Here is a 72,089-nt window from a genome sequence, read left to right as displayed (position 1 = left end):
TTTGTCACTGCAATTTATCGGTCCTTTTATGATTATAGATCGAATTAGAGCTGTAGCTTATCGATTAGCACTTCCGGACCATTTACATCGTGTCCACAATATGTTTCATATTTCTATGTTACAAAAATTTTTGTGAAATGAGGATCGTTATATCAGCATATTGATATTGGTGAGATTGAGTTACAGTCGGATACAACATATGTAGAGCTATCGTGTCGTATTGTCGACCGTAGGGATCATATTCTTCGTAATAAGGTTATACCTTTAGTGAGTGTCCAGTGGAGCCATCATAATGAGGCTGAGTCTACTTGGGAACGAGAGGATGTCATTCATTCACAGTTTCTAGAAATTATGGAAGAAAGTAAGAGTGAATTTCGACGACGGAATTCCTTTTGTTAGGGGGGAAGAATGTAATATTCCTAATTTTAAAAGGATAGTCTCGGGATGTATTTTATTGTATTTTTAATTGATTAATTGATTTATTGGATTACGTGGCTATTTGTTTATGTGTTTTAATTTGAATTAATTGTTTATTATATTTATGTGCTTAAATGTTATTTTAATTAATTGCCAGTGTGTATTTAAATTGTTTAAATGCTATGTGTTTATTTGTATTTAAATTGTTTATTTTATTTTATTTTAATGGATGGATATGGATAGTAGTAATGAACCAACCATTTAGGTCACATGGACTACTTGGATAGGAGATCTAAATAGGTACAGATATTTACCCATGGATAGTTGTATATATATATATATTTATAGGGATATATGTGTATATGGATTGTTTTATTATTACTATTATTATTATTATTTGTGGTATTATTAATAGTAATAATATCATTATTATTATGGATAGTTAGTATTATATATATATATATATATATATATGTAACAGACTTAGTATATATTTATATTTTATATTCTTCCTTTTTTCTTTATTTATAATTAAGGTAAAGTTGGATTGGGAATATGATTTAGATGTAGTTATATATGTGTGTGTATGTGTGTGTGTGTGTGTGTGTGTGTGTGTGTGTGTGTGTGTGTGTGTTAGGGGTCTGTGAAAGGGTTAAAAAACCCAATTCACATACAAATTTTAGAGAGAGTCTTAGATAGAGAAAGAATGAGGTTTTGGCAAAGAAGGAGGCTAAACTAAGGAAGAAGGAGGCTTAGTTTTTCAATCTGAAAATCCTAAGGCAAGTTGTTTTGTATTCTTCTCCTTTGATTTTGTGTTTTATACATGCCTAGATTAATTCCATGATATTTAAATTGAATTAGTAAACCTGTTTTTGCACATTAAAATATGATTTACAGTTCATGGTTATATGTATAAGGGTTTGTATGGGTTTTGCATTATTTGATGATTTGATGCATTAATTGTATTATATAATAATGGAAGCATGTTTATATGATGTATAATCATTGTTGGGACATTCTGGGGGCCTCGATTCAAGGCTTTAGACCTTCAACAATGGAGGTTTGAAGGATCAGATTCGTCAGAGACGAAGAAGATGAACAGCCGTAAGAACTGCCTGAATCGGTCGACTAGTTTGTTGTTTCGATCGACCAAAGTGGCTCACAAGGACAAGGGGGTTTGTTGAATCGGATGACCGGAATGGGGTTTCGGTCGATTGAAGTGGCTGAATCGGACGACCGATGGGTATTTCGATCAACCGATTTGGCACTGAGATGGTTTTCTAGGATTTTTCATACTGTATGTAATTGTATGTTTGTGAATCTGTTATTAAATGCTTTAAATTGTTTAACATATATCCATGGAGGATTTAGAATGCATAATTAATATTAATATGCTAAGGGTTTGAACAATATGAAATTTAAATTAATTTACATGTTATTAATAGAAGATAAAATTGTTTAAACTTAATCTAGCAATTTTCAATGATGTGTATATGATTTTAATCATGTGTTGTTAGTATAATATGATCGTGTAATTAACTGATTTTGATTATACTTAATTTTGGATTGTTTTGATGTATAATTATGTATGTTGGATCAATTATGGATTGTATGGATTTATGCATCATTGTTAGGATATGGGGGCATATTAGGGATGGATTACCTAAAATAAGTTAAGTCCTACCTATTCGTGTCAGGCCACAGAACCAGTTGGATGACATGCCATTGAAATTATATGGTTTGATAGTTTACTTTTATGTTGGATAGGATGGATTATAAATATGTATAGATATGTGCCATGATATGAGCTTAAATCTCAGGATCAGTGGTTAGGGAGCGTATATGTATAGCTGGATATAATGGATAGTTCAGTGCCCTATTAGATTTAGGTACTCATGCTCACTTTATGTGCGTTTTGCACGTTGCTTACTATTCAGGTTGAAGCCGTCTTATAGCCCAGTGAGAGTCCTTTAGTGTGTATCTATATATATACGGATTATTTAGTTATTGTAGAATTAACTAGAATGTATACGTGTATTGGGTCTCTGTCTGGGATGTAATAGATTAGAACTTATTCGTGGGTCTGACCCACTATTATTTTTCAGGTGTTCGTCAGTTCTAAACTTAAAGATTGTTCGTGCTGAGTAGAGACAGCCTATTCACTCTTCCGATTCTACGTAGGGTTCTTCTTTATTTATTTCAGTAGCGTTTTGAATTTCTTTATTTATTTCAGTTAGGTTTTGGATTAGAGGTCTACGTGATAGATTCTCGAGTTGTAATCTTGATGGTTACTGGTATTAGGGGATTTGAATTATTGGAGGATTATGTTATTGGATTATTCTTAATGAAGGATTTATTATTTAGTTTTTTTTTTTTTTTTTTTTTTTTTTAGCTTTATCCTTTATTCTTATTTCTCTTTTGTATTCTATGCTTGTTTATTTCTTTAATTGTTTGATATTTTTCTCGGATTTAGGTTTAGGCTTGATCAACCCATGTCTTGGAGTCGAGGGACATCACATAACCCTAATACCCAAGGATGTAAGACACCCCACCCCTGTAAAAGAAATCCAAATGCCCTCGCGTAAAAGCCAAGCCAAGCCATAGCTGGCGATCTTATTTTTCTTTTGTATTCTATACTTGTTTATTTCTTTAATTGTTTGATATTTCCCTCGAATTTGGGCCTGATCAACCAATGTCTCGGAGTCGAGGAATATCACATAACCCTAATACCCAAGATTGTAAGACACTCCACCCCTGTAAAAGAAATCCAAATGCCCTCTCATAAAAGCCAAGCCAAGCCATGGCTGGCGATCTTATTTTTCTTTTGTATTATATACTTGTTTATTTCTTTAATTGTTTGATATTTTTCTCAAATTTAGGCTTGGGTCTGATCAACCCAGGTTTCGAAGGATATCACAATACCCTAATACTCAAGGATGTAAGACACCCCACCCCGGTAAAAGAAATCCAAATGCCCTCGCGTAAAAGCTAAGCCAAGCCATGGCTGGCGTGATCCCCAAGCCAAACCATTAATAAATCACCATATCTCGTATACACACACCATATCTCTATATATGCAACACACCATATCTCTATACATACACACTGCGACATGGAGTTTTCAATATCTTGCTCGATCTGGCTGTATGCAATGGATGGGAAACCATCTTTTTCTCATTGCATTGCTTCAGAGGCTAATCTTGTCTTCTTCACCTCTCACTCATCATCAACACACAATTCTAACAATCAATCACGGTATGTCGCTCCTCCACTAAAATTATATATTCACTTTTTTCTTTTCTTTTTTAATTTTATATATATATATATATATATATATATATATATATATATCAACTTTCCAAAACAATAGTTATGTGTGTGTGTGTATATATATATGAACAAGATTATAAGTTCTAAATTTTGGGGTTTGTTTTCTTGAAACTGAAATCAGCGGTCTTCTTTTTCTTGGTAGTGTATTTATTTATTTTTTTTCAAATTATATTGCTAGTAAATTTGGATTTTGACGCTTTTTATTGTTTTCCATTACTATTTGAAGAATGGTCTATATGTACTGATTTGCTTCTTCTGTCAATCTTGATATGCTCGATCTCTTGCAAAAGTCCCCACCCAAAAGTATTGAGTGTTCGATCCCAGTGAGGGCAAAATAGGAGTGTGTACGTTTGCTTAACCACTTGGCAAAAAAAAAAAAAAAAAAGAAAAAAGAAAAAAGAACCAAAGTTGATCTTTCAATAGCAAACTTTGTGATTGTGTGCGTTTGCAGCCAATTTCATCTCTTGAGACTCCACTGCTAGCTTGATCAACCACCATTGCTCATGTGAGAAATGGTGAATAATCTTTACTAAAGTTGATCTTTCAATAGCAAACTATAGTAAGTGTGTTTTGTTTTTTTTTTTTAAAGTCTAGAAATACACGCATCACTCACACACCCATTGCTGCTTTGGGACTCGAACCATCACCATTCACTTTGGAAAGTAGAGGAGATACCACTAGATTACAAAGCCGACAAATTATTTATTATTTTTTTCAAACATCTTTAGGCTTGAAATTAAATAAAATTTATATACGTTTATAGATCTAACTTAGGTTTCCATCACTCACATTTTAATTTTAATAGATTATGAGAGGATTTATATCAATCTAAATTATACTTTATTAATTAATTCATCTTTATTTGAATTCACTGAATTAACCTTTTGGCATGCATCATTTTGGAATCTCTGCATTTCAAGTTTAGGGCATTTCAAGTTAATTTATTTGAATTCACTGAAATTATATATTCATGGCCCTGTAATGCAACTATCAACTTGGTTCATAACATGGTAAAATAAAAATGGTTCATAACGTTGATTGGTAAATTTTCAAGGTGTATGAACAATTTTCTATCTTTGCATTCAAAGTAATACGTACTAAAATGATATGATATTGCTGGTTTGCTGAGCGCATCCATTCTTGATCGGCAACCATTTTTATTTTCTGTAATTCCCACAACACCGACATCGGAGTTCCGAATCTTTGAAGGAAAAAAGCAAGATGATCATCAAATTTTGTTAATTGATTTCTTTGCAGTTGTAGTTTGATTTCAAAATGGCTATATATATGAATTCAATCTGGAAATAACAGAAATTTTTTAATTTTTTAGATTAAAGAGTGATCATTCTTTTAACAATGATTTGCCACAGAATTAACATACTAGTGCACTATAAATTTCATGATGCTTAGGCCTATGCCATATATACTTCCTGCTCATTATGGACTTTGTTACATGTTTCTGTCACATTTGTGTGTTTGGACATTTAAACAAATTCTTCGAGTTACAAAATTTGCTTCTTAAAACTTTTGTGATACAATAAATTATTGGGTACAATCAGTTTATTACAAAAAAATTGATCGTCAGAATGAGGATATTGGGTGAGTCGAGCATACCATGTGTCAAAACTGCTCTCACAAACTTATATAGTATTAGATTTTCATTGGCCGGGTATACCAATGACGTGATAAGACTCCTCTTTTCATTTAACCTAAAAATGAAATGAAGTTTTGCATAAATGCATTGGCAGCTGAAGAAATAAAATTAAAAGATTGCCAGAGCTGCAATTGCCCCCATTATTGTCACGAGGGAGATTGGTCCAATATATTAGATTGTAAATCTAAAAAGTCTCTTAAGTCAAAGGTAATTTAGTTATTTTTTTTTTTTTTTATGTAAAGGATGTCTTTGTTAGTTTATTTTGTTCACTGTCGATATATTTAACTTTTTTCATTCTTCCTTCAATTATTATTATTATTTATTTTTATTTATTTTTTTATTTTTTTCTTATGGACAAAAAATTATTATTTATTTTTATTTTTATTTTTTTGTTGTGGACAAAAAAATTCACACATAACACACTCAGTACTCCCTTAAAGAGTCAAACACTCAATATCTACTTAAAAAAATAAAGAATATACCAATATTTCATAAGACCCTTCAATTTTTTTTTTTCACTCGTGTTTATTATGTGATAATAAATTGAAAGACAATAAACAATACAGTTACCCAAAAATACAATAAAAATAAATTGAGCAGTTTGGAAGTCAAAACAAAACAGCTAACCACACATAGAGATGAATAAAGACAAAATAATTTGCAAGTTGGTTTTCGAAAACATTTTTTTTTTTTTTTTTCTTTCTCCCATTAATTCTTCCCATAAATAAATAGTCCCTTTCTTATTATTTGACTTGATGGCAGTGCTACACATGAGATGTGATCTTGATTCTAATGTAACTATGGTTAAAAGGACACTAATATCATCTAATTTAATAAAAGATAATGCTTAACTATTCACTGGTGTGTAACTATCCACATTTATTCAATAATTGATCCGAGAAAATACAGGATGACGTGGGTTATTAATAAGCTACTCACCGGTGAGTAGTTAAAACATCATACTTTAATAAATATAAATATTTGTGTTACCTATTTTAAGAAACTGAACTAACCAATTGTCAATTGAACAAAAATGAAAGAAAAAATAATTACACTAAATTTTCTCTCACCATTGATAAAATTAATACACACACACACACACACACACACACGTGGAGTGGAGTGTAATATAATTCAACCAAAAAAAAAATTGAAAGAAAATTACAATATTGTAGTATATAAAATAAAAATTCCTATAAGATAATAAGAGTATATAATTATATATTTTATTAGTATCCTATATTGAATTAAAATGAAAATCTATTAATAATATTTCTTTGGACAAATTAAGAAGTGTCAAGGTTTGCAACAGTAAGGGTATAAGCTTAAAAATTGAATCTTTATGAGTATATTATATGTTTAAATCATTTGGGTTTGTGTATGGTTATTAAAATAAGGAATCATTAATACAAAACTTAACTATTTATAATGAAATATATCTACACTTTAAATATAATTTTGTGCTAAAATCTCATTTTAGTAAAAATATATACAAAGAATTAATTCCAGAGGCAGATATTTTATTTTATTTTTTTTTCCCGGTAAATAAATAAAAAATTCTATAACAAAAAGAGGATACACAAAAGATGGGCAAGCCCAGGAGGCCCAAAGGCCTTAAGCCCACAATGTCTATCTAGGTTTAAGCTGGTGGAGCATTTATTGGCTTCATGTTTGGCGGGAATCGGTGTACCACAATATCGGTATTAAGCCCTAAGCATGTATTGGTTGGATCCATGTGTTAGTAGTTTTTTTTTTTAAAATTCCCTTGGAGATTCAATGGTTTCTCATGTTTATGATTTCGATTTCTTCAAATTTTGTGATTTGGGAATTATTTTCCAACCGAGAGTCTTCTGGACACTTCACACCGAAATATTGAAATGAAATCAAATATACACTTACATTAAAAACTAAAGAATAAATAAATAAAAAAAAATGTTTCATAACATCGATAGTATATTCGAGGTGGGAGCGGGTAACCCTTTCCCAAAATTACCCAAAACTCACCGAATTTTTCAAAGTAGTCCCACTTGGTCTCTCCGGTGGAGATTTTTAATATCCAAAGCAGTGATACTTGGGTCTAAGTGTCAAAATAAATTGCTTAAATTTGAAGTTTTGATTTATCATTTTTATCTAATATAAAGAAGTGAAGGTCCCATTTTGTTTTATACTTACTACTTGCATTACCATTCCAATCAAAATTACAATAGTTTTAGAGTTTAGTACCTTGCATTAAATACTGGCAAACTTACTATGGCCAGGTATCTACATAAGAATATATATATATATATATATATATATATATATATAAATTAACGGAGTAGTGGCCAAGCGGTATTAGTCTCTTACTTTCTAAAGGGAGGCCATAGTTCAAATTTCAGAAGAGACAAATGTGTGAGTGTATATATATATATATATAGGCATTCATGGTAAAAAAGATGTTTTCAATATCTTGCTGCGGCTTTATGCAATGGATGGGAAGCCATCTTTTTCTAGCAATGCGATTGCTTCATAGGCTAATCTTGTCTTCTTCACCTCTCACTCATCATCAAAACACCAGTCTAAACATGCCTCAATCAAGGTACCGAGGTACGTACGTTGGTCCTCCATTAAAATTATACATTCAGTTTTCTGTTTTCTTTATATATATGTATATATCATGGATAATTATATATAAAAAAGAAATTAAAAGATGCATTTGAAATAAGTTTTTGGGTTAGTTTGTTTTCTTGAAACTGAAATCAGGGTTTGTTTTCTTGAATGGAATCATTAGGTGATGGTGATTGGTGCTGTTTTTGGGGTGGAAATCAAGTAGTATTGCTCTCAGCAAAGAGTTCTCCGAATTCAACTTAATCACTTCACGGATGAATATTGGAAATTCAAATTACATGTATGGGTCGAGGTCATGACACGGGCAGGTTTGATTTATAGAGGATCAAACTGATTAATAAAGATAATTTGCAGACTATTGAAGCAGCACCCATATGGAGTAATAATATATATATATATTTTTTAGGGTTTCTTTGAACTAAACTTTTCATCAATTTTAATTTTATAGTCTCGATTTGGTACTTTCAAACACAACGTTAATGTAAACCTTTACATTGCATATAATATTTCAGTTAACTGTCTTCAATATTTGTTATCTCTTTCTTTATATTTTATTCTTTGTTTGTTGTGCAACTTATTGTGATGATGATCATATTATCTGTTTGATTATATTCTACGCCTTTGAAACAAAGTATCCTCATTGATTCGTTATTTTCAGTACTTTTTTTTCTTCCAATAACTAATATATATATATATATATATATATATATAGACATACAAAAAGCAAAGACAAACATGAACCATTGTGCAGAGAATTTTAATATTAACAAAATCCCACATTGGTAAAATACACTATAATCTTCTTCTTAATAATTAACTTTAGTGTACTCTAACATTGCCGAGCCCAGTAACGTGGACTTGTAACCAAGTGGGGCACTAAAGTGGTTGGATGTGGTTCTTGTTGTTTGGCCACCGGTGTAGGCAAATGCACCGCCCTCTCGCTTCCATGATAACAATAGGAACGCACCAGTTTCTCTGGGTTAAAGAGGACCCGAACCCTAATGGGGTAGCCTCCGGGTAAGAGAGGAACGCAACCCACCATAGGTTGGCCAATATGCAAATAACAAAATTGATGTTAATGGGGTTATAAATGGAAGGGCCCCATAGCCATGGGCCAGCCTAGGCAGGTGGGGAAGACCCATGGTTGCAAGAGAGTTGAATGGGCATCCTGCCTTGCGTACCCACCGGATGGCCTCCCCACACACAACCACTTTTTTTATATATATATTTCTCTCAGCTTTCAAAAGCAAGAGTTATATATGTGTGTGAAAAGAAAATAAAATTCAGTTAATAGACCATCCCAAAAATAGTCCTGGCTTTGTTACATAATTACCTTTTCAATTTGTTCTTTGGTTGGGGACAATAAAAAAATATAATTTTCAGATTGATTCCAAAATCTTGACATTTCATTCATCCAATACGATTTCTTTTTTTTACTGTGCGCCAAAACAAATACAATTTGAAGATGTACAAGCTAGTGAGCTATGCATTTTCACTAATTTTAAATTGATCCTTATATATATATATATATACATGTATATATATTTCACATTTTTGAAATATGAGTATCCACAACCACCTTGATTAACAGATAGGAACTTTTGGCTTTATTTACTTTTTATCTTTTCAAGGTGTATGATCAATTTTCTATCTTTGTATTCAATGTACGTAATAATAAAATGATATGATATTGCAGGTTTGCTGAGCGCGTCCATTCTTGATCAGCAACCATTTTTATTTTCTGTAATTCCCACAACACCTACATCGGAGTTCCGAATCTTCGAAGGAAAAAAACAAGATCATCAAATTTTGTTAATTGATTTCAAAATGGCTATATGAATTCAATCTGGAAACTAACAGAATTTTTTTAATTTTTTAGATTAAAGAGTGAGGAGGCCCCGGACGACATGGGCCGGATCCGACTTGCAAACACTACATTCAGTCCGTACAGCTGGGTCGGCCCATATAAAGACACTGCCATATGGGCCGAACGCGAGTAAGCCCATCAAAGGTGACCAGGACTTATGGAGGAATAGGCCCAGATCCAGCAATCAGTCAATATCTTGTAAATATCTTGAAAATATCTGTAAATAGGATAAGGAATAAAGAGCAGGGGGATCTTTTTGGGTTGAGGTGTAAGAATTCTAGAGAGAGAAAGAGGAGAACGAATTTCTTGCATCTTCAATTGGCGCCGTCTGTGGGAAAGGCATGGAAGTTTGGTTGATCAATGAAGTGGATTCAAACCAATTCGGTTGATCGAGCCTCGATCTGTGGGATTTGGATCCAGATCTGAGCGATTGTGACCTACTCTGGAGGAATTACAATTCTTGAAGCTTTGGCAGGAGTGGCTTCAGATCTACGCAACAACGAGTTGTTCGATTGTGGCAGGATCTGACGGATTTAGAGTTCAGACAATTCAGATCTCGTAAACAGTGAGCATAATTCGGAGAATTAGAAGCCAGATCTAAAAATTCCTACTCACGAAGCTCGGATCTACTCGCGAACTTGAGATTAATGCCTTTACTCCGTTCAGGAATAATGATAGGTGAAAGCTCCAATCCGATGGAGGCTGTCCAGCAAACAAAGCTTGAGGAGTTGATGAACTTGATTGAAGCTCTCAAAAAAGAGAATGCAGAATTGAAAGCTGGAATGCAACATCGGCAAATACCTGCGGTTTCGCATCCACTTCCGGTCGGAGAAGGAGGTGTTCAATCTAATATCGCGCGTCAAGGCGAACAGGACGAGAACAATCAGTCAGCTCACCACCGTGATGAAAGGATGATGGACAATTTGCCGCCAAATGTTCGTCGAGTTGAAGATCACGAAGGATCGACTCACGTTGATCCGCATCGGGAAAGGTTCGACCGAGAGGAAGTGATAGAGGTTGATCGCCGTCGAGTAGCGTCGCCTTGGCAAAGAGAGTTCATAGAGGAACGGTCGTTCGATCCGTCTTACCGGCCCTCCATGGTTACTATCACTCATCACGGTTCGGAGGGCAGAACCGTAACTCACAGAGCTACCGCTGGACTCCAGAGAGAGAATGAAGCTCTCCGATCCGCAGCTCGGACGGTGGATTCACCGTTCACCGACGAGATCTTGAATGCCCCGCATCCAAGGAAGTTTGCTATGCCAGTCTTTATTCTGTTCGACGGAACGACCGATCCGATCGATCATGTGTATCATATCCAGTTGAAAATGGCCCTGAATACGGAAAACGACTCTTTAATGTGCAAATGTTTCCCTACAAGCCTAGCCGGACCGGCGCTCAGCTGGTTCAAAAACTTGCCTAGGAGCTCCATTGGTAGCTTCAGAAACCTGTGCGATCGGTTCATAAGCCAGTACTATGGGAACAAGCGCCCGCCGAAGGACATCTCGAGCCTATTCACGATGAGGCAGCACAAGGATGAACGTCTCCAGGCTTTTCTTACCAGGTTTAATCTCACTAAGAGTATGGTGATCGAATGCCACCCTTCTACAGCAGTTCAAGCCTTCAAGTTAGCCATGACACGCGGAACTCCGTTTCACACCAGTCTGGTAGTGAACACGCCGACTACTATGGATGAACTCAATGAAAGAGCCGATGGCTTTGTGTGCCTAGAAGAAGAGGAGACAGCTAATGCTCGGACAACGTCGCTTGTGTCGACCGAGGAAAAGTCCAAGGCAAAGATCAGGCAGAAGCAGGCTCAGCCGCAACGTCAGACCTCTTGGAAGGCAGAAAAAAGGTCCAGGGAGGAAGAGCTGATTACTCCGCTGAAGGTCACTCTGGCGAGGCTGTATCAGGAGAACAAAGATAAGTTTCATCCACCACTGCCAATTAGGCAACCCCTCGAACAGAGGGATCAAACTAAACATTGTGCTTTTCATTCTGATTTCGGTCATCAGACTAACGAATGCAGGAACCTGAGGAGGCAAGTGGAGATGTTGATAGCTAGAGGGGAGTTCGCGAGTTATGTTCAAGGTTCGGCGATGGAGCAGAATCGACCGGTGGAACAAATAAAAAGGAGTCATAAACAAAGCTCCCACAATTCACAACCAGTTCGTATAATCAATGCTATCCATGGTCGACCCGAGCCTAGTGAAGAGTCAGATGAGCTGCTCCGGGCGCGCCTGCGGCAGGCGCAGATGAAGAAAAGGGTCGGTAGTGTGAATACTCTACACCAGCAGAGCCCGTCGATGCAGATAAAGTTTGACTGGACAGACCTGCAGCGTGTTCAACTGCCTCATGAAGACCCGTTGGTAGTCAGTTTGACAGTGGCAGATTGCTTGGTGCGCAGAGTTCTGATCGATCCTGGGAGCAGTGCGAATGTCATGCCGAGGGACACATTTGACAGGCTCGAGATTAAACCAGAGAGGCTCAAGCCCACTGGAAATCCCTTGTTAGGGTTCGATGGGAAGAGGGTGGAGCCCGTCGGGATGGTGGAAGTGGAAGTTCAAGCTGCAGAACGAGCTCTTATGGAAACTTTTGTGGTTGTGGAAATTCACCCCTCGTATAATCTCCTGATGGGAAGAGGATGGATTCACAGAGTCCAAGGTGTACCCTCAACTCTGCATCAGGTCATGAGGTGCCTCGGACCCGATGGAGATAAAGTGATAGACATTCGGGGGGATCAGGTTGCAGCCAAAGAGTGTTATTCCATCACACTAAAACATGCTGGGAAAGGAAAGGCGCCCGTCCGTTCGGCAAGCCCCAGATAGCAATTACAGGAACCTCCGCTCGAGCAGAGTAGGGTGGAGGAGTCAGTCGACTTGACCGAGGAGCCCCTTCTGGATGTGCAGATCGATCAGTCCAGGCCAGAACGAACTACCAGAGTAGGTATAAGACTGACCAGAGAAGAGCAACAAGAGCTAGTGGATTTTTTGTCCCACAATGCCGACGTATTTGCATGGAGTCACCTAGACATGCCTGGAATTAGTCCCTCCGTATCCTGTCATTCCTTGAATGTCAATCCCAATTTCAAACCAGTGAAACAGAAGCAGCGAAGATTTGCTCCAGAACGTAATCAGATCATAGCGGAGGAAGTCGATAGGCTGCTTGATGCGGGATTTATCAGAGAGGTGCACTACCCTGATTGGTTGTCCAACGTCGTTGTTGTGCAGAAGAAGAATGGGAAATGGCGAGTATGCATTGATTTCACCAATTTGAACAAAGCCTGTCCGAAGGACAGCTTCCCGCTGCCTAAGATTGATCAAATGGTGGATGCCACCACTGGGTATGAGCGTTTAACCTTTCTGGACGCTTATTTAGGTTATAATCAGATTCCTATGGACCCCGCAGATGAAGAAAAAACTTCTTTTGTCACCGAGCGAGGAACATACTGCTACAAAGTTATGCCTTTCGGACTAAAGAATGCGGGAGCAACTTATCAAAGACTTGTTAGCAAAGTTTTTAAGAATCAAATGGGTAAGATTGTGGAAGCCTATATTGATGATATGGTGGTAAAGAGTAGGAAGAAGGATGATCATCTGAAGCATCTGCAAGATGTATTTGATGTACTAAAGCGATATGGGATGAGGCTCAATCCAACCAAGTGCTCGTTCGGTGTGAGTTTCGGACAGTTTCTGGGACACGTGGTCAACCGCAGAGGCATCGAAGTTAGCCCCGCTCAAGCAGAGGCTTTGATTAAGAATGCCGAGCCAAAGACGATCAGAGAGGTGCAAGCCCTCACAGGACGAATAGCTGCATTAAGTCGATTTATTTCAAAATTGTCAGATCACTGCAAACCGTTCTTTGACACGATTCGGAGCCATGGAAGGCAGGTCTGGGGGGATGAGCAACGACAAGCATTGACTCATTTGAAGGAATATATGCAGAATCCACCAGTCCTGTCAGCCCCAGATCCGGAAGAAAAGTTATTTCTATATCTTGGAGTATCTGGTGTCGCGACGAGTGCCGTTCTGATTCGTTGCAAGGAAGGGGTGCAATACCCGGTATTTTATGTAAGCAAAACACTGACGGAGGCAGAAAAAAGATACTCAAAGGCAGAATAGGTGGTACTTGCACTTGTAAATGCAAAAAGAAAGTTGAGGCATTATTTCGAATCCCACCCCATAGCTGTTCTAACAACTTTCCCAATCAGAACGCTTATGCACAAGCCAGAGCTCTCGGGCAGAATGACAAAGTGGGCCATAGAGTTGAGTTCATTTGACATAACGTATGAGCCGAGAACAGCTGTTAAAGGGCAAGCGGTGGCCGATTTCTTGCTAGAATGTGACACCGAAGATACGGAAGAAGACCTTAGATGCGGCTCTTGGAAACTTTTTGTGGATGGCTCCTCTAACCAGATGGGGGCTGGAATTGGGATCAAACTGCAAACCCCAGAGGGTACTTCCTTGAGCCAAGCACTCAGACTTGAGTTCCGAGCCACCAATAATGAAGCGGAATACGAGGCGTTGCTAAATGGATTAAAGTTGGCCAGAGAGCTACAGATCAAAAGTTTGACAGTGTATAGTGACTCGCAGCTGATTGTTCGGCAGGTAAATGGTGAGTACGCGACCAAGGATGACACGATGGGGGCATATCGTTCTGCCGTTCTGCATAAAGCCAAGGACTTTGCAAAGATTGAATTCATACAGCTGCCGAGGGAACAGAATGCAGATGCAGACCGGTTAGCATGTAGTGCTTCGAGTTGCGGTGAAACATTGGCGAGGGTGATTCCAGTAGGAGTAGTGACCCAGCCATCTATTTTCGAAGAACCGTTGGACTCTGACCCTTGGCAAGTCAACGTCATACCGTATGAACCGAGTTGGATTGACCCCATCATTACCTATATTCGAGATGGCGTTTTGCCTATGCAAAGGGATGAAGCTAGGAGACTCAAAAAGAATGCTGCAAAGTACGCCATCGTGCGTAACCAGCTGTACAGAAGGTCCTACTCTGGCCCATACTTGAAATGTGTCACCCCCGCGGAGTCGCAGCAGGTATTGCGAGCTATTCATGAGGGTGTGTGTGGCAATCATTCTGGGGGGCGATCGCTAGCGCATAAAGCAATGACACAAGGGTATTTCTGGCCACACATGTCAAGAGATGCGGAGGAGTTCTCTCGAAGGTGCGATAAATGCCAACGATATGGACCATTGATCCACCAACCACCTGAGGAATTGCACGTAATGGCCTCGCCATGGCCTTTCGCGCAATGGGGGATAGATGTGGTCGGTCCTCTGCCAACTGCAAGAGCTCAGAACAAGTATGTGTTACTGGCCATGGATTACTTCACTAAATGGGTGGAAGCAGAACCATATCCTAGCGTGACTCAGACTCATGTGAGACGATTTATTTGGAACAATATTATCTGCCGTTTCGGTGTTCCCAGATCAATAGTCATGGACAATGGCACAAACCTCGACAGCAGGCAAGTAAGAAAGCTACTGGAGGAGTATGGAATCAACCAGAAGTTGGCTGCAGTAAGTCATCCTCAGGCCAACGGACAAGCAGAAATCACAAACAGAACCATTTTCGCCTGCATTAAGAAGAAGCTGGAAGATCATAAGGGGAAGTGGTTGGATGAACTCCCGAACGTTCTATGGGCTTACAGAACCACCCCAAGGCGGCCGACTGGGGAGAGCCCGTTCGCAATGGAGTATGGTACCGAGGCAGTTATACCGGTTGAGCATTTAGTCCCCACTATCAGAAGCTTAGCATGGAGTCGAGATCAGAACGACAAGATGTTAAGATTGAACCTCGATATGATAGACGAAAGGAGGGACGCAACGGCTATAAGGTTAGCATCGTATCAGCAAGTGTTGGCGAATAGTCACAACAAGAGAGTAAAACACAGGGATTTTGCCCCTGGCGATCTGGTTCTGAAAAGAAAGGTGGGGATGGTCAAAAAAATAATGCCACCCTGGGAAGGCCCATACAGAATTGCAGAAGTCATTGGCAAGGGGGCATATACGTTGGAAACCATGGCGGGAAGGTTGGTCAGCAAGCCCTGGAACGCCACGTCTCTGAAGAGGTACTACCAATAAAAGCTAAGTTCCGACTTTAATTGGATGTTGTTTGTTGTCAATCAAATACGTATGAATGAGCAAGTTACTGAAATTTACAAAAAATAACTTTCTTTTCCAACGGCCTACTATAAAAATTTAAAGCCAAGTGGCAAGTGGCATTCTAGCCGAGCGCCAGGCACTTAAGCAAGATAAGTGGCAGCTGGCACTATAAGCCGAACGCCAGACACTTGCTAAAAACTTAAAGCCAAGTGGCAAGTGGCATTCTAGCCGAGCGCCAGGCACTTAAGCAAGATAAGTGGCAGCTGGCACTATAAGCCGAACGCCAGACACTTGCTAAAAACTTAAAGCCAAGTGGCAAGTGGCATTCTAGCCGAGCGCCAGGCACTTAAGCAAGATAAGTGGCAGCTGGCACCATGAGCCGAACGCCAGACACTTGCTAAAAATTTAAAGCCAAGTGGCAAGTGGCATTCTAGCCGAGCGCCAGGCACTTAAGCAAGATAAGTGGCAGCTGGCACCATGAGCCGAACGCCAGACCCTTGCTAAAAATTTAAAGCCAAGTGGCAAGTGGCATTCTAGCCGAGCGCCAGGCACTTGCCATAAACAAACACACGGCAAAGCTAATATAAAAGAAAAAGAGAGAAAAGATATGTATGTATTGAAAATAAGTCGAATAGAGCACAACACATAGGGAAAAAGAGTTCTGTCGTTTCATTAATATTGAGCATTGAGTTTACAAAAGAGAGATGTCCATCATTACAAAAAGATATGGAATGGAAGAGTCCAAAGGAGCCCTAGCTAGACGCCTCAGTACCAACAGCATCTTGGTCGTGCCGACTCGCCTCCTCGGCCCCATCAGCCGTCTCACCTTCACGAGGTGGGGAATCAAGGTGAATGACTGAATCGTTCGGCTGAGGCTCAGCGTAAGCAGTGGCTATGGAAGGTACCACGGTTGACGATTGAGGAGCGGTCAGAGGCAGAGCGGTAGGAGGAGCTGTGATGATCCTTGAGGAAGCAATGTCCTGGCACTCATCGAATATGCGCTCCGCTTCGGTGGGTTCTGGGTCGACATAGACCCCTAGAGGTTCGATCCCCAGATCCTTGTCTACCTCATCCGGAGTGGAGCTGGTCTGTCCCTCATCCGGAACCCGGTCGGCGAAACCTTCCCGGAATCTTTGAGCATACCTAAGAGCACCGACCCTTGAGAACCGAGCGTGAAGAGCCAGCATCCCACCACTCACTCTGCTGATCGCATCGATCAGAGCGGTACGCTCGTCCAGAGCTCTTTTCTCGAAAGCCATCCGAGCAGACTGTTCGTCAGCCAGAAGGCGCTGGAGTTCTGCATTTTCTTCTCTAATTGATTCACGCTCAGTCTGCCAGACGCTCTTTTCAAGCTGGAGGGCGTCCTTCTCATCCTGAAGGGAATCATTCTCCTTCTTCAGGACATCTCTCTCTTGTTCGGTTTTGTCAAGCCGAGCCAGTACCTCGGTATTCTTCATGGCGAGGAGGTCGTTTTCTTTATTAGCCACCTCCAGGCTGTCAGAAAACTTACGGGCCCTGGCGTTCCCCATCTCCACCTGCTTCTGCATGGCCATCATTCCGAACAATGTCTGCATGGGTGCACATTAAAAACGGTTAAGCCAATAGTCAGGTCGGGCGAAGGCAAGACCAAATAATATGAGAGAATTCATGAGTTGGAAAATAAAAGTCACCTCCATAGCAGATTAGGGAAAGCGGCTGAACACATCCTTCTGGGATAGGCCCTTTGCCGCCTCAAGGTCCTTCGGAGTCCACATGCTCCTGTAGTAGGCCATGGCGGTCTGGCCATCCTTCAGCATGGTCTCGTTCGGTTTCACGAACGTCCCATCCGTTCGGGTGTACCGAGGGGCCCATGGCGGTAAGGTGGGGATAGAAGGGGGGCCTGAAGTAGAAGCGGAGCCACCAGCTGCAGCAGGCCCAGAGGGGGCAGGAGCTCTGATCGCTCGGTGCAAGAGAGCACCCGGCCCGGAGACCCGGGTCCTTCTAATGAGAGGCTCCTCCTCAGGATCGACTTCACTGTCAGGATGAGGCCTTTTGCCTCGTTCTTTGTCCCGACCGCCCCCCGCAGCAGCAGGAGCTATGGTAGCTTGGGGAGACGCGCTCTGGTTGGCAGCAGGGGCGCTGGCAATAGGGTTAATAGCCACTGTGCTCGGGACAGTGTCAGAAATGGTGGCTGAGGAAGAGGCTAACGCTGGAGAGGAGGTCGCCCCAGCAGCAGGAGTGGCTGGGGGAGTATTTTTCTTCTTGCCAAAAGAAGGAATCTGAAGTCTGCTCATGTTGTAGCCGAGTGATGAGAGCGCTAAGAGGTTGTCTGAAGTGAGGAGATCTGAGCAGGAAGGAATATCGTTCAGAACGTATTTCTTCAAGTAGTTACTCCTATCCCTGCAAACACTATAGCTCAAGTCATCACAAGGTATTCCTAAGGAACGGCATAAGAAAGTGCAAAAACGAGGAACGCATGTTTCGCAGGGGCAATCATGTTTATGAGATTTGAATTTCTTATAGGAGGAGACAGAACAGACACCAAAGGCGCTCGGGATTGGGTAACCCTCTGCAGCCGGCGAAGACCAAGCCCCACTAATGCCCACAATGCTATCCCTCCAACCCTTCTCAGATTTTATTGTGTCCGTACATATGGACATCTTCTCGAACGGGTAGAGGTGGTAGAAGGGTTCGTTAGTGCGGATCTTACTGACCTTATAGCACAGAAGAAGGTCTATGAGGTCAAGGTCCAGATTTCTGTCACGCATCAACAAGAGCATAACAGATATGATTCTAAAGAAGTTAACGTCCTGAGGGCAAACCCTAACTTCGATGTTGTCAGGAAGTCTAAGTCTCATACGAAGAACATCCAGATCTACAACCATGGTGGAAGTGCTTGAAGAATCTAAAAGGGGGTAAATGGAAGCCTGCCGAAAGTAAAAAGGAACGAAACTAACCTCGGAGGACTGCAAGATCGCTGGAAGAATGACTCTTGAAGGATTTCACCAGAGAAAGCTTAGCACTGTTCTAGAAAGAGAGAGACTTGACTGATGATGGAGACGGTAAAAGGACGTGAAGTGGTGTTCTAGAGCATTATAAAGGCGAGGGGGCCCGAGGGCCGAAGCGTTGGGAAGGCGAGAAATTCCTCGAGCCCCGGAACATTGATTCTGAATCTGACCGTCCGTTCCCCCACGTGGTTATCTCGAGCCGTCAACATCATGATGAGACGCCATCAATAATTACCCCTTATTAAATAAGGGGCAATTATGGGGGCAGTTGAGGAGGCCCCGGACGACATAGGCCGGATCCGACTTGCAAACACTACATTCAGTCCGTACAGCTGGGTCGGCCCATATAAAGACACTGCCATATGGGCCGAACGCGAGTAAGCCCATCAAAGGTGACCAGGGCTTATGGAGGAATAGGCCCAGATCCAGCAATCAGTCAATATCTTGTAAATATCTTGTAAATATCTTGAAAATATCTGTAAATAGGATAAGGAATAAAGAGCAGGGGGATCTTTTTGGGTTGAGGTGTAAGAATTCTAGAGAGAGAAAGAGGAGAACGAATTTCTTGCATCTTCAAAGAGTGATCATTTTTAACAATGATTTGCCACAGAATTAACTTACTAGTGCATTATAAATTTCATGATGCTTAGGCCTATGCCATATATACTTCCTGCTTATTATGGACTTCGGTACATGTTTCTGTTGCATTTGTGTGTTTGGACATTTCAACAAATTCTTGAAGTTTCAAATTTTGCTTCTTAAAACTTTTGTGATACAATAAATTATTGGGTACAATCAGTTTATTACAAAAAACTGATGCCCAAAATGAAGATATTGAGTTAGCTGGTATACCATGTGTCAAAACTGGTCTCACAAACTTATATACTTCGTATTAAATTTTCATTGGTCTCACAAAGAGGACAAGTTTGATAACCACCACCACAGTAATTGTCCTCTATAGGTCAATCCTCTGATTGGTTTTATGCGACAATTTCATGGCTTGCTTAATGTTTTTGTGAACAAGTTGAAAGATAATAAATTTATAAAATAAAGAATTAATAAAGGGTTGAAACACATTAACACGTATTTAATTGTATTTTGTACGTAATTGTATAAGTTGCTCTCTTTAACGTGTTCGCATTAAATGCCATGCAATTCATTAAAATAATATAATCTCTCGGATTTGAATCATCTTTGAGCACCTTTAAGATACTTGGAGAGGAAAAAAACTATCGAATCAGAGCATCGTTTCGATCTCTCCCAGAATCTATTTCTATCTCTCCATTACACCGAGGACTTTCTAGTCCTTTACTCTGACATGGGACAGTTCAATTGTAACCTAAAAGAATTTCACGAGTCAATGATATGAAATGTGTGGCTTTCATGTAGATGATGGGGGGATCATGTTTGTTACATCCACTAGTCGTAGCTGATTTGAGATTCTTGAACAAGCCTATAATTTGCAAAAATGTTTGCGTAACTATGTGAAGTGTATGATCAAACTTGGAATCATATATATGTCCACCATCATGGGTATAAATATTGGATGGCCTAGAAATGGAAGCTTTCTCAAAGATCAAAATCTGATCCCACATAAAGTAGTTACCTTTCTACATAGGGTGTTGAGAAAGAAAGACTAAAGATGGACCTAAATTTTAACACATATTTGTACATCTCTTTCTTTTTCCTTCCTTGAACTAATAATGAACAATACTACAGAATGCAAACAAGGTAATCTAACAAGGCAACCAAAGAGGGCATGCCCATTTCTGAAACACGAAATGATGCCAAAATGCTAAAATATACTAGTCAGAATATATATATATAAACTAAAGAATTCAAAGATGAGTGTGTGATAGAGAAAGATAATAGCTAGTTGCTGACTTAATACTAAGTTTTAAAAGACACCGTAAGGTTCATAATCACAAAACTTAAATTCATAAGTTAGGTTTCAAAATGGATATGCATGTGGTTTTTTAGAGGTTGCAAGCATGGCAGCATGAGAAGCTTGGCCTTCCAGGAGCGCATTGTCTGTGCTCTCCTTTAAAGCATCCACACTGGTGGAATTCTTTGCAAGTCCTTCTACCACAGGTTCAAGCGCTACCTCAAATTGTTCATTCAACAGCTCCCTTTCTTTTTCAGCACGCGTCTTAGTATCGTCGGTTAACCATGCGAAGAAGGAGATAAGCCCCGCTAAAATATAAAGAAATCGACTAATTCGATCATTGAAGGACGAGTCAAATGCATCCTTGCTAAGGTTAGCAACCTTCAGTGCATTAAGTGTATTTTGTTATACAGTTTATGTATTTCTCCTTCTAATAAGTGTATCTTATAAAATAACTCTTCATCGCACGTGCATTGCACGTGTGTTTTACTAGTGTATAAATATATATATATGAGTTAAAATCTGAAAACCCTCTGTTGTTTACAAAAATTATCTATTAACCCCCTCAAGTATGGAAATTATCATATTACTCTTTAATGTTTTTAAAATTCTATCATATCACCCCTTCCCGTAACTTTTCCATCATAAACTAACAGAACAAATCATGTGACATCGCTTGTTAGTTTTTATTGACCAAAATATCCTTGTAATGATTTAATGACCAAACTACCCTTTCTAATACTTGCACGTGCCCTCAGTCTCTCTCTCTCTTCTTCTTCGTTGTCGCGTTGCGTTTATCTCATCGGAGAGGCTCCGTGGATTCCGGTGACCATAGCGTTTATTGATTCCAAGAGCGACTTGTCATGTGTTTGTGTTGCTGTTATTGAATTTGGTCCGATTTTTTATCATTGAAAGTAATGAGCTTCGAAATCTCTTACTTTAAGCTTTCGTCCTGGTAAACAGTAATTCTTATAACCATCTATACATTGATAACTTGGGCGCTCTCATAAAATTAATCAGTCCATCGCGAAGGATTCAATCCAGCCTCGCTTGAAACTAGAAATCGAACCAATTCGATGTTGCCATGAATTGTTGTGATGTGAAGAGGTGTTTAACCAATCAAATCATTAAATCCAATCGCTCTATTTTTGCTGCTTCGTGGTCCCTATTGTTCCAATCTGCTCCGGTGTCGATCAAAGTTATTACTATATAATTTGAGTTTCTCGATCCTCGGTGAATATATATATATATATATAAAATAATTATATTACTATAATTACTATAATTATATATATAATTACTATAATTATAATTATAATTACGATAATTTTATATATACATATACATATAATTATAATTATATTTATAATTACGATAATTATATATATACTCACCTGCTTATATATGCTCACTGGTGGTGCTCTACGCCGCCACTTATATATATATATATATAGGGAAAAGTGCAAAAAACCCCCTTCAACTATTGGGGTTTTGCAACTAACCCCCTTGAACTACAAAAAACCTCCCTGAACTATGATTTTATAGCAAGAAACCCCTTAAACTATTGATTTATTGCATTCCGGTAGGGGACTTGGTCGGAAGTATTAAAAGACATATTTACCCTTATTTAAAACTACGTCGTTTTGAGAGTTATGCTATAAACCAATCAAAATATGCCAACCTTCTCTTCAGAAAAAGAAAAAAAAGAAAAAAGAAAAAAAACGAACGGGCTAGTATCCACAGAAACCTTCATTCCTTATCCCTCTTCTCTGATGCCCACCGTCGTCGCAGCCATCATCTCCCTCCTTATACCGCCACCACATCTGAACCACAGCCGCCGCTACCACTTCTCCTCAACCACAGCCGCCGCTACCACCTCTTAACCACGGCGAGCCCCGCCTCCTCTACATAGCCATATCCGCTGCCTCATGCGTCCACTGCCGTTAATTCCTCCAAGAACTCCGCAATGCCTTTGACATCCAAATCTTCATCACATCATCATCATCCGAGAACGAATCCAAAGATCCCCCAAAATTCAAACCTTTATCGTCAATCCTCCCCAACCCATTTGGCCCTTTTGATCTTTTAGTCTACTTCTCAAGTCATATGATAATGGGTTATGGCTTTTGAGTGAAACTATTGATTCAAATCCTGGTAATTCTAGTAATTTGTGCAATGGGTTTTACGAATTTTGATCTCTATTTGTGCTCGGCTCGGCTGTGGAGAAATCGGCCGGTGGAGATGATGGTAGAGAGCTCGGATGGTGGAGCTCTGACTAGTGAGGTTGGTGGAGATGGACGACGGGCAAGAATCAGTTGGCTGTGGAGAATATATATATATATATATATATACACACACATATATATATATGCACAGATAGAAGAGAGATAGATTTAGGTTAAGTGGCAACAAGTTGATTAATGCAAGTGGTGTATCCCCATTATTTCAAGCAGTATTGATGCGTTTTAGAGAGAGGAGGAGGGAGAGATGATACAGGGTAACAGGGGAGGAAGATCAAGAGCAATGATTTTTTTTTTTTTTTTGCTACGTTACAAATGCTCAAAAATCAACTGCCTTTGTTTGTAGTTTGAGTTTGAGTTTGAGAGATATTCTATCTAACAAGCCTTCCCTTGAAAAGCTTGCGCTCCAATTTTCTGAACCATTGAGACTTGGGAAGGACACTATGGCAAACTTGGATGTAGAAAGTGATGAATACCCACATTTGCTTGCATTATTTCAAGCACCTTTTGTACCCACTAATGGTCATCGTCCACACAGTCAAGACAAATAATCAAACATATACAGAACATTTCCAGGAAAGGGATAAGGTTCATTCTGCCAAATCATTGAGGGATACCAGTGTGAATTTCAAAACAAAGCCCATGGAGTTCAAGAAGGTGCACTGGCCCTGTCATTAGAAACTTGTTGGTCTATGAACAGTACAATGTTGGTCTGTAAATTGGGTATATGGTATCCTTCAGTACAAGGCACATAAGAAGAAGATGAACTCTGCTGATTTTGCTTCCATTGGCAAGTTTGGTGGCGTCAATGGTATGAATTTCAAGCGTGATTGGTTATGAACTTACGCTCAGATCAAAAACAACAAATCAGATGTGGGTTTCGGTGAATTGGTTTTAACATGCGGCCGAACACTACGCAGACTTAAACGTAGGGCTCCGGCGGTATATCCGACACCCTTTTGAACCCAGAACAATTGAACAAAATATGTATACACATAGAGACGATACATATATATATCATCTCTCTCTGTGTTTGTGTGTGTGTGTGTGTATATAAAGAGAGTGGGAATCAAGGTAAGGTGTTGTTTGGGGTCATTTGTTATTTAAGCTGTTTCGGTGTCCGGATCTAACAACTAAAAAATAGGCATTATTGTCCTTTCATGTTTAAAGGGCACCATGGTCATTTAATTTTAAATTATGTGTCACGTGACCGCACATGGTCATTTCCGGTAAGATTCAACCGGCCAATTGCTGGAGGGGGCAATCTGTAACAAATTTGACAAGTTCAGGGGGTTTTATGCATTATTTGTAGTTCAGGGGGTTGTTTGCATGTTTACTAATAATTCAGGGGTTTTTTTTTGCACTTTTCCCATATATATATATATATATATATATATATATATATATATATGTATGCTAGATATATATCCTGGACGAAGGGGTGTGAAAAAAAAAAAAAAAACAAAACAAAACAAAAAAAGTTTACCAAACGACGTCGTTCATAGTTCATTTATGGTGAACCCTACAAAGGACATAACTGTTATTTTATAAAGAACACATTTAACTTTTAAATAACTATTAATATACTATCAAGGGCATTCTTGTCATTTCGCAGAAACTTAACGGTTCTGTGATGGAATGGGGGCAATGTGATAGTTTATGTTATATCAGGGGTTTTTTGAATACTCGAGGGGGTTAGTAGATAGTTTTGATAAACAACAGTGGGGTTTTCAGATATTAGCCACACACACACACACACACACACACACACACATATATATATATATGGTAATATAGCAATGCCATACAGTTGGGCACACCCTAAGGTTCATAATCACAAAACATCAATTCATAACTTGAGTTTTAGAATGGATATGCCAAATGCTTTTTAGATGCTGCTGCAAACATTGCAAACATGACAGTATAAGAAGATTGGCATTTCAGGAGCGCATTGTCTGTGCTCTTCTTCAAAGAATCCACACAGGTGGAATTCTTTGCAAGTCCTTCCACCACAGCTTTAAATGTTACCTCAAGCTATTTCTTCATCAGCTCCCTCTCTGTTTCAGCACGCTTCTCCGTATCGTCGGTGAACCATGCATAGAGGGAGACAGCCCCCGCAGAAAAACAAATTATTCGACCAATTCGATCGCTAAATGACGAATCAATTGCATCCCTACTGAGGTTGGCAACCTTCAGGGCATTAACAGTAGCCTTCAGCCTTGCTTTTTCAAGCATATTAGAAGCGTAAACTCCTGCACAGAAAGATAATATCAATGTTAGCTGCTTGGTTTGATACAAAGTAGCAAAAGTAATCTTCAAAGATTCTAAAATCAATTTAATTAGTAGCACTTGTGATGCGGTTTGACGCACAAGTATCAGCGTTACTGAAAAGTAATATCAGAGTCCCAAACCTGTACAGTGGAGATGATATGTTGGCTAATAGTGATGATAACTAATATCTAAGAATTAAGCCAAAGATGTAACAATTATAAATCCAGTATTTGCCAAATAGCTATTTCAGTTAGAAGATATACCAAGTTATCTAGAATTTAATAATATTAGTTAAGACTACAACCAAGAGAATTCACATACTCTCTTCCACATACAGATTTTCCCTATGTTTTAAGCCCCTCCGGTAACCGCAAGAATCGCTAGGAACCCATGACCAGTAATTTTTGATAGATTTGAGATTCTTTAATCATAAAATAAGGAGTCCAGATTTATTCTAAGCAAGTAAACATCACGAATAAAAGAAAGAAAAAACTTACTTGAAACTGAAACCAAGTATCAATGTTTATAAAGGGTTACTTATTCCTGGAAAAGGCCATAAGCGGCAAATATCAGTCGGTCAGTATCTTATCTGGTGTTTCACATTAATTGATAACTACTACGTATTATGGTATATATTAGGACCTACTTGATTTATAGGTCAGAAAACAGAATACTATTTCAATGAAATTCAACATGTTAAGCCAACCACATTGGTAGCTGAATAAAGCATTTTATCATTCAAATTCTTAGAGTAGGTCATGGTGTTAGCTGCACAGAATACTAATTTCTCATATCCATTAATTGGATGTGAAAATTTGCACAAGTGACCTAAAATTTGCACAATAAAGCATTATTGTAACAAATCTCAGAAAAAAAAAGGAAAATGCAATGATAGAGATACAAATCCACAAACGAAATTGACAAAAGCGTGAAAATCCTAATTAAACTATCAAATTCATTATGAATATAACAAATATAGCAGTTCTAGACATTGAGACAAAAAAGGTAAATGCAAGGATATAAATAGAAATCCACAAACGGAATCATGAAAATCCTAATAGAAGTTCTAGACATTGAAATCCAAACCTTGACATTTGTCTAATTTTTTTGAAAGCAGAAGCGTCTTGAGACCGTCTATATAAAAATACTTTTCATCATGTGCCGCACGTGCATCATACATGTGTTTTACTAGTATTTATAAAAGTAGATTATGTTCAACTCCCATCTCCTTAGTGTTTATTACACTTAACTTCCCTTCTACTTATTAATTATTATAGTCACCCCTATATTTTAAATAATTACAATCAAGGATAAAAAAATCACAACTGTCGATCTATTATTTGTAGGGCTTTGCAATTGAAAAAATAAAAAAAAAAAACCCTTTAAGGAACTTTGTATTGTACACTATATGTATTATGCATATATACGGATATAGTAAGTGTAGAGAATTTTTTTTACGAAAACAGCCTCAAGACACGCCATGGGAGACTGTAAACTGCATAGAGCGATGGAAAGTAGGCAGTAGCATTAGCCGAGGGACGATCGACCTCAGTGGTGAGGATTGACGGGATTGCGCGAGAAAGGATGGGAGGAGGCTGCAGCGTGAATGCCCTTGTCAGAAATGATATACTACTATTTTAAACTTGGCAAAAGGCTTGAGATAAAAGATTAAAAATGAAACTTCTAGAGTCACTAGCTATGAAGCACGGACACTGACACGGGACACGGGTACGATACGATACGGACATGGCGAGGATACGGTAATAAAATAATAATACATATTTTTATTATATATAAAATTTTAATTTCTCTTAATTTTTAATGTACATTAATAGACATGATCCATTTAAATTATGTCCAATTCAAATTCTATTAAAATTCAAACAATAAATATGTAGTATATCTTTATATCCAATACTAGAATTTGTATCAATACTAGAATAGTTTTATTGTTGTAACTAAACACATTGAAAGAGGAGATAAGATTGTAATCAATCTTATCTCCTCGGTTCCCACGTTTGACTGATATTCTTTCTTCTAGCCAGACGCATCTACTCCGTCTCTCAACTTCCATCTTCCTTCTCCTCTACATATTCTCTAAAAATAGACAAACAAATTTTCACTCGAATAATTGAAGAGATTTCTTCTTTTATTCTGTCTTTGATTGATCTACACCAACTAGAGCATGATCAACAGGTTCTTCATTATCTCTTTGTTAATTTCACCTCTCTTTTCCAGATTCTCTCTCATCCACTTCATTTTTTTTTTTTTTTTTTTTTATAGCTTTTGGTTTGTTGTCTTCGATCAGTCCACACAAAAAACACACATATATCTCTTCATCTTCTCTTTCTTTCAAACAACAATCTGAACTGCGGTGTCCTCCGGTGTACTAGCCGTGTCCCGGCCATATCTTATGGCATGTCTGACTTGAAAAAATGAATAAAAAAATAGGACACCGGTAGAAGGGTGTCGGACACGTGTTTGAGGCTGGGATATGTATGTCCGTGTTGGACACGTGTCCGACACTGGTACGTCACCCCTACCACGCGTATCCATGTTTCATTGGCCATTAAGGATTAAAATACTTTGTTATATAGTAGTATAATATATAAATATAGTGTGTATACAGACACATATAAATGTCAAAATGTCTATGTAGATTCTAAATTGAACCGAACCATAATTTTACGGTTACCTTAGTTTAGAATAGGGATCGCACTAAACCATTAACACAAATTGGACTGTTTCCGTTCCGCTTCGATTTGAATTTTTAATTTTATCAGATATTTATGTATTTCTTTTTCCAATAAGTGTATCATATAAAATAACTTTTTATCGCACGTGTGTGTGTATATATATATATATATATATATGGTAATATAACAATGCCATTCAGTTGGGCACACCCTAAGATTCAGCTAGGCAGACCCTAAGGTTCATAATCACAAAACTTCAATTCATAACTTGGGTTTCAGAATAGATATGCTTATGGCTTTTTAGAGGCTACTGCAAACATTGCAAGCATGGCAGCATGAGAAGCTTGACATTTCAGGAGCGCATTGTCTGTGCTCTCCTTCAAAGAATGCACACTTGTGGAATTCTTTGCAAATCCTTCCACCAAATCATCCACACTAGTGGAATTCTTTACAAGTCCTTCCACCACAGGTTTAAATGCTACCTTAAGTTGTTTCTTCATCAGCTCCCCCTTTGTTTCAGTATGCTTCTCCGCATCGTTGGTGAACCATGCATAGAGGAAGACAACCCCCACTAAAAAACAAATTATTCGACCAATTCGAAGGCTAAACGACGAGTCAATTGCATCCCTACTGAGGTTGGCAACCTTTTGGGCATTAACAGCAGCTTTCAGCCTTGCTTTTTCAAGCATGTTAGAAGTGCAAACTCTTGCACAGAAAGATAATATCAATGTTAGTCGCTTGGTTTGATACTAAGTAGCAAAAGTAATCTTCAAAGATTCTAAAATCAATTTAATTAGCAGCACTTGTGATGCGGTTCGACGCACAAGTATCAGTGTTACCGAAAAGCAATTTCAGAGTCCCAAACCTGTACAGTGGAAATGATATGTTGGCTAATAGTGATGATAACTAATATCCAAGAATTAAGCCAAAGATGTAACAATTATAAATCAAGTATTTGCCAAATGGCTATTTCAGTTAGAAGATAAACCAAGTTATTTAGAATTTAATAATATTAGTTAAGACTATAAACAAAAGAATTCACCTACTCTCTTCCACATACAGATTTTCCCTATATTCCAAGCCCCTCCGATAACCGCAAGAATCACTAGGAACCCATGGCCAGTCATTTTCACTAGATTTGACATTATTTAATCATAAAATAAGGAGTCCAGATTTATTCTAAACAAGTAAACATCACGAATAGAAGAAAGAAAAAACTTACTTGAAAATGAAACCAAGTATCAATGTTTATAAAGGGTTATTTATTACTGGAAGAGGCCATAAGTGGCAAATATCAGCCGGTCAGTATCTTATCTGGTGTTTCACACTAATTGATAGCTACTACTTATTATGGTTTATATTAGGACCTACTTGATTTGTAGGTCAGAGAACATAACATTTTTTCAATGAAATTCAACATGTTAAGCCAACCACATTGGTATCTGAATAAAGCATTTTATTATTAAAATTCTTAAAGTAGGTCATGGTGTTAGCTGCACAGAATACAAATTTCTTACATCCATTAATTGGATGTGAAAATATGCATAAGTGACCTAAAAGTCCTTAAATTTGCACAATAAAGCATTATTGTATCAAATGTCAAAAAAAAAATAAAAAAAAGAAAAATGCAAGGATACAAATACAAATTTACAAACAAAATTGACAAAAGTATAAAAATCCTAATTAAACCATCAAATTCATTATGAATATAGCAGTCCTAGATATTGAGACAAAGAAGGTAAATGCAAGGATATAAACACAAATTCACAAACGAAATTATGAAAATCCTAATAGAAGTCCTAGACATTGAAATCCATACCTAGACATTTGTCTAAATTTTTTGAAAGCGGGAGCGTCTTTAGACCGCCTTTATAAAATAATTTTTCATCACGTGTCGCACGTGCATCGCATGTGTATTTTACTTGTATTTATAAAAGTAGATTATGTTAAACTCCCCTCTCCTTAGTGTTTATTACACTTAACTCCACTTTACTTATTAATTATTACACTCACCCCTTATATTTTAAATAAGGATAAATTACACTAACACCCCCTGAGGTTTGACAAAAGGATACTCAGATGAAAATTACCTGTTTTGGAGAAAATGACACCTCCTTGAAAAAATTCCATCCAAATAAGGTCTTAAATCATATGAAAAGACAAAATTACCCATTAATATTAAATTCAGATTTATTACAAAATATCATTACATGACAAAATGACACAATTGCCCCTCAAAATTTAGCACCACAAATTAGCGCCAAGTGGCACAAGATTAACAAACCGTAATCTAATCTTCTAACCATTGAACCACACACCAAATACTGTCTGCTTCTCTGTGTGTGCGAATCTTTCATTTCTTCCCTTCTCCATCTCTGCCTGAAAGCCTAGTCACCGTGATCATTTTGAAACCCTAGTTCTGGAGGCTGATTTCGCGATCTCGTCAAGACCAACCAGTATCTTTGTTCTGCTTTGGTCTCTACACATCTCGTGTTCTCTCTCAACACAATTTTCTCTTTATATATATATATATATATATATATATATATATATTAATTTATTCCTTTTTCCTAAATAATTTCAATCTATTCGCGTGGATATATATCTATATATCTTTATTCAGTTTTTTATTTTATTTGTAGGTTTGATGAGAAAATCTTCCATAACCTTGATGGATTTTGAAATCTTTTTGTTAATTTACAAAAAAATTATGGGGGGTTTTTTTTTTTTTTTTTACAAAAATTTTGTTCCTGATTTCTTTACTAAAATGGTGTTTCCTTTACAAAAAAATATTGTAAAGAAAATATGGTATTTTCTTTATGCGGTTTTGGTTTTCTTTAGAAAATGGGGTTTTCTAAATATGGGTTTTTTTCTGTAAGAAATCTTTGTTCCTATTTCTAAATATGTGTTTTTTATTTTTATTTTTTGTAACGAAATCTTTGTTCTTGTTTTCTAAATATGGTTTTTTTTTTTTTTAACCAAAATTTTGTCATTTTGAGAAATTGTGGCAGATTATCAAAAATGGCTTCGCCTAATGTTTCATCATCTCTGCCCGTTACACGGAATACCTTGAATCCACTTTCAACCAGCTTGTTCAACAATTTTAGAACTGCAGGAATTGTTGTGCACCCTCCTCTCAATGCCCAAGCCTTAACTATATATATATATATTTCATCTGTTTCAGAAGGGTAGTTTTGTCTAATTTATTGACTTGTAAGGTTAAAAAGGTTAACTAAATAGTCAAAGGGCAATTTGGCCAATTTTTCATGCCAGTTAGCTTTAAGGGGTGTCTTTGTCTACTTTTCAATCTTTAAGGGGTGTCATTGTCCCAAAAATAGGTAACTTTCTACTGAGTGTCCTTTTGCTAAACCTCAGGGGGTGTTAGTGTACTTTACCCTTTAAATAATTACAATCAATGGAAAAAAAAATCAACGTCGATCGATTGTTTGTAGGGCTTCACAATTAAAATAAAAAAAATCTTTCAGGAACTCTGTGTTGTTCATTTTATGTATTATGCATATATACGGATATAACTGTTGGGAAACGTGCAAGTTTTTAAAACTTTTTTGAGGGATTTGCAATCATAGATCTTGATTCATCACATAGAGACAAGTTTTATGCAAAGATAAATAAAAGATGATGTATAATTCAATAAACAGATCGAATACTTACATCAAAGGTCTGAGTAAACCTTTTGAACTTTCCTCTAAAGTGAATATTCTCACTTATTGTAGATCCCTTTAGCAAAATCATTTCTCCTTCTTTTTTATTATTATCTTCCCTTTAGGAATCACCAATATGCCTTGATGAATGACCTTGGAATCTAGGCTGGTGGTAGCCTCCTTTCGAAGAGAAAACAAAACCCTAAAATCTAGAGAGAGAAAGTGTATTCCTTTTTCTTGTTCTCCAAGTCCCCCTAAAATATACATGAACTCATGTATATATAGGCAAAATAAAAATAAGAATAAGGAAACAATAAATCATTCTCCATCTCTAATTCAACTTTCTCAATTCTAACATGACTCCAATATCAACTTGGGCTATTGGTGAGAATCCTTTTGGGCTTACTATTTTATTGGCTCCTATAAATTAATAATTGGTCCGGTCCATTAAACCATGGACCCAATTCAATTAATTTATAAATTAATTTCTACTCCACTAAAAGAAATTAATTGCACTCCAATTAAATAGTAAATAACCTATAAGTCAATGTTGCACTTTGACCCCTCTATGCTTAATTATTTATCGGATAATTAAAGCCATCAATCCGACAACATAATTAATATAATTATTTTGTTACCTTTGATTATTTTCGGCTCGATCACAATAAAATATTTATTTGACAAAAATAATAATAATTTAATAAATAAATATATATATAGAAAACATTTGTCTAAAACATACGGAGGCCTTCGAATTTAATTTGTGATCAACCATAATCAAAACAAAATAAATACAAATAGCACTGATGCAAATATTGAGAATATAGACCTCTAATTATTAATTACATAACTACCCAAAGTGTCGATCTAAGGATCCCGAGGTATCCGCCGAACAAATCAAAGTAATTATTAATTAATAAAAGAGCCTATACTTCTCTCATGCTTGAGAGTCAAAAGCCATGACTGTGATAGAGAGCAATTGCATACGACAACTCTCGCAATATATCTCAATCTATCGTGGACTCGGTTTAAGTCTTAACTAATTAAATGTCCATCCATAATTACCGACTTTAAACCATTTATGATTACTAATTTATATCATAGTATTAATTGCCATTACATACATATATAAATCTATTTTGTAATCAAGCGGACACCATCAATTCCATAAAGAATCGAAAAATAATACATTGCATTCACCAATTGTATAATGCTTTAATAATAATATCCAGATAAGAAACCATGACTTTTACAATCCAAAATTAGAATTTGCTATGTTAGGGCACACATATCCTAACAGTTCCCACTTGCACTTATAGCCAATTCAAATCACATCTAACTCCTATGTTCTCCATATGACGATCAAACATCTTGATCAGTAAAGCCTTTGTGAATGGATCAGCAAGGTTATGTTCCGATACAATCTTAGCCACAAGTATATCTCCTCGCTTTACTATATCACGAACCACATGATGTTTCCTCTGAATGTGTCTTGTTCCTTTATGAAATTTTGGGTCCTTGGTTTGGGCTATAGCTGCACTATTGTCACAATGAAGCGTCATAGGCCGATCTATATGCTCCACAACCTCCAGTTCAATTAGAAAGTTTCTCAACTAAACAGCTTCTTTTGCTGCCTCAGAGGCTGCAATGTATTCTACTTCCATGGTTGAGTCAGCAGTACAACCCTGCTTGACACTCTTCCAACTAACTACCCCTCCATTGAACTTAAAACACATATCCAGATGTAGATCTCCTGGCATCCGGATCTAATTGAAAATCAGAATCCGTATATCCGACTGGAACCAGATCATCACCTCCATAAATGAGCATTAGATTCTTAGTTCTTCTAAGGTATTTTAAGATATTCTTCACAGCTGACCAATGATCAAGTCCAGGATTGGACTAATATCTACTGACAATCCCTACAGAGTAGCAGATGTCCGGTCTGGTACAGACCATGGCATACATGAGACTACCAACTGCCGAAGCATATGGTACCCGCCTCATTTGCTCAATTTCCTTATCAGTCTTGGGAGACTGGTCATTAGAAAGAGCCAACCCATGTCTAAATGGCAAAAACCCTTTCTTAGACTTTTCCATTCCAAACCTGATCAGAACTTTGTCAATGTAAGACTCTTGAGACAAGCCTATTTTCTTTTTAACCCGATCTCGCATAAGCTTGATCCCAAGAATATAACTTGCTTCTCCAAGATTTTTCATCTCAAATTTATTGAACAACCACCTTTTAACTGATGACAATGCTTCTACATCATTAGCAATGAGCAAGATGTCATCAACATATAAAACGAGAATCATGATGACATTACCCTGTTTTTTCTTATAAACGCAAGGTTCAAACACGTTTTGTTCAAAGCCAAATAATTTGACTGCCTGATCAAAACAAAGGTTCCATGTGCGTGAAGCTTGCTTAAGTCCATAAATAGACCTATTCAACTTACATACACAGTCCTTGCGACCTTTAACCACGAAACCGTCTGGTTACCTCATGTAGATGTCTTGTTCAAGATGGCCATTTAAAAATGCCGTCTTAACATCCATCTGCTATATCTCATAGTCATAATAAGCACTAATGGCCAAAAGAATGCGAATAGATTTAAGCATTGCAACTGGTGAGAATGTATCCTCATAATCAATACCTTCACGTTGAGTGAAGCCTTCGGCAACCAGTCTAGCTTTGAATGTCTCAACATTCCCATCCATTCATTTCTTTCGTTTGTAGATCCACTTACAACCAATGGGCTGAACCCCACTAGGAAGTTCTACAATATCCCAGACTTTGTTAGAATACATCGATTCCAACTCTGATTTCATGGCATCTTTCCAACGATTCGCAACTAAATCGGTCAATGCTTCCGCATAGCTTACTGGGTCCGACTCATGCTTATCGGGGACGGCCTCATAGACCTCACCCAAAAGTGTGAGTTTTTCGGGTTGGATGATAGTCCTCCCACTACGCCGAAGGACCGGTGCAGGAATCGATGTACTAGATGATGGTAATTCAACAGGGACTTCTTGTGTCTCATCATTCTCAGTATTTATATTATGTGTGTCCACAGGGGGTATATCTGACGTGCCAACCATCTCCTCTAACACTATCTGGCTACTAGGTCTGTGGTTCATAATATAATCCTCCTCCAGGTAAATAGCATGAGTGCTGACAATAACCTTATTGTCCCTGGGATCATAAAATAATCCACCTCTAGTGCCCTTAGGATAGCCAACAAACAAGCATGCATCTGATCTTGCTTCCAACTTGTCTGCCTGTTTCTTTCGCACGTGTGCTGGAGACCCTTCATATATGCATGTGATTTAAACTAGGTTTATATCTAAACCACAGCTCATATGGCGCTCCTGAAACAGACTTGGATGGAACACAGTTCAAAATATACATCGCTGATTCTAAGGCTAATCCCCAAAATGATAGAGGTAATGTAGCAAAACTCATCATAGATCTAACCATGTTAAGTAAAGTTCTGTTTCTCCTTTCTGCCACTCCATTCTGCTGAGGGCAGTCAGGTGCGGATAACTGGCGCACAATACCCTCATTGACCATATGATCCTTGACCTCCCCCAAGAGGTATTCACCTCTTCGATCAGATCGAAGTGTTTTGATAAGTTTACCTAATCTACGCTCCACTTCCGCCTGAAACTCACGGAATTTTCCATAAGCTTCTGACTTGTGTCGCATTAGGTAAATATATCCAAAACATGAATAATCATCAATGAAAGTGATGAAGTACTCAAACCCTCCTCTTGCTTGGGTGTTCATGGGACCACACACGTCTATGTGCACCAACTCTAATTGTTCTTTGGCTCTATATCCTTTGGCTGAGTAAGCCCTTCGAGTCATCTTTCCTTCAATACAGGATTCACAAGTTGGCATAGGCTCATCTGCCTCACAAGGTAATAAACCTTCTTTAACTAACCTTTGAATCCTATTTTGATTGATATGACCCAATCGTAGATGCCAATGATACAATGAGTTTGGAGAAACTGCTTTTTTTTTAACATTCAATCTAGATGAAGTTGCATTCAATTCATAATTTTGCATTTGATATGAGCTAGGAGTTAAAACATAAAGATTTTCTTTCAATGCACCAGAAGTTATAACACAACCATTTAATTTAATTAAAACATTTTTTTCCAAAAGTAAAAATATAATTTTTGCAAACCAACGAAGAAACTGAAATTAAATTGCGCCTAACATTTGGTGCATAAAGACAATCTTCTAAAATAAGACTCCTCCCACTATCAAACTGCATATGAACCACTCCCACTGCTTTAGCTTCCACCTTGGCATTAGATCCCATATGCAAGTATATCTCTCCTTCATTGAGGCTTCTGGACTCCTGGAATCCCTGCAATGAATTGCAAACATGATTAGTGGCTCCAGAATCTATGCACCAGTAATCTATAGATTCAACCACATTACATGCCTTTGACTTTTTAGAGGCTGCTGCAAACATTGCAAGCATGACAACATGAAAAACTTAGTATTTCAGGAGCGCATTGTTTGTGCATTCCTTTAAAGAATCCACACTGGTGAAATTCTTTATACGTCATTCCACCAAAACATCCACACTGGTGGAATTCTTTGCTAGTCTTTCCACCACATGCTTAAATGCTATCTTAAATTGTTTCTTCATCAGCTCCCTCTCGGTTTCAGCACACTTTTCTGTATCGTCAGTGAACCATGCATAGAGGGAGACATCCCACTGAAAAACAAATTATTTGACCAATTCAATCATTAAACGACGAGTCAATTGCATCCCTGCTGAGGTCGGCAATCTTCAGGGCATTAACAACAGCCTTCAGCCTTACTTTTTCAAGTATATTAGAAGCGTAAACTCCTGCATAGAAAGAGAATATCAATGTTGGCTGTCTAGTTTGATACTAAGTAACAAAAGTAATCTTCAAAGATTCTAAAATCAATTTAATTACCAGGACTTGTGATGCGGTTCGACGCATAAGTAGTAGCGTTACTGAAAAGCAATTTCAGAGTCACAAGTAGCAACGTTACCGAAAAGCAAAGATACAGATACAAATCCACAAACAAAATTGACAAAAGTATGAAAATCCTAATTAAATCATCAAATTCATTATGAATATAGCAAATATAATAGTCCTAGACATTAAGACAAAGAAGGTAAATGCAATGATATAAATACAAATCCACAGATATAATCATGAAAATTCTTATAGAAGTCTTAGACATTGAAATCCATACCTAGATATTTGTTTAAATTTTTTTGAAAGTGGGAAGTGTCTTGAGACCGTATGTATAAAATAACTTTTCATTACGTGTCGCACGTGTATTTTACTAGTATTTATACAAGTAGATTATGTTCAACTCTCCTTTCCTTAGTGTTTATTACACTTAATAGTTATTACACTCACCCCCTATATTTTAAATAATTACAATCAAGGGAAAAAAAATCACAACTATCGATCGATTATTTGTAGGGCTTCGCAATTGAAAAAAAAAAAAAAAAAAAAAGAACCCTTTAAGGAACTCTGTGTTATACACTTTATGTATTATGTATATATACGAATATAGCAAGTGTAGAGGAAAATTGTTACAAAAAGAGCCTCAAGACACGCTATGGTAGACTGTAGACTGCAGAGAGCGATGGAGAAAAGGCAATAGCATTGGCCGAGGGATGATTAACCTCGGCGAGTGAGGATTGACGGGACTACGTGAGAAAGGATGGGAGGAGGTTGTGGCGTGAATGCCCTAGTTAGAAATGATATACTACTATTTTAAATTTGACAAAAGGCCTGAGATGAGAGATTAAAAATGAAACTTCTAGAGCCACTAGGAGTTAGAATATTTTGTTATATAGTAGTATAATATATAAAATATAGTGTATGTATATATATATATATATGACAAAATGTCAATGTAGACTCTAAATCGAACCGAACCATAATTTTACGGTTACATCAGTTTAGAACAACGACCGCACTAAACCATTAACACAAATTGGAATGTTGCCGGTCCGTTTCGATTTGATTTTTTAATTTTATCATATATTTATCTATTTCTCCTTCCAATAAGTGTATTTTATAAAATAACTTTTCATCGCACGTGCATCACACATGTATTTTACTAGTATATATATATATATATATATAATATAACTATGCCGTACAGCTGGGCAAACGTTCATTTTAAATAATTAATCTATTTATTGAATGATAGTGTTAGTAGTAAATGTATATATGGTAATATAGGTGTTTCATATTACTCGACTGTAACAAATAGTGGTATAAAGTGAATTTGTATAGAGATCGTGAATCAGGAAAGCAAATTCGCGAATTGCAAAAATTAAATTCGCAATTTTGTGCGAATTTGCTCCCAAATCGCAAATCCTCGTAGAGAGTTTGAGAGCGGGACCACTTTGGACGAATTGTATGACTAAGGTTAGGGGTTGAGAATAAGGCGATATTCGTTGAATGTACAAAATTTCAATAAAAGAAAAAAATGTTAAGGAAAATTGTTGTTTTTTGCATTTTTTTTAATCAAAAAGAAAATAAATATTTTATTATAAGGTATTTTGAATAGTAATTGGATTGGTAATATCTATTTGTTGTAAAAAAAATTAAAGTAAAAACATAAAAATATATATTTGATAAAAGAGTGTTGCAAATTTTTAAAATATAATAGCTAAATCAAAAAGGTCATTTCAGACATTTTCTTACAATGCATAAATATGTAAAAGCATCAGATTGGTATTTCGACTTTTGACCTCTATTCACAAAACGTTTCGTCATTGTACAAAATAATTTTTTTATTAAACGCGTTTTCGGAGTTACAGTACCCAAAAAAATTAGTTCCCTAAAAACAAAAAACGTATCAAACAGGCCCTAATTTTTTAAAATTGTTTCCTAACAATTTAAAAAAATTGTCGTCATCTATGCTACATAATAACATGCAACACCCAACGTTTTACATGGTAAGGAAAACTCCGCCTACGTACACAGAGAGAAGAAATTTCACTATAATGAATCAAGAAGAGAACATAAAGCCCACTCACTGTCTCATGAGAAATTACACTAGTAAAGACTTTGAACACCTAACCGTATAGACATGCTCACTTAATTGTGTCCAATGCATAATTACATATGAATAACCGTTTAATTCTTAGGAGTTAGAGAAAGTAAAAGACCTAGAGGGTGAGTGGATCTCCTTCTATTATTAATTAATTTATTTAATGGTTGAAAAAATATTAATTAATTACTTCACTTAATCACAAATTTTTTTTTTTTTGAAAGATTTCACAATTATATAAATATATTAAAGGTGAACGGTACATGATATCCAGGTACAAAGGAGAAAGATGAAAGGATCCAACTAAAATGCTGAGCCAATTAGATAGGCCCAAAAAATGAAGCCCAAAACACGGGCTACACAGCCCAACCCAAACCCAAAAGGTTTAATCAAAGTAGCCATTAGTCTTCTACTCTGCATTTCAGTGAACACCAACTTAATAACAGAGCACGGCCAGGCTGACCCTGGGGCAAAACGACCAAATAGAGCCTCCAATTTGGAAGGACCTTAAATTTAGGACCTTAGTGCAAGTATAATAATATATGTTTGACATTCATGCCATAATTAAAAGATAATACATACTTACATATCATGTAAATTTATGGCAATAAATAACTTAAAAAAAAAATAAAATATATGACAATAAACACACGGACTTATAATATCAATTTATATGTGCTACAATAATTTGTATGGTAATAATTTGTTTCCATTCCCTCCTTTAGGTTTATTTTATTATTATATTATTTTTGGGTTCATGTGCATGCATGACAGACCCTATTAACCCTAGTCCAAACAACCAAAATTTTAACTCGTGGGTGCAATCAACTGTCACATTTTCGAAAATAACCTTGAAAGATCATGACATGATTTTTGATATTGATGGGATAGTATTATTTTCAGAATTAAAAGTCTTAAAAGAAACTTTACCAAAAGAAACAAAAAAGCCAATTGAAATATTTGATTTTGTAAAAAGGTTAAATTATTATTTTTCAAATGCTTGGATTGCATATATAGTATTATTGACTATCCCAATTACAGCTATGTCATAAGAGAGATTGAATGAAAAAGATATGGAGAAACTTGATTGGAGCACTTTAATTGACAATTTTGCAGCTCAAAATGTAAGACGATCACATTTACTTTGATATGAAGTTAAATTTTGATTTTGTGACTAAGTTGTGTTGAATACTTCTTCTAATTTCTTGATGTAAACTAGATCGTGCTCTTTATAAAGCTCAAAGACCGGGTTTTGTTTTGTGTGTTTTCAACACACACACACACATACACACGCGCACGCGCGCGCGCGCGCACACACACACACAATATTACCATCGGGCCCGTGACCCAGCAATACTAAGCCCTTACTTTTTAAAGGGAGCTAAGGAATTCTAGCCTCAGTGAAAGTGTGGGTGTGTAAGTATCAACTAAGAAAAAAAAAAAAAAAAACATTAATATATTTTATATATTTATCGTCTTATTTTAATAAAAACTTTGTACTCTTATAAATTTTTCAAGCATGTGAAACCTTATAAAGGGCCTCGCAGTTGAAAGTTCGCCTAAAGCCTCTAAAAAATTTGAGAATCTCAGGGCTGGCGCGCCCTGTAACATATCACCAACTGAAGGTTTACGGCTCTGGTAGGTGGAGATCTGGGGGGTTCCCGTGGTGGACGGAGATAAGAACTAGGGAGATTCCACTTAATACTACGTTCAATAATCAATCCACTGGTCAATCAAAAGGAGTTAACTCAACGACATAAGAATTCACATTGAAATCTTCTAAGTGAGAAAACAATGGCATTATCCCAAATAGTCCACCACGCACCCACATATCTTTAATTAGAGACTGCATAATTCCAATTTTTCCATTAACTCACTAAACAAATTTCAATTTGTCTATTGACTCCACACATAGCTTCTTGTTGTCTTTGTTGTTTTGATAAAGGTTGACACTAACTTGAATTAAAATGAAAATCTATTAGTAATATTTCTTTTGACAAATTAAGAAGTCTCAAGGTTTACAATAGTAAGGGTATAAGCTTAAAAACTGAATCTTTATGAGTTTATTATATGTTTAAATCATTTGGGTTTGTGCATGGTTATTAAAGTAAGGAATCATTAATACGAAACTTAACTATTTATAATGAAATTTATTATCCCCAGGTTTACAAATTTTTACTCCAAAAAAATACCTTTTTTATATAATATATTAATAAAAAATTAGTAAATTAATCAAAAGTAAAATCAGTAGAATCATACTCAAATTGAATAGAAAATATTATTTAAATACTAAATTGGATGAAAACTATTCCGTCAAATTTCATAAGAATATAAAAAATAACGATAAAGGTAAAATCAATAAAATAATACTCAAATAGAAATAGAATTAATCAAATAAAAAATAACGTAAAAAAGTAAAATCAATATAATCATAACCAATATATAGAATCATATAGTAGAAGAAAGAGTTTAAGGAAAAAACCAATTTGTCAAAGTAAAATCCATACGATCATAATCAATAAATATATAGAATCATATGGTAGAATAAAGAGTTTACAGAAAAAATCTAAATTGGATGAAACACATTCCATCAAATTTTATAATAAAATAAAATTAAAAATAATGATAAAGGTAAAATTAATATACTCATGCTCAAATAAAATAGAAGAAAGAATTTAAAATTCTTTTAAATCGAAACTTCAAAAACTAAACAAATAAAAAACATTCTTTTGAATCCAAACCTCCAAAAATAAAAGAATAAAGAAAATTCTTGATTATAAACAAATTGAAAAAGTTTGCCACTCAAACAAAAAGCAAAACATTGCAATTGTTTCTCTTGCATTACCTGGTTATATTCTTTTGTTTGACCCCTCCTTCCAAACCCTGTACTCATCAATATGTAAAAGTATTTATTCCTTTTTCAAATTTAATGTGATACGTAAGAGTTTGTCAAAAAGAAAATATAAATTTATGGTGATACGTAGAAGTCCATTGGAAAGAAAATAAAAGGAAAGATGTTTTTGGATCCTGAGTTCATTAAGGAAACCTCTGAGAAAATTGCTCATATTAGGGATCGTATACGCACTGCTCAGAGTAGAGTAGGCAGAAGAGTTATGTAGATTGTAGTACTCGTACATTGGAGTTTCAAGTTGGAGATCTGGTTCTACTCAATGTGTCTCCTTTGAAGGGAGTAATGCGTTTTGGGAAGAAAAGGGAAGTTGTCACCACAATTTGTTGGTCCTTTTATGATTCTAGATCGAATTAGAGCTGTAGCTTATCGATTAGCACTTCCGGACCATTTACATCGTGTCCACAATGTGTTTCATATTTCTATGTTACAAAAATTTCTGCGAAATGAGGATCGTTATATCAGCATATTGATATTGGTGAGATTGAGTTACAGTCGAATACAACATATGTAGAGTTACCGTGTCGTATTGTCGACCGTAGGGATCATATTCTTCGTAATAAGGTTATACCTTTAGTGAGTGTCCAGTGGAGCCATCATAATGAGGCTGAGTCTACTTGGGAACGAAAGGATGTCATTCATTCACAATTTCCAGAAATTATGGAAGAAAGTAAGATTGAATTTCGACGACGGAATTCCTTTTGTTAGGGGGAAGAATGTAATACCCCTAATTTTAAAAGGATAGTCTCAGGATGTATTTTATTGTATTTTTAATTGATTAATTGATTTATTTGATTACGTGGCTATTTGTTTATGTGTTTTAATTTGAATTAATTGTTTATTGTATTTATGTGCTTAAATGTTATTTTAATTAATTGCCAGTGTGTATTTAAATTGTTTAAATGCTATGTGTTTATTTGTATTTGAATTGTTTATTTTATTTTATTTTAATGGATATGGATAGTAGTAATGAACCAACCATTTGGGTCACTTGGACTACTTGGATAGGAGATCTAAATGGGTACAGATATTTACCCATGAATAGTTGTATATATATATATTTATAGGGATATATGTGTATATGGATTGTTTTATTATTACTATTATTATTATTATTTGTGGTATTATTAATAGTAATAATATCATTATTATTATGGATAGTTAGTATTTTATATATATATATATATATATATATATATATATATGTATGTAATAGACTTAGTATATATTTATATTTTATATTCTTCCTTTTTTCTTTATTTATAATTAAGGTAAAGTTGGATTGGGAATATGATTTAGATGTAGTTATATATATATATGTGTGTGTGTGTGTGTGTGTGTGTGTGTGTGTGTGTGTGTGTGTGTTAGGGGTCTGTGAAAGGGTTAAAAAACCCAATTCACATACAAATTTTAGAGAGAGTTTTAGATAGAGAAAGAATGAGGTTTTGGCAAAGAAGGAGGCTAAACTAAGGAAGAATGAGGCTTAGTTTTTCAATCTGAAAATCCTAAAGCAAGTTCTTTTGTATTCTTCTCCTTTGATTTTGTGTTCTATACATGCCTAGATTAATTCCATGATATTTAAATTGAATTAGTAAACCTGTTTTTGCACATTAAAATATGATTTACAGTTCATGGTTATATGTATATGGGTTTGTATGGGTTTTGCATTATTTGATGATTTGATGCATTAATTGTATTCTATAATAATGGAAGCATGTTTATATGATGTATAATCATTGTTGGGACATTCTGGGGGCGTCGATTCAAGGCTTTAGACCTTCAACAATGGAGGTTTGAAGGATCAGATTCGTCAGAGACGAAGAAGATGAACAGTCGTAAGAACTGCCTGAATCGGTCGATCGGTTTGTTGTTTCGGTCGACCAAAATGGCTCACAGGGACAAGGGGGTTTGGTGAATCGGATGACCGGAATGGGGTTTCGGTCGATTGAAATGGCTGAATCGGACGACCGATGGGTATTTCGGTCAACCGATTTGGCACTGAGATAGTTTTCTAGGATTTTTCATACTGTATGTAATTGTATGTTTGTGAATCTATTATTAAATGCTTTAAATTGTTTAACATATATCCATGGAGGATTTAGAATGCATAATTAATATTAATATGCTAAGGGTTTGAACAATATGAAATTTAAATTAATTTACATGTTATTAATAGAAGATAAAATTGTTTAAACTTAATCTAGCAATTTTCAATGATGTGTATATGGTTTTAATCATGTGTTGTTAGTATAATATGATCGTGTAATTAATTAATTTTGATTATACTTAATTTTGGATTATTTTGATGTATAATTATGTATGTTGGATCAATTATGGATTGTATGGATTTATGCATCATTGTTAGGATATGGGGGCATATTATGGATGGATTAACTAAAATAAGTTAAGTCCTACCTATTCGTGTCAGGCCACAGAACTAGTTGGATGACATGCCATTGAAATTATATGGTTTGATAGTTTACTTTTATGTTGGATATGATGGATTATAAATATGTATAGATATGTGCCATGATATAAGCTTGAATCTCAGGATCAGTGGTTAGGGAGCGTATATGTATAGCTGGATATAATGGATAGTTCAGTGCCCTATTAGATCTAGGTACTCATGCTCACTTTATGTGCGTTTTGCACGTTGCTTACTATTCAGGTTGAAGCCGTCTTCTAGTCCAGTGAGAGTCCTTTAGTGTGTATCTATATATATACGGATTATTTAGTTATTGTAGAATTAACTAGAATGTATACGTGTATTGGGTCTCTATCTGGGATGTAATAGATTAGAACTTGTTCGTGGGTCTGACCCACTATTATTTTTCAGGTGTTCGTCAGTTCTAAACTTAGAGATTGTTCGTGCTGAGTAGAGACAGCCTATTCACTCTTCCGATTCTACGTAGGATTCTTCTTTATTTATTTCAGTAGCGTTTTGAATTTCTTTATTTATTTCAGTTAGGTTTTGGATTAGAGGTCTACGTGATAGATTCTCGAGTTGTAATCTTGATGGTTACTGGTATTAGGGGATTTGAATTATTGGAGGATTATGTTATTGGATTATTCTTAATGAAGGATTTATTATTTAGTTTTTTTTTTTTTTTTTTTTTTTTTTTTAGCTTTATCCTTTATTCTTATTTCTCTTTTGTATTCTATGCTTGTTTATTTCTTTAATTGTTTGATATTTTTCTCAGATTTAGGTTTAGGCTTGATCAACCCATGTCTTGGAGTCGAGGGACATCACATAACCCTAATACCTAAGGATGTAAGACACCCCACCCCTGTAAAAGAAATCCAAATGCCCTCGCGTAAAAGCCAAGCCAAGCCATAGCTGGCGATCTTATTTTTCTTTTGTATTCTATACTTGTTTATTTCTTTAATTGTTTGATATTTCCCTCGAATTTGGGCCTGATCAACCTATGTCTCGGAGTCGAGGAATATCACATAACCCTAATACCCAAGATTGTAAGACACTCCACCCCTGTAAAAGAAATCCAAATGCCCTCTCATAAAAGCCAAGCCAAGCCATGGCTGGCGATCTTATTTTTCTTTTGTATTATATACTTGTTTATTTCTTTAATTGTTAGATATTTTTTTCAAATTTAGGCTTGGGTCTGATCAACCCATGTTTCGAAGTCGAAGGATATCACAATACCCTAATACTCAAGGATGTAAGACACCCCACCCCGGTAAAAGAAATCCAAATGCCCTCGCGTAAAAGCTAAGCCAAGCCATGGCTGGCGTGATCCCCAAGCCAAACGATTAATAAATCACCATATCTCGTATACACACACCATATCTCTATATATGCAACACACCATATCTCTATACATACACACTGCGACATGGAGTTTTCAATATCTTGCTCGATCTGGCTGTATGCAATGGATGGGAAACCATCTTTTTCTCATTGCATTGCTTCAGAGGCTAATCTTGTCTTCTTCACCTCTCACTCATCATCAACACACAATTCTAACAATCAATCAAGGTATGTCGCTCCTCCACTAAAATTATATATTCACTTTTTTCTTTTCTTTTTTTATTTTATATATATATATATATATGAGCAAGATTATAAGTTCTAAATTTTGGGGTTTGTTTTCTTGAAACTGAAATCAGCGGTCTTCTTTTTCTTGGTAGTGTATTTATTTATTTTTTTTCAAATTATATTGCTAGTAAATTTGGTTTTTGACGCTTTTTATTGTTTTCCATTACTATTTGAAGAATGGTCTATATGTGCTGATTGCCTGTCGTACGGATTTGCTTCTTCTGTCAATCTTGATATGCTCGATCTCTTGCAAAAGTCCCCACCCAAAAGTATTGAGTGTTCGATCCCAGTGAGGGCAAAATAGGAGTGTGTACGTTTGCTTAACCACTTGGCAAAAAAAAAAAAAAAAAAAGGAACCAAAGTTGATCTTTCAATAGCAAACTTTGTGATTGTGTGCGTTTGCAGCCAATTTCATCTCTTGAGACTCCATTGCTAGCTTGATCAACCACCATTGCTCATGTGAGAAATGGTGAATAATCTTTACTAAAGTTGATCTTTCAATAGCAAACTATAGTAAGTGTGTTTTGTTTTGTTTTTCCCTTGGTTTTCTTTAACAGCTTTTTTTTTTTTGTTTAAAGTCAAGAAATACACGCATCACTCACACACCCACTTTGCTGCTTCGGGACTCGAATCATCACCATTCACTTTAGAAAGTAGAGGAGATACCACTAGGTTACAAAGCGAACAAATTATTTATTATTTTTTATATTTTTTTCTAACATCTTTAGGCTTGAAATTAAATAAAATTTATATACGTTTATAGATCTAACTTAGGTTTCCATCACTCACATTTTAATTTTAATAGATTATGAGAGGATTTATATCAATCTAAATTATACTTTATTAATTAATTCATCTTTATTTGAATTCACTGAATTAACCTTTTGGCATGCATCATTTTGGAATCTCTGCATTTCAAGTTTAGGGCATTTCAAGTTAATTTATTTGAATTCACAGAAATTATATATTCATGGCCCTGTAATGCAACTATCAACTTGGTTCATAACATGGTAAAAAAAAAAAATGGTTCATAACGTTGATTGGTAAATTTTCAAGGTGTATGAACAATTTTCTATCTTTGCATTCAAAGTAATACGTACTAAAATGATATGATATTGCTGGTTTGCTGAGCGCATCCATTCTTGATCAGCAACCATTTTTATTTTCTGTAATTCCCACAACACCGACATCGGAGTTCCGAATCTTTGAAGGAAAAAAGCAAGATGATCATCAAATTTTGTTAATTGATTTCTTTGCAGTTGTAGTTTGATTTCAAAATGGCTATATATATGAATTCAATCTGGAAATAACAGAAATTTTTTAATTTTTTAAAATAAAGAGTGATCATTCTTTTAACAATGATTTGCCACAGAATTAACATACTAGTGCACTATAAATTTCATGATGCTTAGGCCTATGCCATATATACTTCCTGCTCATTATGGACTTTGTTACATGTTTCTGTCACATTTGTGTGTTTGGACATTTCAACAAATTCTTCGAGTTTCAAAATTTGCTTCTTAAAACTTTTGTGATACAATAAATTATTGGTTACAATCAGTTTATTACAAAAAAATTGATCGTCAGAATGAGGATATTGGGTGAGCCGGGCATACCATGTGTCAAAACTGCTCTCACAAACTTATATAGTATTATAATTTCATTGACAGGGTATACCAATGACGTGGTAAGACTCTTCTTTTCATTTAACCTAAAAATGAAATGAAGTTTTGCATAAATGCATTGGCAGCTGAAGAAATAAAATTAAAAGATTGCCAGAGCTGCAATTGCCCCCATTATTGCCACAGGTAGTTGATAGCCATTGAGTCCGTTTGCCGAGCTTCCAGGTGCAGGAGCTGGAGCCCCACTCGATGAGTCATCATTGGAAGGTGTCGCCACAGCCGGAGATGTCGCTGTTTTGTTGTCTGACTTGGTTGTAGAATGAGCTGGAGCTGGGGCTGCTGGAGATGATATCGGTATTTTGTTGTCTGACTTGGTTGCAGAATGAACTGGAGATGGGGCTGCCGGAGATGATGTCGATGTTTTGTTGTCTGACTTGGTCGCAGAACGAGCTGGAGATGGGGTTGCCGGAGATTTCGCGGTTTTTTTGTGTGACTTGGTTGCAGAAGGAACCGGAGCTGCATTAGGTGATGCAGTAGTCTTTGCTGGTGAAGCTGCAGCTGCTTTCACGTCTACCTCCAATTTCTGTCCACCTTTCTCACAATGTTGTGGTATCCCACAAACGAACCATTTCTTTCCCAGCGACTCCAAAGAAATTACATCCTTTCCTGAACCTAATACCGGATTTCCCCGACTTTCCTGTGGGATAATGCAATTCTTGTAGGAATTTTCATCCACCTTAATCACAGTCTGAGCTCCTTGAGGATACTTGAAAACTGCAATATTCAAAATTTTATATACACTAGTCAATTTCCATATATATATATATATATATATATATATATATATATATATATATAACCTGGAACCATTATATCCAGGTGACCTTTGGTACACAGACTATAAAGTAGTGAATCCCGATCCCCTTCTATGTGGTTTAGGATAAAATTTTAGTGCAACACACTGTATCGTAGTGCAACACAATAACAATGTAATGACATGGTACATGATATGAAACTACAAAGTGGCACTAAGAAGGGTATAACCTGGAACCATTATAACCAGGTGACCTTTGGTACAAAAGGCTATAAAGTAGAGAACCCTGATTCCTTTCTATGATGTTTAGGATCTGTGATGCGTGTAGATTGTTAGTGCAACACACTGCATCGTAGTACAACACATTCATAAAAAATGTTGTTGCATAATAATGTAATGACACGGTTCATGGCATGGAATAAAATGACAAAGGAGAAGATTCGAGTTCTATTAATATATATGAAATTTAGAATGATTAATCAAGCAATTAGAATAATGAATGATTAAATGAATTACCTAGAGTGTCCCCAACGTGAAAGTCCTGTTTCTTAGCCCAACTTACATAATCAAATTTTACTACCCATCCTGCAGCATCTCCCACTATGATCTCTTTCGCGAAAGTGGCCACTGGAACGAGAGCAGCAACGACGAAGGCAATGAAGAGAACATTTTGGCGAGCCATTTATAGAGTTTGTGGTGGTTTGATTTGTTAAGGACTAGGGTGGTTGTTTGGCAGCTCAGGATGACCGAATAAATGGGTTTTGTTTAGAGATGAGCTAACAGAAAACGTTACAGGATTTTGTATAAATTCATTGGCAGCTGAAGCTGTGGCCACAGGATATATTCTTATGCCCATTTTTAGGTTCAAATTAATTACTGAGTTGAGAGTGAAGCTGTTGCCTTCTCTAATATTTTATTAATATATTATACTTTCAAGGTGTTATTTTATTTTCACGTAGACCAAACCCTTGGGCTTCTTTACGTTTTGTTTTAAAATTGAAGTCAATTAGTTCCGACCATGGTTCGCAATATTGGTCAAGGTTGCGGTATCGGTCGCGATTGTGGTGTAATGAATTCGGATGAAGTCAGTGTAAATTGGTTGATACGAGTCGTGTATCGACCAATATTACGTCGCGTATCAGATGATATTGTGAATCATGGTTTCGGACTATGTACGTAGAGTCATGTATTTCAATTTTTAGTTATTGTAAGGTGATACGATATTAATCATCATCTCAACTGTTCTAAAAGTTTAAGTAGTTAGATAAGATATTGTAATTTAAATATACTCAACGCATGAAAAATGATAAGATGACAAATAATTGTCAATGCTACAGCAACCTTAAATGTGTCTTGCTTCAGCACCCAAGCTGTCCAAAGTTCCAAACTAATATTTCTTATATATATATAAAATTATACCTATCATATTATATTGGGCTAATACTATATTACAATAGCTGATTTTCATTGTTATTAGGTTGGTTGGGCATTTTTTTTTTTTTTAAATAATAATAATAACTAAAATATTTGATGTATTTGGGTTGGGCTGGGCTAATCTTATATTACAAAAGGGCAGATATTTTATTGCTGATGGAATTGGGCCTAAACTAAACTATTGGGTTTAAAACTAAAGGTCCAATAGTTGCTCTAGGACAAATTTGGGCCAAGGAAAATTAATAATATTTCATTATTATGCAGATAGATAACATTTTACCTTAAAATATGAACCAAAGTATTATGGGCAGCAGTTGTTTCTTGCTTCCCAAGTCCCAACAAATTAAAGCTAGCAGATAGATTTATACCAAATATCAATATATATTTATTTTTTTGAAAGGTTCAAAAAATAATAATAATAATAATAATAATAATAATAAATCATGAATTAGTTGGTGATTGAGATCATCCAAACAAAATAAAATATATATATATATGGTTGTGCACATCTGTTTCTCTCTTTGTACTAGTCCTGGAAAAGATATGGATGACAAAACCAAAGAAATAATTTTTAAGGAAAGTGTCGCCCCACAGTTTTAACAGTTTTACCTTCCTCTTTTAGTACTACAGTGACAATTACTAGTGAATAAGACGTTGTATCAAATGACGAAAAATTACTAATTTTGAACTTCAATTTATTGAATTATTTTGTTAAATGTAGTGTATTTTTATATGTTGAAGTTTATGTGCAAGGTTGAAAGAAAACTATTTTCTATACTTTCAAATTTAGAGTCAATATATACATAATTCTTTTGCAATATAATTGGGTGTTTGGCTGGAATTGATGTGTTCTTATTACAGAAGAATTTGCTTGAGTTTGCAATATAGTTGGGTTTGGAATACTAAATAAACTCAATTGGTAATTTAATTAAAATTAAAATTAGTTATTTTAGTTAGTGGAAGAAAAAATTAAAATTATTAGAAGAATTTTAGATTGGAAACCAATTGGTATTTTATTTTAGTTAAACTAAAATTCGTTATTTTAGTTAAAATTAAAATTTATAGTACAAGAATTTTAAATTGAAAACCCTATTGAATTAGTGAAATAATTTTAAATTGGAAAACCATTGGCATTGTACTTTAGTTAAAATTAAAATCAGTTAATTTAGTTAACATTAGAATTAATTAAAATTAGTAGAAGAATTTTAAATTAGAAACTCAATTGATATTTTATTTTAATTAAAATTAAAATTGGTAAAAGAATTTTTATACAAGTTAATGATTTGAAAATCTTATACTTTTATTATTAGTATATATATAAGGTTACAGTTTGAAATTGATGTGAAAAACTTTGAAACTATGATTTATTTTAGTATCTGACAAATTAAATGGTAGAATGTGTAGATTATGTAACTAGGGAAAAATAAAATAGTAGAAGGTGTATATTATAAATTCTATTTAATCCAATGCGACTTTTAGTTAGGTGAAAAACGAAGTATTACGCATGTTCGTATCCTTGATTATCGTCGCAGACAAACTTGATAATAGCAGTTATATACTAAGTAAGTAATTATTCTTGATAGTCACCGAACAATATTTATTCACGTGTGTGTATATATATATATATATATAATGGAGATCGGTTTTATATATATTTAAAGTGGAAATATATAGTTTTTAACATAAACCCTTTCCTATCTAACTAGAAAACGAGATCTAACCATATGATATTTATAGCTCATTTTCACCTTCATATATATTTTTTAAAAATTTTCTACGCTTACAAAAATCTATAATTTTATTTATTATATTTTCATTCTAAATATCTAAGATATTTTAGTACAATTTAGTCAAGTGATAATATCTAGAAAAATTTAGAATAAATTTTACAAGCTTTTAAAATATTTTTTCAAGACTTACTTTAGAAAGATTTGAAAATTTTTATCGAATTATGTAACAGTAACACAAGTAACACAATCACCAAATAATACATTACATTGAGATGCAACAGTGCAATAATTTTACTTTCAATATGTAATACTTAAATTTACATTGTCGATGGCAATGTTGACATGAACAAAGTAATTTACAAAAACTTAAATAGAAGACTATTGGAATCATTTGTTAAGAATTTATGTTACTTTGACAAATGGTTTAATTTGGGATAGAATTGATTGTAAAAAATTAAATTTACATACACAAGGTGACATGAAACTGCTTACTTTTTTTTATTTTTTTATTATTATTATTATTTTTTTTCTCCTTGAATTTTTTACGTCAAATTACTAAAAGGGCGTCAACCTATATAACATTAACTATGAGCCTTTTTATTATTTTGATAATTTTAAGGTGAAATTATTTGTTTCTCGTGATAGTCAATCTACGAAGCACGGATTCGTATCCCTTATTCGTATTTGTGCTCTATTTTTTTGAATAGAGTAAATACATTTTATTGGATTCATTCACACGGACTCCACCAAATGTACCTAAAAAAAAATGTGTTTTTGATAGATTTAGAAGTATTTTTCAAATAGATTTGGAAATTTGAAAAAAATAAAAAAATTATTGTACACTAAGGTGCTGTTTAATAAAACTAAAAATTAAGTGTGAAAATTTTAAAAGTTGAATTTTAAATGTTGAAGTTTTTAAGTGGTAATTAAAAAATAAATATCTTTTTAAACCTTTTTTTTTTTTTTTTTTAAAAAAATTTAGTATTATCACTTAAAATTTTACCTTATTTTATGTGAGGTTGACATTTTTATTGATATTCAAATTATATAATTAAATATACTTAATTAAATAAACACTTAATTAAATTAACAAAAGTCAAGAAGCATAAGCCACTTATATTAGGTGATGATTTAATAATTTATTGCTTAAAAATATCATTCCGTGTTATAAATATAGTCAACAAAATGTTATGTACAGATATATACATTTCCACATCAAAATATGAACGAACAAAATTCAGGTGACTACAAGTCCCAACAAAAGCCAGCAGAAAGACACCCCATTCTAGTCATGAAAAAGATATGGATGACAAAACCAAAGCAATTTAAGGAGAGTGGGTCGCCCACGGTAGGCCATGTATAGATATATACCGCTTGACTCAATAGTTAAGATATATGCCTTAAATGATTTTGAAAATTTGGAAAAAATTACAAAATTCAATCTTGCATATTCAACTTTTTGTTGTGCACATCTGTTCCTCCTTTTTTTTTTTGCCTACTGGAATAGCTCACCTAAATACTTTTAAAATCAGGCGTTCGGAGTGACACAGGAACAAGGACTGATCTATCTCTAATGCTAACTGTAAAAGACATTTATCCAAACTTAAGATGTTGAGTAGTACTGCATATTTACCCATTTATAATCATTTCATTTTTCATCCAGATCCGATGTGGTACAAATATCCCTTATAATTTAAGTTACATGAGTGGGAGCAAATTCGAGAGTGAAAACGTGAGAACAACAAAATTATATCATAAATAATAAGAATTTAAATAAGAATACTTACTAGCGACACCAATTAAAAAAAAATTGTGTGACTTGATCATAACACCTACCGTCACATCCAACAGCTAAAGACCGAAAATACAAGTACCCGATATATTATAGAAATTTGCAAATCAACTATATACGGTTAATGATGCATATGAAAACAAAATCTTAAAGAAAGAGGTTTTCGCCCACTGTTTTAAGACAATACTACTAGTTGAAGATATATTAATACGAATAGAATTGGATTCATTGTATTCGTTACAATATATCAAGCCCAACGTCACACTTCATCAATCCCCAAATCTTATCTATTTCATCCATAGGCGGTCTTCTTTTTCTCTCCCCAAGCCTCTCTATAAAAGCCCATTAAATATTAGGCTTGTTGGTATCACTCGGTGCCTAAGCCTTTGTACTATCCAAGTCTCTATAAAAGCCCATTAACTTGGTGCCTCAAGTACTACCATCTATCTATACATCCATGGCCTCCCTCCCCAACACCAGTGCCACAAACATGGCTCCGGTCATGAGCAACGGCACCGGAGAGCCAGACAGTTTCGACAAGTTCTTCGAGTCGTGGCTCGTCGAACAGAACCGAAACCTCCAAGAACTAGTCTCCGCTTCCACCAACAACCACAACCAAAGTAGTACTACTACAACTGAGTCACCTCAAGGGGACCAACACCGAGACCGAGCCTTGCCCGCCCTTATCAACCGAGTGGTACTGCACTACGAGCAGTACTACGAAGCAAAAGCCAGCTGGGCCAACCACAACGTGTTGCCTATGTTGTCCCCGCCATGGCTCAGCAGTCTCGAGGACACCTACCTATGGATCGGCGGGTGGCGACCTAGCATGGCCTTTCACTTGCTCTACTCCAAGAGCGGTTTACAGTTCGAGGCCAGACTCGCCGAGTTCTTCCTGGGCTTCCCCTCCGGTGACTTGGGCTATCTTTGTCCCACTCAGCTATATCAAGGTATTTATTGTGTTACTAGACTTTTTTAATGTATAAAAATTAAATATTAAAAAAAAAATGAGACTTTTGAGTTAAACTTATTCGAATTTTATTTGATGTCAGTTAATGAGCTGCAGATAAAGACGTTAAGGGAGGAGCGGGAGACCACCGAGAAAATGGCTAAGCAGCAGGAGACCGTAGCCAACACATCGATGGTCAATTTGTCTCACGTGGCGTCGGATTTGATGAGGAGTGACCAGGAGAGTACTCAGGAGCGAGTTGAGGAAACGAAGGACCGAGTTAGAGTGGAGGTAGCCCACAAGAAGGAAGGACTGGGGGAGGTGCTGCACAGGGCGGATGATCTACGGCTGAGGACGCTCAAAGGGGTGATTGATATTTTGACTCCAATCCAGGCCGTCCATTTCTTGATTGCTGCTGCTGAGTTACACTTGAGGCTTCATGACTGGGGAAAGATGACGGAGGCAGAGTGATCTCACTAGTATCTTTCAACAGATTCCATACGAGTTCTTAATAGTTTTAATTTATTTTAAGTTTATTTCAAGTTTGGTTGTTTTATTTTAAGTTTAGTTGTTTTAATTTAAGTTGTTTTAAGGTCTTGTAATATGTTATCGTATGTCACCAACTTTTTTATCCCTGTAATAGAATATGTTAAAAACAACTTTACATTTGTTCGTGAATAAACATATTAATGGTGTGTGTTCGCTTTTTAAAAGCAAGTATCACACGACAAAACTTAGTTAAGGATAAGTCCAAGAGAGTGAACATGAGAGTAGTGAAATAAACATACTAGAGGAGGACAAATCTTAAAATATTAAAACATGGAAGAAAAATAAAAAAATAAACTTGCATTTACAAATATGAATAAATATATAATGATAATAAAATAAATTAAAAAGCAATTGATTCTTGAATATAGTCGAAACCTCCTCTCACGAGTTGAAAGGATAATGACAGCTCAAAAATGGCTGCTCCAGGTAGTGGGCGTATATCATTGCCAACAAAGTCTTTTATGCTTCGTTTGGTTGGAAGGAGGAAAAAGAATGTTTTCATCGTTAGGTTGGTATGGAAGAGACCTGTCTTTTTTCGTTTATCCGAAAATAAACAGAAGAGAGGAGGAAAAGAAGGAATAATTATTACAACAAAAGTGATCGGAAAAAATGTATTTGTGAATCTTGTATCTCTACTCAAGTAGCAAGGGCCATTCAAGACATGGTGCAGATCGGGAGATGAAGTCGGAATTGCTTCAGAAATTTCATTGGGTTGCTTCATGATGTCCAATCACTAAACTAGCTAGGTAAAGAGATCTTAAAGGACCTTGGATTTATGTTGGTTAATTGATACTAGACTGGTCTACCTCTGAACTAGGTTTTGGACAAAATAAATTAAGTATCATTTTTAAAAGGCAATTCATGAAGGTTGAAAATGTTTCCGAAAAAACACAGTAAGCAACAACACTGTATTCAGGACTTCACTTTTATGCAATGAAAACACCTATTTCTCTCTTCAATGGTCGATGTTCTTCAGATCAAGAACAATGCACTCCTTAATTTTTAATTATGGTGGAAACATTTTATTATGCATGTAAGAAATATTACTTAAAAAGACTAGGATTAAGTGCAGAAAATCCCCGTACACTATAGATTTTGTGCAGACTGACTCCCTACTTTTGAAAATTGAGTATTGTCGGTCCCTATTTTTGAAAAAAAAAAAAAACGGGTTTAAATACACCCCTCCGACCACTTTTTGGTAAAAATTGGCATAAAGTAATTTCGATATCCCAATTTTGCCCTTTTCAATTTCCATATTGCCTCCCTACCCATTCTATCTCTCCATACGCCTCCTCTCTCTCTCTCTCTCTCTCTCTCTCTCTCACAGTTGCTTGCTACTCCATTTTTTGTGTTTACACACACACACACACACACACGTAGTCAATTAACCAGCTTGCTCCTTCAAGCTTGGTCCCCTTGCCTTGAAGCTAAAAGAAAAGTTGTATTCACATAATTGTCGCTTGCACCTAAAGTCAAATTAGATGAATGCATTGACAATAATTTTAAGAATTTGCCAATGGACTAGAGACATTAAGTTAATCTACGGCTAAAATGATGTGAAGAATCTGGTCTGGTTCAGTTTGGTTTTTTAGTTTTACTGGTTTTTTGTTTGCAAGTGTAAGAGAATTCATCATAGCCATGCTAAAGACAGAGAAATTGAACGTCATGAAAAAAATAATAATTTTGGAGGCACAACAATGGTTGAATACAGAAACAAGTGGATTCACAATTTAGAGATCCACAATCACTTTTTAAAAGTAGTTGAGATCTTTCATAAAGTGCAAGTATATTGACAACATACAAGGGCTAGTTCTAAACGAGTCATTAGTCTCAGCTCGTGTTTGATTCAAGGACTCCACATAAAGAATGCCTCTTGAGAATAAAATAAAACACACATATAAAACAAAAACAACTCTAAACATAATTGCGTTATATTAATACTATGTTTGGAAACATCGAATCACTATAAAATTGGAATTGGAGAGAATTTAATTTAAAATTTCAACCAATATTTTCTTCAATTCCAACTTTAAGGGATCAATTCGTACTTCCAAACACAACAAATTTAATTAATCAATATAAAAATTTAATTAATCAATATAACTTAGGTGTTATCTTAGATTGAATCTTGTTTTACGTCCATTTCAAAGAATCGTTTTCGAAACACACATTCAATCAAGCAAATTACCAAATCGAAATAATTTTTTTCCCACTTTAACAAAATCAAATATACTACGTTCTAGCAACAAAAAATCCTTATGATTGAAAACATGTAGAAATATGAAAGTCCTCATCACCAGAAACATGGTTTGAATATATATATATATATATATATATATATATATATATATATTTGTGTGTGAGAGAGAGAGAAAGAGAGAGGGGTTTGAATTATTTTGTGTGTGTGTGTGTGAGAGAGAGAGAGAAAAGATCATGAAAAAGCAATTTAGCAAAAATTTTACACCTAACATTCAAAAAGCTCTTACAACATCTTCTCCTCAAATAAGAGGTTGAGGGGTTGTGAGTCCCACGATAAATAAAAAACAATGTTCATAATGTTCAATGAACTTATTTACAAACATCAAAACACCATCATGTAAAATACAATGTAGCAAAATAGATATTACAAAATATTTACAAAAACATTAAAATGGTTGATACAGTACTTCCTTCGTCAAAGGAGAGGTGAGGGATTCGAGCCCCACAGTGAATAAAAAAAGCAACGTTCAAAAAACTCAACCAACTTATTTACAAAAATCAAAACATATACTATATATATACACATACACAAACAAATTAATGTAGCATTTTAAATATTGATTCATTCCTCAGTAATAATTCCACCACTATATAACCCATTAAATTTCTTGTGAGAGGTGCTCGATGGATCAGCAAATCGAGCAGAGAAGGACCTACACAGACCCTCTGGCTCAGACCTCCATGAACCTTCATCAAAATTCTGCGAATATGTGTCTGGATCATATGAAGCCCCCTGCATTGAATTAGGAGTACTAGAATTGCTACCACTCTTCTCCTTTCTCTTCATTTTCCTCCAAAATTTCAGCCAACTTAGCTTTGATTCATACTCTCTGTGCCCTATTCCCGCGCTTCGGCTCCGCGAACTGTGCCAATTTTTTATCCCCATTGCACCACAGTAGCAAGATTTTTTTTCTTGTTTGGTACCTGAAATTAAGCTCCAAGAGAGAGAGGGAGAGAGAGTTTGTTGAAGACTCAATCTCATGGTAATGTGATTTTTATATGTGTGTTATGTGTGTGTGTGTGAGAGAGAGAGAGAGTGTGTGTTAAAAATGATTGAGTTAGTGTTTTTTGATCATTTGATGGGTAGGCAGCTCTTAGGCCAAAATTAGGTTGGCTTGGGTGGAAGGGAAGTGTTTTGAGTTGTCTAAGTTTATCTAAAATAATTGTATTTAAGGAAATTTGTTATTATCCAGTGGTATTTAAAGAAATATTATGCAGACCGATCAATTTTTATTAAAAACTAACAAAGTTTTTTAAACTTCAACTAATATCCAGTAGTTACACACCATACTAAAATTATGTTCTATAAAATAGAAAATACATTTCCTTATTTATATACCAAAATGACTAGTAATAGATCTCATTGGCTATCCTATACATTTCCTTATTTATTTTAATTTATTTTTAAAATTAATTTTATTTATGTAGAAACGAAAATAAAAAAGTATCAATTTTATTTTTTCCTTTTGTTTTAAAATCTTCTCTTACTATATCTGCCAAACCTAATTTAAAAAATATATAAAAAAAATGGCCCAAATCTGTGAATAAATTAGTAAAATTGGGAAGTGGAAGGTTACTGACTTATTGGCTAAGAGGCTCACTGGCTCAAGCCACCAGAGCCGTTGAGGGTTTGAAAACAAAATGCAGGAAAGGCAGCAAAAAGCAGAAGACAGCCCGCCGAAAGTCTCTCTCTCTCTCTCTCTCTCTCTCTCTCTCTCTATATATATATATATATATATATATATTCGAGAAAGATGATTTCTTAGGAAAAAAATTCTGAAGTTTGGTAGGAAAAATAAAATAAAGCAAAAACACAGAAATGGTGAGGTTGAAAACTTCAAGGATCAGAAGAGTTCAAATGCATAAACAACCTATTGCTCTTATTGGCGAGCCAAAGGGCTTTCCACATTAGCGAGTTTTTCGGCTAGCCAAATGTCCCCCATGTCTTATTTTTTTAAATATTGCAATGAGTGGACTCTTGTGATAGCCAGCCAATGGGGCCATATTTTCTCACAATGAATACTTCTTTTCTCTCTCTTTTTAATAAAAATTAATAAAAGTGACTAACACCGCATCATCAGCTGCTAGCCATCATAAGTGAAGAGTCAATTGACTAACACCATATCTAAATACTCAATAGTATAATCTTGTAACTTTGTAATACTGATAAAATATTCAAGAAGATAAATTAAACAAAATTGGACATTCTATAAATACTGCAAGTGTTATTTGATAATTTAATTCAACGCTAGATTCATAGTCCTTACTTATCCACAAATTATACATAAATTAAAAAATAAGTGTTGTTTAAGATAAGATAAAATCCACAAATTATATATAAATTAAAAAATAAGTGTTGTTTAAGATAAGATAAAATTTTAAGTGGCTATTACATAATTTGGAATAGAATTTAAACACGTAAAAATCACCAAAAGTACTTCTTCACTTTTCATTATAAATAAGTAAAAGGTTAAAATTAATAAAAGTGACTAACACCGCATCATCAACTGCTAGCCATCATAAGTGGAGAGTCAATTGACTAACACCATATCTAAATACTCAATAGTATAATCTTGTAACCTTGTAATACTGATAAAATATTCAAGAAGATAAATTAAACAAAATTGGACATTCTATAAATACTGCAAGTGTTATTTGATAATTTAATTCAACGCTAGATTCTAAACATAGTCCTTACTTATCCACAAATTATATATAAATTAAAAAATAAGGGTTGTTTAAGATAAGATAAAATTTTGAGTGACTATTACATAATTTGGAATAGAATTTAAACACGTAAAGATCAGCAAAAGTACTTCTTCACTTTTCATTATAAATAAGTAAAAGGTTAAAATTCAGAGAGTTAAGTACTGTGTGAATATTTTTTTGTCAAGATAAAAAGAATTTGAATAAAAATCAATTTACTCACTTAAAACTTTACTCTCTTATGCTCGCTAGGAAATAAGAGGTAATAAATTCTGGGCCTATTTGGTTTTCAATACAAGAGCCAAAAAAACATAAAATAGTTGAAATTCAAAATTCATTTAGTCGACATTTTTTTGAAGAACAATTTTCTTTAGTAGGTTAAAATAAGAGTGATTTTTGCTTTTAATAATAGTCAGGAAACTGTTTTCTATTTTAAAAATTATATATATATATATATATATATAAACTGTTTTTGAAAAATTGAACCAAGAAATGAACCAAGTCCTCTTTTCCAAATCAAGAAGAACAACACTGCAAGACAACAAAAACCTTAAACCCTTACATACAAATACAACAGTTTGCCTAATAAAATAGAAGTGACAAAACACAAGTTTCCTAACAAAGCAGAGATCAGAGATTGTCACGAACCCCCATTCAGTTTGTGTGATTGTGTGATCAATCTGAGTCTTTCATAAGCATCCGAACAAGCATGAGAGTAGTCTGACATAGCCCGGAAAAGCTCAGGCAGCCGAGTTTTGAGGCTCCCCAGTGACTTTTCCCTCACCTGAATACAGTGCTTTTGGTGATCTTCCACTTCCTCTTCCAACCTCTTCTTCAAGCTGTCCACTGCAAACTGCTTCTCCGAAATGGGATCTTTGGGATTTGTAGTTTCACCTCTCTCGGGATCCGTTTCATCAGGTGGGGTTCTCTTTTGCATGTACTTCTGATACCAATCATCAAAGGCCTGGTTCTTGCGCAGAAACTCTTTTCTAGTTTCCTGGCACTTCTCCTTCAGCTTCATTTCTTCATCCTGGTGGACTGTAATGGTTTTTATCACAGCAGCAAAGGAGGCAATCGCGCTTTTGGCAAGCTCATCAGGTAGCTTCTCAAGAAGGTCGTGCCAAGACTGGAGTAGAGGTTGGATGGGGGGATTCTTGATTCTGGGTGGTGATGAGATTTTCTCTTTCAGGCTGCTTTCTATGGGGATGAGGTTTAACTTCAACCAGCTGTTAAGGGCTTGAACGTAATTTTTTTGATTAATCACGAGCTTTTCAAATTGCGAATGCCATTCCTGGACGACATTCAAAAGCTGGACAGTGCGGTCATGGTGATGCTTGGTGGTTTCCTTGGGGGTTTCGGAGGCATCAATGGATTTGAGGTCTATAACAATCCTGAGCTGATTGTCGTGATGTATGCACATGGATTCCCACATCTTTGCCATCCTGCAATTTAGTTACCAAAATCCTGTCATAAATGAACTTTGTTCTGCTTTTGCACTTAAACTGAGATTGTTTATAAACAATTCAACATTCAGACAACCGGAAACTACTCGCCAGTCTTATAGACAACCAAAGAGAGAGAATCTGATCAAGCTTTATTTGAAAAACCAATTATTTAGGCAACTCTAATGTTTGTGATGTAGGACAATTTTATAGACTTTTGCCTAGTATAGTTCGATGAGATTGTTTCGACTCGAGAAGATCCATTCCCAATCAGAAACGACCCAATAAGCAACACACTATCTTCAGCTAATGGCGCATGTAATTTTTTGGCCAAATTTCATCATTTAGGGCTCCGATATCGTATTTTTTTAGTCTTATAAGGAGTCTGTTGACTGATAAGGAGTCAGTTGAATATATCAGAATTTTTGTTGGACGTCTAAACGAACTCGAATTATTCTGATTTTATCTTGATTTATTAATTAGGTTTTATATTCTATTTTTTCATAATTTCTAGAGACAATTCCAAATTGGACTATTTTTAAGATTCCTTTTGTTTTCAGATTTCTTTACTAATAAAATTACATGTAATGCAAGAGCAAAATTAATTCATCCACTATTCATTAACAAAATATCAAAATTGATTTCCCTTAACTTTGTGAATTCAAAGTGGTTTCATGGTTCCTTTGTGAACGTTCATAACTTCTGCTTCGTCAGTTGGTCTCAGAGCTTGATTCTACCCTGGTCTGAAGGCGAACGAAGGTTTCAGCAGCAACTTCCTTGGCGACGATGATCGCAAAGCGAAGGCCACTTGGGCAGCCATGCGTACTCAAGATTCAAGAACAGCGATTTGATCAACGGTCTAGATAGATTGCTGGTGTTGGGATTGGTGGCAACCAAGTCTGTGGTCCAATTTGTGATCGTGTTGTCGATGTTCCTCACAGCCAATCAAACATTGGCTATGTTCATGTACCTCCACATAGGCCTCCAGCCTATGTGGAGTATTCTGATGTTGAGAAGTTGTGATAAATCGGCGATCAAGGTAGACGTGATAGAAAGAGAGTCGGTTTGTCAACGTATATATACCGAGGAGTTTTCCAGTAGAGAGAGTGGCATAAGGATAAGAACAATTGTGTGAAAGCAACCAGTGATTTAACGCGATTTCGTGAGCAAAATTCCGTTGCTTCACCTCTTGTAGTTGAAGATGGCTCGAGAGAACTAAACATGGAACATTACGAAGAAGACAGCAATGAGTTGTTCAGCGTGGGACTTGGGGACACTTACTGCCCAAGTAATGACATAGACTCGTGTTTGAAGGATCAAGATAACCTGAGCACATGATCACACATGCTAGGGGTGCTGGCATAGTTTGTGTCCAGAATATGTTTGATCATCTGATTGAGAGCGAGCGGGGTCTACTTGTTCTCGTGGACATTGTGCACATCCATTACCCAAATAATACATTGGACAAGCTGAACAAGCTTGGTAGACCCAATAATCATTACTTCCATTCTAGATCACAGGGCTATTATTGGATATGGTATTCACGCCTATTCAACCATGGATAGAGGGAAGTACCAAGGTTTCTTCTTTCAAATGCAACATGTCGGTTGGATGAATACAAGTCTGATAGGTTGAGATTTGAGGGCTTGACTTCAATGAATTGCAGGTAGCATCATTGGAAACTACAATCAGTATTTTGTTACGCAACTAACATAGATGCTGGGATTTATTTGATGCCGGTTAATGATCTTATTCATGGGCTCTTTTCTAAAGCTGTTGTGGTTGGTGAGAATTATCATAAGAAGTTGAAGGAAAGAGAATAAATGGGTGAAAATTTGGAAGCAAGTTTATGAAGCGTTAAGATGAAGTCTTCAACGCTATGAAATCTTGTTCATACTCATATATGACGAGACGAGTCAATTTATTTGCAACCAAACTTGAGAAAAAGGTTTTTTTTTTAATTTTATTTTATATAAAGTGGAGGGAATTAATGCAAGGACAGTTTTATCGATACAGTTCGATCAAATCATTTGGACTCGAGAAGACCCATTCTCGATCAAAGACACAATAAGCAAAACACACTAGCTTTACCTAGTGGAGCATGTCCTAACTCACATAATTCTTCTAAACAGGTGCCGTTCCCACGCTTTGTGTGCGCTCCCGCTCTTGCGCTCCACGCACGTTCTTGCTCCCAATCCTACTATGTATAACTTAGATTTTGCCGCTTTCACGCTTCCGCTCCCACACCCGCACCCGTTCTGTGACTTAGAGCGGGTCATTTTTTTGTTCAAATTCCATTGTTTTGGATCCCGAAATCGCGTTTTTTAGTCCTATAGGAAGACTATTGAATATCTTGGGATTTTTGTTGGAGGTCTATACGAACTTGCATTATTTTGATTTTTTTCATTTATCTTAATTTATTGATTAGATGGTAGGCCTTGGCACAACCAAGGATGGATCCAAAAAATTGTGTGAGGAGGGGGTAGTATAATTTCAAAGGTATATGTGTGTGTGTGTGTGTGTGTGTGTGTGTGTGTGTGTGTCTGAAAATGAATAAAATAGTAGGATATATTACTAAAAAAAGAAAAAAATTCACTGGGGGCAATTGGCCCCACTGACTTGTTAATACATCCGTCCATGGGCGCAACGGTAAGGTTGCTCCATTGTAACCTGAAGCTCACGGATTTGAAATCAGAAACACTCCCCATGTGGAGGTATGGCTGTCTACATCTGACCCTCCCCAGACCCCAAAATGGCGGGAGCCTCGTACACTGGGCTAGCCCTTTAGCCCTTCATTTATTGATTAGGTTTTATCTCCTATTTTTTCCTAATTTTTAGAGACAATTCCAAATTGAACTAATTTTAGTATTCCTTTTGTTTTAGGATTTCTTTACTAGTATAAATACATGTATTGAAAGAGCATAATTAATTCATTTATTATTCATTAATAAAATAACAGAATTGATTTCTCTTAACTTTGTGGATTCAAAGTTGTTTCATCAAGAATTTGCATTTTTTACTAGGATTTCTTTACTAGTACATAGATTCCGCTTCGTCAGTTTGCTTCAGAAGTGCAACAGTTGCATAAAGAAAAAACTGCACTAATCACCTTAATTCAGAAGTGCAGCAGTAATCTAATAAGATGGTGAGGTCTCACTGGGAAATCTAATACAATATAAAAGTTACAGAATGCAAATTCTTTATGCATAACAGATATATTGAAGGATCAAGATGGTATCAGATATTTGTCAAGCAAAAAAAGTACCATGAAAAGAAAAAGAAAAAAAAGAAAAAAAAAAAAAAGAAAAAAAAAAAGAAAGAAGAAGTAAATTCATATATGCCATACTTAATTCTGCAAGGAAACTTACCCATCAACAAGAGCAACAAGTTTTGGGTACAACTGATCATCACGTATGTGATCTACTTCTGACACTGTTGAATCCAAGGACTGCATGTCAACTATATATCTTGTATGCAAATGGCTTACAGCTGCCTTGGTCTTCTCCAATGATTCAGGAGGACCACCACGTTTTTTCACCTTGTTCAGCTGAGCAACCTTCCTCTGATACTCAAGCTTCATAAGCTCACCTGCCTACAGCAAGAAGCAAATTACAATAAGATTCAGCATGATATTGACTACAAAAAAACATAAAAAATATAAAAAAGGTTTCCACCACCAGATTTATGAAAAGTGAACATATAATATACATGTATCAACTTTGCAAATAACAGGCATGGCATCTTATTGGAAAAGGAAGTTGTTGGCCTAATTTCCTACCGTAATTCATTTCGTAAGATAAATTAATAACAAATAGTTACAATTCATGGCTAAAGAATAAGCAAATATATGATGCAAAAACTAAAGAGGGAGGAACCATTAAATGATCATAAATGCACAAGAAGATAGAGAAAGAAGATGGGTAAAAAACGAACCAAATGAAATAAAGCAATGTACCTTTACTTCATCAAATAACTTTTTCTCCCAAGCTAGCAACTTGTCCAGAACAGTGGCATGTGTCTCATACTCTTCTGCATCAAAATCGTCCTTCCCACCATCACCATTTGGTGCACCTCTAAACGATCTATTCCATGTAATTACACGCATGACCCTTGCAGCATGATCAATGTGTCCTAAAAAACATATAGCACAATAACTTACTTTGCAGAAAATTAGTTGCACATTTACCAGCTAACAATAACAAGATTAATAATAAAATTAGTAGCAGTTTGGAAACTTCAAGAGGTGGTCCAGCCCAAATCCTAATTCATTTGTCATCATGATTTGGATCTTTTGATTGATATTCAGTTGTTGAGTAAATTTAAAGGTGTAACACTAGAGGTACCCCAGATGAGTTGCTCATGTTAAGCATGGGATCACAGTTGCCCACTTCTGACATTATTGCATGGCTCTTACGGAAAGTTGAACTGGAACAAGTGGATGGATAATTACAGAAAGAATTAATTCGAGGTAGTAAAAAGAAAGACTTCACTAACTTATCAAAAAATTAAAAAAAAAAATGAAAGACTTCACTAAATACATGTTAACATAAAACCAATCAGCCTTTTCCATGAGCAGACCTAATTTTTGGGTATTCCAAACAACCCCTAACATTATCTATGAATTAAATCCATAATCCCAGTCAAATATATGCAATAAGTTCTTTTAACAACCCTTACATTAATGTCACACTTTGATGTTGTATCCAGCTGCCTATCATGACAATTTGAAAGATTCCACAGCAGTACTGACATGACTCTGGTATGACCCTTCGTCCAATGGATATAATGAGAAAAGATAACTATCTCTATAACTCTGAAATTATATTACAATCAACAATCAAAATTAAGTCAGAGAGAACTCCAAACACATACTGCTAATCAGTTTCTTCAATTCCAAACTTAGAAGGTAAAAATAGTTCTGAGGTTCGGGATGGAGGAGAAACAATTTCCTTTTGTTGACTTTGAGAGAAAATCAAATCAAGAGTAAAGTATACGAAGAAGAAGAAAAAGAGAAGAAAGAGGATGAGAGAAAAAGAGAGAGAGAGATGGGGAAAGAGAGAAAGAGTAAAAGAATACTTTCATCCTTCCACCAAATTCTATTTATACTAACAAGTTTCAGAAATTACACATAAGCCCCAATATTATATAAGTAATAACAAATAAGCCCCTGACGGGCCTGACAACACCTTTCTCTTTTCCTTTTAATAAATGATGCAGGCGAGTCAGGTGACACTAAAATGGGCACCTTGGTTTGTCAACTGAATCCAGTATTTTTGAACTGAACATGAACGTAGTTGGCCAGGTACTCGTCAATCTAAAGCAACCATTAAAGTGACATTCTTTACCTACCTTCCAAAGATATGATACATCAAATTCTCTGAGAACTTCAAGATGGAGACAGAAACTCTGAATGCACACTGTAAAGCAGCATGCATACAGAGCATTCTCTATGGATTCAGAGAGAATCCTTAATGTACACTTTTAAACAGTTTGCATACACAACAGTCTCTTCACTTTTAAACAAACATAAAACAAAATAAAATAATCCTAAGGCACATTGTTAGGTCAATAGGATTTAGTTGGCAAATTTTGTCTAAACCTTGAAATTTGTAATATTATTTTAGTTTTTTATTAGTTTTTCATCTAGTTAGTTGAGTTACCTCTATCCAAGGACAAATATGGAATTACAAGTTACAGGCAAGCGCAAAAAGGTAATTACAACTGTCAATTACACACTTCCAAATTATAGTTCAAATTCATTTGCATTCATCTCATTAACATGTTAGGCTTTTTAAAATTACATGCTTTGATCATTAAAAATCTTTTTTAGATTGCCTGAAGTATTTTTGGAAGTTAATTCTAATACATTCGGGACAGGGCAACTTCAATCGGTCAAGGGATCAACCGAAGGCTGGTGTAGCTTCAAACGATCAAAACTTGCTTTGCTCTAACAAAAGCTGTGAAATTCATTTTCCAAATTGAATTAAACACTAGCAACTTTAATCCTTTGTACTTCTAAACTCTATATAAAAAAAAAACCTTTTATTTTCAGAAAACCGATGTAGAAGTACAACCACATTGAATGTGTTCTAGCAATCCTATTGCTAGAGTTTTCTTTGTTTTTTGTGTTCATCGTCATACATCTAGATTGCGAGCAGGATCTGAGTACTGAACTTCGAAGATCCCAGTGCTACAAGAACGTTAACACTGGAAACATATTCCACATATCTACATGAAGAATGGATGATACTAGTCATGGATATAATTGTGCTAAAGGAGCGGATCGCGTGAATGGTGGAATTGTTTTCTGGCAGCAGCAAAAATCGTTGGATTGTCTGACAGACTGACACGAGACTAGGTTGAACTCGGAAGTGACTGGGGGATTCTTGTGTTAAGAGTGTGGTTAACATAGTTGTATACCATATCTCAATAGTGTGCCTTTCTTCCTACAGGGTTTTCCTGTAAAAAATTGTGTGGGGATGTTTTCCTTTTTACCTACTTAAATCTACAACTATGAAAGATTTTTCCATGCTTTTTAGTTTGTTGAATTTCAAGATATCGTTAATAGTGGTTTAAATTTGAAATAGCAAGACTTATTCACCTCCCGCTTCTAGATTGGGCCTTAACATAGTCTAGCTTAGAGCACGCAGGTACTATCCTTAATCCTTCAACTAGTACCAGAGCATGTCGATTGTGGATCCCTCAGACAGAGGGGAAAAGAAGAAGATAGAAAAGTATGCACTTAATTCCCAACTATTGTGTTGAATTCCCTAACTTAACTCGAGCACCATCGACCAAAGATTCCACCGACTCAAACACAACATTGAAAATAGAATACGTATGGAAGTCATTCCTTTTGTTCAACAGACAATGCCACCATTTGTGTTATGCTTACAATTTCAAACCATCTTCACAGTCATCTCAGAAAATTGTCAAACACCTGGTACTTTGATGGGCACCATAAATGCTTCCAACATATATATAGAAACAATAATTAGAATGAATTTTCTATTTCTTTTGTTAAGTGGTTATTGCTTAGTGCACTGTGCACTGGTAAATGTGCGGGCAGTTAACATGAGTTTGAATTCTAAAAGCAGTAATTTTTGCACAAATAATACCAAAAGTCTGGACTGTATCCAATCTACACCTTCTCATCAGTCATCACCCTCAATAAATAGGGACCACACTGGGTAATACCCTTAATTCTAGCATCAAAAAATAAGGGAACAGATTGAATGAATGCATTAATTTGATGCATTTCATGACCTATCTTGGAGAATAGATATTTGCAAAAGAAAAGTACTTCAAGAAAAAGCATGAACAATTATTTGCGAAAGAATGGTACACTACGAAGAGGCAAATGAATCAAAAGTTCGATAACACAACTTAAATGCTAATCTACACATCATACCGTTTATTCTCATATAAATTCAGCTATTCCAGGGGAGGAATCATCCTTTTAAGTTTCCATCCCTGAATTTCAAAGCAAAAAATTTGAATCCCACTAATTTACAAATTCTAGCTTTTAATTTGGTCAGAAATAGACCGCAGGAATCACAAGGGTTACAACTCATGAATTGGCATAGTTTCCAAGATAAAGTGATACACGTGTCCTCATCTAGCCATGTTTTTCATTTAAATAGAACAATAATAACAATAGGCAAAATCAAGCATAATTAATCATCAAGGTTGGTAAAGTGGTTTCAATATTATTAAATGACAGATGAATTTCAGATGCGAAATTGTCTAAAGATATATTAATCATTCGGTTCAACTTTCCGGAAACAACAAACTTTCCATTTTCCCAAACTTTCTAGCTAAATGTTTAGAAAGCCATCTAAAAACTCAAGTCATAAATTTCCCTTCTTAAGGCCAAATGGCTGAACTATCAAACCTTCCCAGACCAGATTTTATCAGATTTGATTCAAACATACTATTCCAAATCCGCATAGGATTAGCTGAAATATTGCTCTCGAAGCTAAAATAAGCATAGGCAAATTAATAAGTATATTCCATTATATATTGAATATAATAATACCAAACACTTAGATAGTCTAATCTAAAGAACATTAACATCTCTTATGCATGTGAGCATAACAATCCAAATTCTCCTTGGAAAAAATAACTTCTCAACCATGGTCAATTACATGCCAATGAGATTGATGATGCTCCATTATTGTTCTTTCTTTTTTCGTTTAATGAAAATTAGTCCTAATTTAGGACAAATAGTTTTAACTATATAGAAAAAAAAAAAAAAAACAAAAAAAAAAAAAAAAAAACAAACAAACAAACTTGAAAATTTCAGCAACATTGATATATCAAATTTCCAGCCAGAATCTCCCAAATTCAGATAAGTTGAGAACTTAACACTAAGGTGTAGGTCTAATTTTAATTAAAGCCTCCAATCAACACATATAGCTAGCATAAGCACCAAAAACATTCTAGTAACAGAGAATAAACTGATTATAATCTACCAATTTTATAACAAAAGACATATACAATCACCTCGATTATCAGCAAAGTTGGAATGATAATGCAACCGAGTCGCCTCGAGCATCTTGGAGACCTCCTGGGCACACTCTGATGCCTTCAAGAAATGATCATCAATGTCATTCAATAATTTCAACAAACTCACACTAGACCCAACTCTGTTACTAATAGCTCTCCTAACGTCTGCCGGCGCAGTATTTGAATGCATAAATTGCGTTTCTGTCTTCACCACCGGAGTCTCCTCCTCCGTATCCATCTCCTCCATCACCACCTTCTCCGGTGTCTTCGACTCTAACCCACCCATGTTTCCACCCAATTCACCAACCCCGCCATTCATATTACCCACATTTTCCATCCCACCATATGTTTCATCAAACATTTCTCTTCCATTCTCATCATTTTTGTCCACATCCTCATCATGTTCCAATGATGATCCTGGCATGTTTTCAACATCGAAGAAGTAATCCCAAGCCCCACCTTTCGACCCCGGCGGAGGGGTCATCGGTGGGGGCGGTGGCGGCAATGGTGTCTCCGTTCTCACCTCCCTAACCACATTTCGTTGATTTCTCCGATTTAAATCTCTATCTCTATCATCATTATTGATTTCATCAACACCCTCATCCTCATCTTCCTCAATAACAACGCTTTTCATTTTCTGAATAGGTGTAGACACCGAGAACTCCGGCATGGTCACCGCACGCTGTAGCGGCGTAACCGGAGAGAAGCTGGGCAGGGGCGGAGGCGGAGGAGGGAGGGGGGTTCGCTCATCCATCATGGACGCTGGTTCTGACGGAGGAGCTCCGCCGCCCATTTGGTGGGGGTGGTGGTTGTTATCGGCCTCGCCTTGGCCGTAATCGTTCAAGGCAGCACCGGTGTTCTTGAGGGCCATGGCATAGCCGGAGTGACCGGAAGCGAATGCATTCCGAGCTGAAACTGCTTCTTTCATGAAATTCCTCCGGTCCTTGCATCGCGAAACGGACTCTTCATTCTCAATCTTCGATTGAGCACAACCCATGATGCTATTTTCTCGATTTCTAGGGTTTGAAGCAAATGGGTTTGTACTTCTCTATATCCGAAGCTATTGAGAGCTTGAAACACAGTTCTACATATAGATATAGAGATATATATATATATATATATAATTATAAGGTTTGTAAATGATATTCTAGAGAGAGAGATTGGGGCTATGGAGAGAGAGTAGAGAGAGATCCAGATGAGGATTGAGGGTTTTAGTGAGAGAAGAAGCAGATATGGAACAAACCCATGACGAAGAGAGTACGGAAAAGGAGAAACTGACAAGTCTAGACAGAGTGGTGAAGAGAGAGAGAGGGGAGGAGGTGTGTCTATACGCGAGGTAGTGTGGCGTTGCGGTGTACTCGCTTATTTTGAATGGGAAATATAACGGTCACATTTCCCAAGAAAGAAACGACATCGTTTCGTTGAACCAATGATATGGAATAGTAGTATATATTTCAACCTATAGCATACAAATTGAATGAACAAAACCACTGAGGCAGCGCCAAACATAGAGAGTGTGTCACAAGAGTCAAGATTGGCATCATGTTGAATTCATATTAATTTGTTTTTATTGAGCGGTTAATTGTTAGAAATATTAATCGAAAAAAGGTAAGAAATTAATTCAAATTTCAAATCCATGGTAATTTTTATTTGAGAGAAGTTATGGGACCATGTACACACCATACCCATTTACTGGAGAAGTTAGGGACCATGTACACAGAAAACTTTGATACATTTACTCCAAGAAATTGATAGAAAATACTATTCCGTATTTTATTAGGCCCGCTTGGTATGCATTCTGCTTTTCTTATTTTTATTTTTTGATTGTTACGTACTTTCAAATTTTTTCTAAAACACTCGTACAGCAAAAATATAAAATGTCTAAAACAAAATGCATACCAAATGGGCCTAAACAAAATTCCAAACACTTCACAATTATGGTAAGGCACTTTATTTTCTCTCTCTTCAAGTAAAATTTCAAAAGAGTTATTATACTTAAGTCACATAAAGCGGGAGCGAGAACGAATTCAAGAGCAGAAACATGAGAGTAGCAGAATTGAGTTATGAGTAGTAAGAATTTGAACAAGAATGGGCACGGAGCGTGAGAGCGGAAGCGCGAAAGCGAGAGCGCACTCAGAGCGACATATGTCGAAAAAGATTGTTTGACTTAACATTATACCACACAATTATACTAACACTTTATTTCCTCTCTCCCCAAGTAAAATTTCAAAAAAGTTATTATACCACACAATTTTGGTTATTATAATTTTATTACCAAATTATCCTTCCCATTTTGACAAGTTTTGATTGCTTTAACAAATTTTCAGAAAAAAAAAAAAATGATGGTTTTGAAATAATCCGTGGAGTATGTAAAAACTATCAAAAACTAAAACATGTTGAAGATTATACCAAAATTTTGACTGGAGATCCCACAACCAAAAATAAAAAAATAAAAAATTAGTAATTAATATTTTCCAGCTAAATTGCATTTTTTTTTTGGTGTCAGGGTGAAAGT

General features: G+C 35.8%; 3 protein-coding genes across 3 annotated transcripts; 1 reads left to right on the top strand and 2 right to left on the bottom strand.

Annotated features, from left to right (window-relative positions):
• Positions 1 to 47,533: 47,533 nt before the first annotated feature.
• On the bottom strand, positions 47,534 to 48,887 carry LOC132305498 (blue copper protein 1b-like). Its single transcript, XM_059803134.1, has 2 exons — positions 48,722 to 48,887; positions 47,534 to 48,165 (listed from the first exon to the last, which is right to left on the bottom strand). The coding sequence occupies exons 1-2, from the start codon at positions 48,885 to 48,887 to the stop codon at positions 47,534 to 47,536; spliced, it is 798 nt and encodes a 265-aa protein (XP_059659117.1).
• Positions 48,888 to 53,545: 4,658 nt separating this feature from the next.
• Positions 53,546 to 54,794, top strand: LOC132302389 (protein DOG1-like 4). The gene is made up of 2 exons (XM_059799220.1): positions 53,546 to 54,111; positions 54,214 to 54,794. Exons 1-2 carry the CDS (start codon positions 53,619 to 53,621, stop codon positions 54,579 to 54,581), a joined length of 861 nt encoding a protein of 286 aa, XP_059655203.1. The 5' UTR covers positions 53,546 to 53,618; the 3' UTR covers positions 54,582 to 54,794.
• A 5,323-nt stretch (positions 54,795 to 60,117) lies between these two features.
• On the bottom strand, positions 60,118 to 70,894 carry LOC132304392 (protein ALTERED PHOSPHATE STARVATION RESPONSE 1). Its single transcript, XM_059802047.1, has 4 exons — positions 69,572 to 70,894; positions 65,022 to 65,197; positions 64,435 to 64,658; positions 60,118 to 61,066 (listed from the first exon to the last, which is right to left on the bottom strand). The coding sequence occupies exons 1-4, from the start codon at positions 70,569 to 70,571 to the stop codon at positions 60,265 to 60,267; spliced, it is 2,202 nt and encodes a 733-aa protein (XP_059658030.1). The 5' UTR covers positions 70,572 to 70,894; the 3' UTR covers positions 60,118 to 60,264.
• Between the last annotated feature and the right edge of the window lie 1,195 nt (positions 70,895 to 72,089).

Source organism: Cornus florida, unplaced genomic scaffold, assembly GCF_030987335.1.
Source record: "Cornus florida cultivar Cherokee Brave unplaced genomic scaffold, ASM3098733v1 CherokeeBrave_3.0.0_Hap2_Chr04, whole genome shotgun sequence".
Taxonomy (NCBI): domain Eukaryota; kingdom Viridiplantae; phylum Streptophyta; class Magnoliopsida; order Cornales; family Cornaceae; genus Cornus; species Cornus florida.
The sequence above is the reverse complement of the archived record's forward strand: the minus strand, read 5'-3'. Positions and strand labels throughout refer to the sequence as shown.

Excerpts from the sequence above, each read along its gene's own strand:
- LOC132302389 (XM_059799220.1), top strand. The coding sequence starts at position 53,619 with ATGGCCTCCCTCCCCAACACCAGTGCCACAAACATGGCTCCGGTCATG. Across the intron at positions 54,112-54,213 it reads TCCCACTCAGCTATATCAAG|TTAATGAGCTGCAGATAAAG; the intron begins GTATTTATTGTG and ends ATTTGATGTCAG.
- LOC132304392 (XM_059802047.1), bottom strand. The coding sequence starts at position 70,571 with ATGGGTTGTGCTCAATCGAAGATTGAGAATGAAGAGTCCGTTTCGCGA. Across the intron at positions 65,198-69,571 it reads CAACTTTGCTGATAATCGAG|GACACATTGATCATGCTGCA; the intron begins GTGATTGTATAT and ends TATGTTTTTTAG. Across the intron at positions 64,659-65,021 it reads AGTTATTTGATGAAGTAAAG|GCAGGTGAGCTTATGAAGCT; the intron begins GTACATTGCTTT and ends TTCTTGCTGTAG.
- LOC132305498 (XM_059803134.1), bottom strand. The coding sequence starts at position 48,887 with ATGGCTCGCCAAAATGTTCTCTTCATTGCCTTCGTCGTTGCTGCTCTC. Across the intron at positions 48,166-48,721 it reads TCACGTTGGGGACACTCTAG|TTTTCAAGTATCCTCAAGGA; the intron begins GTAATTCATTTA and ends TGAATATTGCAG.